The sequence below is a fragment of the Stylophora pistillata genome, chromosome 4 (genome assembly GCF_964205215.1).
Source record: "Stylophora pistillata chromosome 4, jaStyPist1.2, whole genome shotgun sequence".
Classification (NCBI taxonomy): Eukaryota; Metazoa; Cnidaria; class Anthozoa; order Scleractinia; family Pocilloporidae; genus Stylophora; species Stylophora pistillata.
In genome coordinates, this window is record NC_142522.1 from 42,638,452 (window position 1) to 42,693,451 (window position 55,000).

The following is a 55,000-nucleotide window of genomic DNA, read 5'->3' on the forward strand; positions in this document are numbered from 1 at the left end:
GAGTGGCTACAAATACAAGCTGCACTTCACTGAACCGGAACCGCACCGGCCGCAATACCAAACCAAAAGGCGAAGAAACATAATTTGGTTTAACCCACCATTTAACAGAAACGTCCAGACCAACATTGGCAGAGCTTTTATTAACCTTATTGACAAGTGCTTTCCAGTCACCCACAAACTGAGGACAATTTTCAATACAAACACCATTAAACTGAGCTACTCATGCACACCCAATATGAAACAGATCATCGACGGGCATAACAAAGCCACAATCAGGAACGCAAAAATGTCCGAAGAAAGCCGCCCCCAAAGATTGTGCAACTGCAGAAACGAAAACGAATCCCCTTTAGGTGGGGAATGTTTGCAAAGCGAGGTTGTCTACCAAGCCACAGTCGCTACCAGGGAAGAAACTGAAACGTACGCTGGCCTCACAGAGACAGATTTTAAGACTAGATGGCGCAACCAACGAATGTCGTTTAACCACGAGAGACGGCGAAATGACACAGAGCTGAGCAATTACCTGTGGAAACTGAAGGAGAAGAGGGAAGACTATTCGATTTCATGGAAAATTATTGCTAGGGCTAGAGCATATTCTAATGCCACAAAACGTTGCAATTGATGCCTCACTGAGAAATTTTTTATCTTGTCCTATTCACATGAAGCCTCTTTAAACAAGCGAAGTGAAATAATATCCAATTGTAGACATCGGCGAAAATATATTCTCAGGTATTCTTAACGCTATTATCGGCGCGCGCAAGGTTTTCAAGATTTGAATTTTTTAAACAATGTCATGTGATCACATTGCTGAGTTAGAGTTAACCGTCACGATGCCTCAGTGTGCATGGAGTTTGACTGATGAGTGGATCAACTTTTGTTGGTCTACGAAACAGGCTGTATTAAAATCCATATGTGCATAACTTGAGTACTCCATTTGCTACTGTAATCGCTCCTTCATTGTCGAGCACTGTTCTGGATCCTACGTTGCCTATTTCGCTTATATATAAATATAATTCAAGACTTAGGTTACTTGAACTTTTACTGCAACTCTGAGTTTCATGCCTCTTGCGAAGCAATCGTCAGTTAACAAGGCTTCGCAACAGGCATGAAACTCAGAGTTGCAGTAAAAGTTCAAATAACCTAAATCTTGAAGTATAATTATCCATCGCTCTAGCCCTGCTATTAAGCACTTTTTAGTAGATGATGATCTTATTCTGCTATTTTGGTATATATATATTTATTTATTAAAAACTGGATCATTGGATAATGCAGTTCAAGACTTTTTATTGGCTTAGCCATTATGGTATATGAGTCAATATACCATAATCTACAAATATGGTAAGCGTACGCGTCAGTTTAAAATCAAAAGGGAGCTACAAAATCCGGTTTCTCCTCACAAAATAATAATTTCTTGATGGCGTTTTTAATAAAACAATTATTCCACTCGCGCTTGTTGGATATGAGATGATTATAGCCAACTCGGCGCTACGCGCCTCGTTGGCTATCTATCATCTCATATCCAACGCGCCCTCGTGGAATAATTGTTAAATATATATATATATAGAAAGTCGTTAATGAAACTCTCAGGCCAACAAAGGTGCACCGCGCCAGGAGGATCAATAAAGATTCGCAGTCCAAACCTCACAGCCAACACGAACGTAGAAAGTTTAAAAAATTGCGAGGATGGACAACTTCTGACGTAAAAAATATATTGCCTCTATGCAATTGGTTACGCCACTTATATTAGCATATTTAGCCTTCTCATCTCTTAGTTTTTAGGGTTTGTTCCCTGTATTCTTTCCATTGCTTTCTTTATAATTAGGTTTTTTGTTTATTAGCACCAGTTCATCAGTCGTTATCTGTAATTACGTAATCATTAGCACTTCGATCCTAGTTAATGCTCTTTTTTTATTTCAAAAGTTGTAAATAACTGAAGAAGGTCTCTGACCGAAACGTTTTTTATTAAATTTTTTTTATATTTTTTACGTCAGAAGTTGTCCATCCTCGCAATTTTTTAAACCTTCTATATATATATATATATATATACACATTGGTTCTACTACAAATGACTTTAGAGTTAGATTTCGCAACCAGAAGTCTGCTATGGTTACTAAGAAAAAGACCTGTGAAGTAGCGGTACATTTTAACAAAACACCACATGATTTAAGTGATTTCTCATTCCAATGTATTGATCAAGTGCAGGCGACTGTAAACAATTCAGGTAACATCGAGTAACTTCTAATTACCAAAGAAGCATATTGGAGCGCACAGTTGTTCTCTCTGGCACTCTTCGGCTTGAATAAGCACCAGGAATTTCACTCCAAAAAAAAGAATAAACTATAATTAATGCGGAGAATTTTTTCAAATTGGGCGGGCATCCAAGGTCCCAGTCTCAGCGTTATGGGGAATTTAGCACAATTCTCGCCTTTCAAGTCAACGCTGGTTCCTTAACATTTTCAGTGGATTCGACAATTTTTTATTGTGATAATTTTTTAGCGTAGTAATTACTGTTTTTGTTTATATGTGTCATCACGCCCTATATAAATCTATTTAAGGAATTTGTAAGTCTTTGTATTACAACTGATGAAGGTCTCGGAGCGAAAAGTATTTTATTAAACTTTCTTAGACTTTTTATTTGAGTATATGTCTTTCTTAGCTCGAAGTTGTCCGTCCTCGTGTACTACAATATTTTTCCTATATATATATATATATATATTGAAATCCCCTGATGAGTGGGCAACCACGAAACAGGTCTGTAGGGATGTCTCTGTAGTTGTGTTTTTTTTCCGACATATATATATATATAAATAGTCTTAGATCTTATTATGATTAGTATCATTTAAGGGCCCCTCCAGGGATTTTGTTGCTAATTTGTCCTTTCGGGCTCCAAAGGCCTTGTTTTGGGATTTTGTTGCGCTATACAGTTGTAGTAAAAAGTGGGCCTTCCCTTTTTTAATGCTCGCCGCTTTGCTTCTTTGCAATTGGTTACGCCACTTATATTAACATATTTAGCATTCTTATCTCTTAGTTTTTAGGGTTTGATCCTTGTATTTTCTCCATTGCTTTCTTTGCAATTAAGTTTTTTGTTTATTAGCACCAGTTCATTAGTCGTTATCTGTAATTATGTAATCATTAGCACTTCGATCTTATTTAATGCTCTCTTTTTATTTCAAAAGTTGTAAATAACTGAAGAAGGTCTCTGACCGGAACGTTTTTTATTAAATCTTTTTAGATTTTTACGTCAGAAGTTGTCCATCCACGCAATTTTTTCAACTTTTTTAACTTTTTCTAACTAGAAGAAGTAGTGTGGCACACGAGGACGGACAACTTCGGGCGAAGGACGACATACTAGACTATACACTCAATAAAAAATCTAAAAAGTTTGATAGAAAACGTTTCGGTCCAAGACCTATATACATATATTTCCTTTTTAGAGGGGTTAATACGCTTAATTTTAGAGTAAAGTGTTATCATGGTAAGACTTAGTAATACCCAGACTGGCAGTGGTTCCCTTATCAAGTCATTGGCGAATCTTGTGTTTTTTCTCCTAGAAACCTATACAGAGAGTTTACATGGCTACATCCCATTGTTATCATATGCCTCGTTTAAGGTAACTTGTGAAGAGTCTTTTCAATAGAAGGCAATATATCTTCTTTTCTATGATTGTTATAATATTTGTTTTGGCTAACGTTAAACTGCCGCTAGGCCAGTACAGTTTTAGCTTCCCGTTATAACAAAAATTGCGCTGTGTTATTGCTTTCCTGATTCAATCTCTTTATTTTCTTATTCTCAACTCATAGGGAACCTTCAAATTTAAAGTTGAACTGTACAACGATGACGAATTCGTGTGGATTTGCTTCGAGGGAGAAGTAGCTATCTACTAATCGTAGCAAGACCCCTTCGCTCTCATTTTTTTGCTTCTTTTTCACTGAGAACGGAATTTGGTTGATTAATAATTCACTAACTTTTCCGCTTGCATTTTATCCAAGAAAAACTTCAAATCTCATGACTAAGTCAAATGTATCAACTGATAATATCGAGATGAAAGTACATGAGGTAGCAGGTCACCTTAAATAGTTATGATAGCAAACTAATTGAGTGATCATTATTATCGATCATTTTTTATAAGCATATCTTTGAATTTTAGGCCGCTACTGGCACAAAATCGAGTTAAAAAAAAAATAGCTTCAGTTTAGCTTAGCTTCAGCCTGCAGTACAGGCGTCATGTTAGGGCGAGTTAACGTTAAGAAGCGCGTGATTGTTTATTCAACCAGTCGTGTTTAATTTAGAGTTAGAGTCGACGGTAGGGGTAGAGGGTGGGAAGGGGCAATTTTTTTTAATTTACCTGTTTGATTGTTTCAAAATTGTTTTAGAAGTTTTCAGGAGGCTCTTGGGCCCTTCTACTCCAAGTGGAGTAAAATACTGTAATTGGCGTGTTAGGTGGAAAGCAAGTTTAGTGGTAAATTTATTGAAATACTCAAACAATTTGTAAGTCGTGGGTACGCGAAGCGTACAAACGATTATAACAATGGGGCAGAATATGCAAATGCATCACTCACTCAGATGTAAACAAATCGATACGTCGACGGCAGACCAATTGATAGCGACCTTCCGAAATTATACGGGAATGCCTCTATCCCATTTCAGAACATGTGTAACGGAGTTAAAGCTCTTTGAAAGACTAAAGGTGTAACTATGAGTGAAGACGCTTAATGCAATCGATTTTCCGCGATCATCTTTCGCCATCATTTGCATTATTGTGGAATATTCCACGCTGTTCCCAGGTATATTTTGCTTTTAACAAAGCGTGCAGGCCACAATCGTTCCTAAATACATTTTCGAGCCTTCATTCTTCTCACTGCGAGCCGTCAATATTTATATCGTTATCTAAAGCTAAAATCATTTGCATTATCGATTTTCCGCGATCATCTTTCGCCATCATTTGCATTATTGTGGAATATTCCACGCTGTTCCCAGGTATATTTTGCTTTTAACAAAGCGTGCAGGCCACAATCGTTCTTAAATACAATTTCAAGCCTTCACTCATCTCGCTGCGAGCCGAAGACGCTTAGTGCAATCGCTTTTCCGTGATCATCTTTCGCCATCATTTGCATTATTGTGGAATATTCCACGCTGCTCCCAGGTATATTTTGCTTTTAACAAAGCGTGCAGGCCACAATCGTTCCTAAATACATTTTCGAGCCTTCATTCTTCTCACTGCGAGCCGTCAATATTTATATCGCTATCTATCGCTAAAACGAGTAGCCGACGAATTTTTATATAGGGGAAAGCGAAAGCGAAGCGTTGTTTTCGTGACTGGCGAGTTGTTTGATTTTCTGATGGTTTTACCTCTCATCTGTTTGGTGACTACGCAAACATTAATTTGTGAAAATCATTGTGTGTACACCCCTGAACGGTAAAAAAATATATCAAGTCGAACAGTTTTGGTCTAAGTCCACATTTTTGTCAACAAAATGAAAATATACTCATGTCGGTTTAAAAGGTGAAGAGTTCGTAACACATACAAAAGCTGTCTTTTTTTGTTTTCTTTTTTTTTGAATACTGACATTTCGCGCGCGAAATGAGACTATACGATAGCTTGAAATTCTATTTGAGAACGAAAGTGGCCGCTTTCTTGAAAACAGCATTCAGTGCTCACTTTGTTTAAAACAAAATATGCGAGGAAACGGACAAGGAATATTCCGAAATAGTGCAAATGATCATGAAAGTGATTACTAAAAGGCGATTGCGTGACACTCGGTAAGTTGTAAGATTACTGACATATGTTATCAATGGATCAGGTGAAATAACATTGTTCAAAATTTCTAGTCTGCATTCTGTGCACAATCTGTAGTCTGCTGTCTGCATTTTGTACCAAGTCTGCATTTCGTACCCGGTTTTCAGTCAGTATTCTGTACCGACCGATAGCTAAAGTGTAAATTCTGACCATTCACCCAGCATCACCCCAGCATTTCAGAGTAATACCAAGTAGTTTCAAATGGATCCAGGAATCACCCATTGTGTAATGATGGGCTGTTAATACCAGATAAGTGCAGATAAACTTAACGGTTTCTTTAATCTACACCAGCGGGCACGCCATGTTACAGCACCGATAACTCTATATAACAGTAACGAAATGTCTAAACACTACACATTGGAATTTAATATCTTCAAAACTCATTCAAACGCAATGTATCCACGACTTGTTCACAGTTTCCTTTAATTGATTTTAATAAGTTAGCGAAGAGATCTCTGAGTTTCCGTGACTCGCCGGTCTAAATTGTAAGTTTCAGCAAAACTTTTGCCAAAGATCAATAAATTTATTCCTCCTTGTCAGTATTTGCTTTTTGATTGTTATTTGGAAATAGCTATAAAGTCATTCAATAAATACAATGAGCTCAAAGCTAATTATAATTTGTAAAAAAACAAGGAGACATGTTTCACCGGAGATCTACAGTAGACTATTTGACTTGAACCTTTGTTAAGGCCCGCTCTAAGAATCACGAATGACTCACAAACATGGCCATTAAATGAATGGCCTTTTAAAAGAAGGTTAGCGGATGGTGAACACCAGTTTAACTGCAATGAACTGCTTAAAAACTAGTCACATTCTACCTCGTTGGCATCGTGAAAATATGTAATTTCGGGTAGTTTATGTACTAAACTAAACTGACCTTACAGATTGTCTTCTCCAGAAATAAAACCATTAGATAGTAAAATGTTTTAAATTTTACTGACCCATGCTATTTCTGAAAGGGTGTTTCCCGGATATGAGACAAAATTTTTCATCCTCCCGAAAGGGTCCTATGGCGAACATTCTTTGAAAAAACTTCAAAAAGCCATTAGGTTTTTGTTGCTATCCAATTCATCTTGAGTCTGATAGTTGAGTTTCCTACCACTTTTGATTATGTACGCTTATAATCCAGTAATTATCATTGATGTAAAAATATGTATAGATATAAAAATAAATTTTGCCCAAACTTTTTGTAGCTTTCGGGTTTTCAGCATTTTTAGGCGGGAGCCAAAGCACTTCTGAATATTCGCTGATTTGGTTGTATGAGGTTGTATAAGAAACTCAACTTTATAGACAAGGCTATTTATTCACTTGTACAGTTTGAAACGAATGATACGTGTCTGTTACTAGGGTGACAAACTTCTGCCGAAAGGAGGTGACAATTTTTTTGCAATAAAAAAAAAACAACTTCCCTCAAAAATGCACGTGGTCTCCCCCCTCCCTCTCCCCCATCAGTGAAATTTCCTTGTAAGACACACTATTTGTACAACAAACTAATAGACTAAATTATAGCCGGGAGGAGAGCGTAAGCTATTTACACCTTAGACCTAACCACGAAATAAATTAAATCCTTCTTAGAAAAAAAAACAAAAACAAAAACAAAAAACAAAAACAATAACAAAAAACCAAAAACCTTCAAATCAACAGTATTTTTTCACAGTCTGGTACCAAACATTTGGGAAATGGACACATCATGTCAAAATGTGTCAATTTCAAATACTTGATAAGCAGCCTTCAAGTAGGTGGGCCCTATGCATTGCACCCCTGCGGACATAAGAGAGCCAGAATTGAAAAACGCATAAAAAACGTCTTCCGCTACGATCTGAAATTTAAGGCCATTAATATGCAATATGTATAATCGAGTTTCACCGACCAACAAGATCTCGGGGGATTTAATTCAGTTGTGACAAACTGACAGAGAACTTCACAATCAAGAAAAGAAGATGACCTCATTAAACGCAGGTTAACATTAAGTCGTCTTAATTTGTCTGATGTTTTCCTTAAGGTAGAAAGCTCACTGTAGCTATTTGCTGAATTTATAAGGGCGTTTTCAGATAACTTACATTTTGTATTCTACTGCTTCGTTTTCATAATTTTGGCTTCCCTAATATAATAAGTTCATGCATTTTTTAACTCATTTTGCAACCAACTTCTTTTGCAATAAGAAGGTTACAAACGGTTAAAATTTAAGGGCAGCCTATATCAATGTTTAATATAAAAAGTAGGCACGTCTACAGTGCTCTCCATACAAGTTTTCTGTCTCTGCAATGCTATCCATGAACATTATCGACTTATCGATGCCGCACAATGAACAAGATTATTATTGATAGACCACTAGTAAGTAAGTGAGCAAGTAGGTAACAACTTTATTTACAGAGGGTAACACATAACAGTTAAAAACCGACGAACCAGTGGCCCTCTATCCTAGGTTAAAAATTAACAACTATTTACACTTATAAGATAATAATAAAAAATAAATCTAAATCTGCGTATGCACAACTAAAAACTAAGCTAAGAGTTCTTGAATAAAACATTTTCGAGCAGAACATTTAAAAGAGCCAATGGAGTCTTTCTTTCCAATGTCTAAAGGGATGCTGTTCCATAGTTTTGCTCCACTGGCCTGAAAAGTTCGCCCCCCTTTCCAAATTCTATTATAGGAGGGGCACACTAAGTTATATTTTCCATAGCGACTGGTTCTGGTGTGTCGGTCTGAGTTTCTCGTCAAAAGTTCTGTTATAATACCCCTGTATTTAAAGGGCCATTTTCATCCGAGATCCTTTGCAGTCGTTTGTTTTTGTTTTGGTATCGCGTTATTGTTAAATGGCGAACTCTGATAGTCATTCACAAACACTATTAAAAAGAAAAACAAAGATTCGGTGAAGAACACAGTAAACAAATTTGCAGCTAAATATTTGAGACTGAAAAATCATAAATCGAGTCTGTGTATAAAACTTGTACAAAGCTTACTTGATGTTGAAGGAAATTGTTCGGCTTCAACACTAAATAAGATATAAACAAATGACCAATATTGGCCAAAACTGATTTACTTTACGCATTTCAATTATAGAATAATGACTTGTACAAATGAGATCGCTTACATACATATCTCAGGATCTCAAGTAAAAATCAGTCAAATAATTATTCTCACCTCGAAAAAATCTCCCCGGAGTCTCTAGTTCCATCGTAGGAACAATGCAATAACATTTCTGCAAAAGCACTGTCTGTAGTGTTACCGAAACCCATTGTTGTTTTCCTTGCCCTCCATAAATCATACACAGACTCTCGAAGTTGAACAACCTTTGCCGAGCCGGGCAGACACGGCCTTCCTCTATACCGCTTCTTCGGCGACATCAACTTTTCAAATGACGTTTTTGACCGTCACACATGTAAGAATTAAAAACTATTTACTGATATGGATACTACGATAGTTTGTTGTTCGCACATGATTCAAGATGGAACTTTGAAAGTCCTAATTAGTAAGATGGAAGAAGATATCAAAGCGATTCCGCAACTTCGACGAAAATAGCGTATGTTTCAGATATGAAAAATGATCTGGGCGCGCAAGGCATCTCGGTTGAAAATGGGCCATTAAAAACCCATTTTTCATCACTGCAAAGTATTCAAAATAGTTTTAACTATTATGACGTAAAAAACGTCAGGGTATAAAGCGCTTATACGATTCATACCTTGATAGCTACAACGGTTTACACCCTGAAGTTTTTTATGTGCACTGAGTATCGAAAAGATTTTGAGATTTGTAACTGATTTGGATGAAGAACATTTCGTTTTAGCTAGTGAATAATTACCAGTTTTGATACATTTGTGTCGATTTTTTGACGTTGACATAGGTTAACAAGGCGTAGTTTGGGCTTCTTATTTCCTTTTTCAGAGTGAAAAAAAAACTCATTTTAACAGGAAAAAGAAAAAAAGAATAAAGGACAGAACAAAATTGAGCACTATCTCATAATTATTACACGACTCGGGTAGTCAGAGGGCCAATAACTAAAATCAACCAATCAAAATGCTCTATTGCCGGTCAATATTCTCTCAGTATTGGACCGGGCACTGTCCCGAATGGTCCCGAATGATACCGCTATTATACGTGTCCCTTTGAACTTCAGTCGTATAATAAATCTCTTATTAACCAAGCTTGCTCGGGATCGTACCGGAAGAATATCGGCCCTCGGTCTTTTTTGTACGGACCGAGCGCAGCGATGTCCGTACTGTCAAGACCTTGGGCCGATATTCTCCCAGTACGACCCTCGCGCTTGGTTAATAAGATACATATATTTTATCCCTTATTTAAAACGAAATAATGGACATTTGACTTGGGAAGATATTATCATACCAAGTAAAATGATAAAAATATAACACATTTAGGAACAAAATTTAAGAATTCAAGAAATTTGACCGCCAGTAAATTACCAATGAGGGTATATTATAAAATGTGACAAAGGCAATCAGGTGACCGGTAAGGGGTGGTGGGGGGGGGGGTGAATTTTATTAAAACACAGTAAAACCCTCCACCACTCCAGTCTCCCTACGATGAATAATGATCGGTCCCTTATTTACAGTCATAATTCTTAGATTACGATGCCTAAAAGCTAGGTTTAATGGGTTCATAGATGCCTTCTTATGTCCAAGTTTTGGTTACTGCAACTATAAAATAAATCAGTTATAAACGAAAACTAATGCCACATCATTCGATTTACTTAAATAACAATAATGGCAGGATTGATTAATAGTAAGTACAGATAAGTTTGCCTCAAATGTTGTTCAAATTTGGCATTTTAAGCATATGGAACGTGAAGTTGATTTGACCGTATTCATTTCTGTTAAAAGTCATCAAACTATGATATCAGTACAAACCGATCTTGATTTTTAACCTGTACTAAATTAAGCACATTTTTAGCAGGAATCACTATCTACAAAGTTCAGTTCCATCTATTAAGAAACTTTCCTAACTTATGTAGATCATGAAACAAGTTTAGGCAAACCTCCTGCTGTCAAATTGTAAAGCTTAATCCCGGAAACTTGGCATTCGGTTTCACCAGATAACTCGACCTCTCTATTGACAAAAACATGACGGTCTCTCTTTAAGATGGCTTTGAAAAATATCATGCGGTATAGAATGTCGACAGCTGGAACACGAAAGATATTAGTTTACTGAGCATGAAAGCTGCTAGTGCCTGTCCTCAGAAGCTGATGATATCAACCTCAAGGTAAGTGTTTGAACATCACTTTTTAGCCGAAGGAATTGGTCATATTTGAAAGACTGGAGCATCTTTTTTCAGTTTTCGAATTTAAATTCAAACTCTAAAGCTGATTTAGAAGTACATGACGGAGGAGGGAAATGGGTGAGTTTCTCGCTTTATCTACATGTGTGTTACAATGGGGTAATGATAAGCATTTGTAAGCTGATATAAAAAACCGTCTCTCTATTTGTTATTTGTGGCCTGTTAGCTCGGCCATTTACCCCCCTTCCCCCCCCCCTCCCACTGCTTTTGAGTGGAACCTACCGGGGGTATATGTGATATTGGCATCGAAATACTCCTCAGGGGAAAGCACCGGTCATGGTTAAAGTGTGAACCTCAACGTATCATAGGGTGGACCTGGGAAGCATTAAGAAAATAAACACCATCTACTTATCAAATATTTATTGAAAATACATCCTCTGTAAGACAAAATTTTCAGGCCTAATAACATACAAAAGCATAATTTCAGCTTGTTCATCTGACTAGAACACTTCAATTAATTGCACACTGTGCAGAATGCTAAAATTTGAGTTCAAAAGTTTGACGTTAAAAATAAATCTATTGACAGTGAAGCTGCAAGAGCACAACAAAACAAAATGGCGGAAAGGAGAGGGGAAAGTTACATCGTTTTAATTCAGAGTTTTAGTATGAGCCGGAGGCCAGAATAAAATTCTGGTGAAGTTTCATGTAGCAATTCAAACGAAAGACGGGGAAGACTACGAGTGTGATACTTTCTTGTAATGATTACTGCTGTCGACCCATATCTAGCAGAAAACATAATACAAATGCTCGATTATTCGTTGTCATCCCCATCATGCTATGGTTATTTTCCTTGTTATCCTCATCATAATCATCATTATCACTTTCCTTATCACAGATGCAGCTTTGCAAGCTCAGGCTGAATTTCCGCGTCGTTATTGCTCAAAATAAACCTCTAGCCTGAAAAAAGATTATTTACTTAATGACTGAGTGCGAGGAAAAATAGTAGAATGAAAAATAGTAAAATGGTATAGTCGTTGGGCATCAAGGACCGAACAGATTACCTCTATGATTAAATTATTAATGTAACGCTAATCATGAGAGTGTACAGCTAATTTGTTATAGTAAACATAAAATAAACACACTCACTCACTAGGGAACAGCTCTAGCGGTGGTTGATCATTAGAAAGTGGAGGTAGCGGCAAGACAAAATCCCTCGATACGTTTCCCTCTTTACAGTTGAAACCAACCAGGTCTTTTTTTCTTTTTTCAACGAGAAGGGAAAAACTATACTTTGTTTTCGTTATGTTCTAGATTGCAAAGTGTTCAGTTTGATGTAGCTTACACATACGCATGGGATTTTTGTTTTGAAAGGTTTATCTCAACATGGGAGGAAAAAAACAAAAATTAGAATTAAAATTTAAAAGACCGCTTGGACCTGGTGCTGCTGTGAATGAATGAATGAATGAAAAACTTTTTTTAAGTGTCTATGTTTTTAGCTATAAGCTAATGGGGGACACTAAAAAATTTAAAAGTCAAATACATTTACATATATAGATAATAGTAATTGACAGTAGATAATTAAAAAGATTATAAAGTTATTTAATTAAGTTTTAAATTTCAACAAGAGTTTAAAGGTCGACTTTTCTTAGGATCTTCTCGAATGAAATTAGAGTTTCTATCGTTCTTAGGTGTCTTGGTAACTTCGACCAAATGAGAGGTCCCGTATATTTAATAGAATTCCTACCAAATCTTACAGTATCGAATCTTGGCAGTTCGAAGTCACTGTTCCGTAAGTTATACTGAGTGTTCTTTATATTAAATAAGTCAGAAATATTCTCGGGTACGAGACTATGCTTAACTTCTAACGTCAAAGTGGCCATTTCTTGTAGTTGGCGATTGTACAACGTCGGTAGTTTGGCGCGACTTAAAAGTTCTTGATAGGACGCTGATCTAGTTTTGTACACCGCCCTAACTGCTCGCTCCTGAATCCGCTCAAGCTTTCTCCGATCCGATGCATTACAAAAGTGCCATACTAGATTACAGAAGGTTAGATGGGGCAGAATTGAAGACCTGTAAAGTGATAGTTTAGCATTACAGGGTATCAAATTGCGTAGCCGCAGTAGGACCCCTACTTTTTGACTGACCTCAGAGCATGGATCACTGATATGACTAGTAAAACTCAATTTTTCATCGATTTAAACTCCCAAAAGCCGTATTTCCCCCATTCTCTCAATGGTATGACCGTCAACAGAAAAGTTTTGATTATCGTCGTCTTTGTCAACATTTCTTTTGTCTTTTCTTTCTATTATGTCATAAATCAAGGCTTAACTCAACAACGGCATAAAAAAAAAAAATAATAAAACAAAAAGTATCCGGTCTTCTTGTGCCCACGGTCGCTTTGTACCCAAATGCAATTGATCTCTACCCAAGTTTGAGTCGGTTCGTACCCAAACCGCCGATCGATTCTTACCCGCCCAAAATAAACATTTATTCGAAATACCTTATGAACAACCGCGTGAAAAGATGCTCAACTCAGATAGTGCCTTCGACGTACGAAGATTTCCGAAAAGCCAGCTGTTACAACAGTAACAATCCCCAGTACTAATCTCACCCAGAGGATCAGACTAACACCATCAAACATGGCTCCTGGGTTCAAACCCTTTTACTTCTTGTATTCGTGACAGGCTCGTAAGATAAAGCAGAAAAAAATTAAAATTTACTCCATGGCCTTTCATTCCTTTTGGAGCTATAGTTGATGCTGCCCTAACAATCACACCTGATAAGTTGATGTCCGTGAAACATGGGAGATCGGTGACCTACCAAATATTATAATAGAGTTCTGATACAACGCGTGTTCTCATTGGTTGAATGAAAGGGCGTGCTCTATCAGATCATAGAGCATGGAAATGAGCTAAAGCTGTCCCGCCATCAGCCAATTTGTGCCATGTCTACTGAGGTTTTTTTCGTTAATTGAAAGAGAAATTTCGGAATAAGGCGGTAGGCAAGTAGCAACCGAATAACAAAACAAAGGTTTGTAAACATGCCAAGCGCCGTAACTTGCATTATTATGACGGATGTAGAGACGAAAACCCTCAAAGGGGGAACGAAATGGACAGTCTGAGTGCTAAAGGTTTTCACTCTCAGTTAGATCGTAAACTTACGTAAACAAAAAAATATCAAACACAATTAACACTTTTATAGTATATATAGTTTTGTGTTTAAAACAAAACAGAGGTGGGGAGAAAGACGAAACGTAGTCGAGTGTTTTTCCATATACTTATTATGTGCTCTAGAAACTTCCTGCGTGCTTTACAAGAGAAAATAGCACAGTCAAGGCTTCTCTATTTGTTAATTTACGTTCGTGTCCTCGTGATTTAAAATTTGATCAAAAGTGACTCAAACGATTTGCAAATCTTAAGATATTTTTGTCTCTTTGTGCTACTTTAGTTTTTTTTCCCTCCAAGAAATTCACAAAGATGAAGCACAAAAATGTTACATTGTAATTAGCAAACCAAGATAACCTTGTATAGTAAACCGTGGTTAAAATGAAATCCGTTTATTCAAGGTGGTAACCGGAAAGAACTGAAATTATAAATTAAACACACGCTGTATATATGCATGCAAATCCCGAACGTATTATATCACTGCATTAGTATTCGCATTTTGGCATCGTTATAAGCTACACCTTGCTTGTGAATAAAAACATCCGTTTCCAAACCTCACGTAACTTAGTTAAGGCCCCTTTTAATTTACCAAAATGCGATGAGTACTTTAATAAAATTTAACCTTCAATTTTGACTCAGAAAGTCTTGCTTAATTGTCAAGACAACTCGACAAAAATTATTTTAAAAAAATCTTCCATGAAATTTAAACAGATACAAAATTATATATGGTCCTTGTATACCTCGCTCGTTATTGAAAATGTTATTTCCCATTGTAAATAGAATAACATAAACATTGTTTTTGTACTAGAAAAACAGTTCCTCAAATCTCATGAAACAAAAAGGTCATCTTGGCAGCCTAAAGTTCCTCAGTAAGTAGTTTCCAGACCTGTTCCTGCCTAGAATATACAGTGACAAACGAGTTTCCTATTCAGTGGAGGAAGAGAAGGAAAATTCATTCTGAAGAGGGTGATAATACTCTCTCAAGCTAAGCTATTCATGGAAGACTAAAAACTAAAAACAATTAGTCATTGAATACGTTTATCATTACAAAATGTCACGATAAAGCATTAGAAGACGATCCGCTGCAATAGTTAGACGGTCCATAATTTGAGTATAACTAGCTCAAGCAGCCAGAGGGTTTAGGTTTCACTTAATTTTTTTTTTCAAAAATCGACAGGCATTTATCGGTGTCAAGGTAATAAAAAATTGACCCCCCAAATACTAGAAAAGAATTAAAACAAGGAAGAAGAAGAATAGCTTAATTTACAATGTTAAAGGTAACTCTCAAGAAAGAAGTATTTTCTTAACCCTGCGTTTTCTCCATACTGTTCTCCATACGTTTCCTAAGGTGCTGACCAGGAGAATTTGCTTAACAATCAAGCGTTTCTTAACTTGGCGATTATTTCCTTTATTCTCCTGACCTTAATGAATGAACGATTCAGGGCTGATATTGTCAGGAGAAATTAGATACTTGTCACTCTTAGGGGTCAAGGGGTTAAACTTCCGGGTCATCAGTCAGTGGACGGCACTTAGTGGGACACCTGCTAATGTTAATTGTTTTCCGTCACAGGAAACACAACACTGTTTTACGGTAAATTTGCCTGTCGTTATGCACTAATCGCCGGAATTAATGTCTTGAAGAAAACCCCAATGAGCTTTGGTCATCAAGAGCTCTAAAGAAACCAATGCCTTTGATTTTCTGAATTGGAGGGACAGAAATACACTATCTACTTAAACTTTTGTAAGCATCGGCAATATTACTTATTGCCTATTAGTAAACCTTGGTATGATCCTTACCATATGAACACGCAAAACAATCAGAGGGAGATTTTCCTGGATGACGCGATTCTGGAACGTACGTACCCGTGCTACAATTCTTACATCTTACTTGACCCATTTCATCTTGATAAAAGCCACCGGCTTTATGATGAGAATGTCCTTTTGGATGTAAATTCCTTCCTAAACTAGATTTTGATTGGCAGGTAATCGATGAAATTTATATATCGAAGGTCATACTAGCTATACCTAAGCTCATAAGGGGTCAAACGCAATATCTACCGCCTGGTAGGGCTTCCCAAATTACGCAAAGCAACTTTTAAAGCAAGAGATTCCGCGTAAGTTATCTCCTGCTTGGGGATTAAAAAATTGCAATGAATTGCTTTCTAAGAAGTTTAATAAGAACAATCTACTGATTCAAGAGAGAAAATCCTATTTAAATTCTACGATAATGTTACATTTTGTATTTTTTTGAAATATTTTTTCCACGAATACTTTCGCTCGAACCTCGATTTCAGAACAACTCATCTGTGTTTCAAAAAATGAAAATCAGTTCTTAACTTTTGAACTAAAAGATTATATTTTGAAATCAACTTAGTATTAACCTCATTGAGTTGAATTTCTTGAACGTGGGTTTGAAAGTTTTTATTTCTCAAGAGGTAGGATTCTTGCAGAGACAGGTATTTATATTAACGTTGACTATCGCTAGACAAGTTATAGAGAAACTTACTGGAACGGTTTATGTTCATTGATTGCCCCTAGACCGTCTCTGTCGTATTTAAGGAAAATTAGTGATCCCGTCATACTGCTTCATCATTTATCCACTAATTCAATTAATGAAATTATTATATCTACAGGAGAATTCAAAAGATAAATAAACAAATAAAAAGATAAAACAGCATTACCTGCTGGACATGTTCTGCAATTGCCTTCGCTATAGGTACCAGCCACGCAAAACAAGGAGTTCTTACATACGAACCACCCTTTATTAGGATGACAATCATCGCATGTCAGGCCCGAATGTTCTAGAGACCCTACAACTCCGCCACTTGCTGCGGCTTTGTTGGTCAGAATTGTAAAGAACGATTCAGATGGGGCACATATGCATATATATAAAAAAAAGGACGTTTTTGGATCAGCGCTCATATTAAAATACATAAAAATAGGTATGAATTTAAATTAAAAAATTAATACTTCTGGCGAGAAATACACAGTTCCTTCTTCTGGTGCATTTATTTACTTGATCTTGTTACTGTGAAGAAACCCGAGAACAGTAATATAAAATATAATGGTGTTTGTATCTCACAGATTAAATCACGTGAATATATCCATTCCTGACACTCTTATTGGATTTGAAACTTTTCTGTATGTGTTCCGGCACTCTTTAAACAATCTTACACATAAGAAGACAATCGCCTCCCGGTTAGCTCAATTGGTTAGAGCGCCGGATTGTGTTGTGCGGGAGGTCGATGTATATCACAAAACTACTCCCGGCGTGGTAAATCAGATAATCACTAACTTAATCAAATGAAATGAGTCTGCGTGCGGTTTCACGAGTGTTCATTTTTCTAGGCTTTTTTCGTTGAGTTTATTTTCAGTTCAATGTAGGCTCGATTTCTTCACAGTTTATCTACGAAAGTAAATAATGATGATGATGATGATAACATTAGTAATAACAGCGATAATGATAACTTTGATAATAATAACAATAACTTATAATGATGATATCGACTTTATCAAAGCATTTCCACGTAATTACTACGTCGGCCATAATAAGTCTGTGATTAAGATATTAAGTGTCCCTGTCTGAGAAAGTGTTCCAGGGGCCAGAACTGATGGCCAACTGATTTGGCTGAAACTTGGCACAAAACTTGGGTGTGATAAGAGATCTCAAAAGTCGCTTTGGCTCACTTCTTGGGCTGTTTGCTCTAGAGCTTGAGGGGAGGTTCCATTTGTGGCCTATGTAGTCATTTGTTTCTGTATGCTTTGATTTTTTTTTTTTTTTTTTTTTTTTAGTTTATACGCTTACACGCGAGGGTCCGCTCATAATATGGAAAGGAAATTTTACATTATTTGGGATTTTCTTCGATCTTTGGAGTAAGTGATACTTCTAAAATATGTATTGAGGTTTTGGAGATACCTCCAGGAATTTTAAAGCGGAAAGAAATCACAGGGAAATACCTTTTCCTTGTTCGGCTGTGTGCTGTGTGTTTTTGCCAATTTGATAATTCTAGGGTATTCGTATCGGGTTTGACGCACACGAAGTTCTTCTCGCACAAAGCAGCGAACTAAGTCCATTGACGGTGTAAAAGGAAACCATTAGGAGAAAAACTGCAGCGTGTTAAGGAGAAAATTCATGGATTATTAGGTGGATTATGGATAAAGTCGAACACGGAGCCGCCAAAATGCCTTTAAAGGGCGCCATAATGCTAGTAAAGATTTCGCCTCTGTCTTCGACTCTACATCCATTTAAGAATACAGCTATCGAAATTTTTTTTTATGATGATATTCTCTGTCCATTTATTGACAACATTCAGTGGCTATGATTTATCAAAGAAAAGTAAAATGCAAAGAAGTGGTCTGAAATCTTTGGCTTTATGGACGTCCTTTATGCGGTGAGTTGTTAGTTAAATTTCATAAACTATGCCTCTGCGAACATAATTTTTTCTTTGGCGAAAAAACCCGCTAACTAGTCAGCACAAAATGGATAGGGGCAGTGTTGGAAGGTAAACAACGTGTTTTTATAAATATCTCGGGTCGTTCTAGTTTTACTAGATACTAAAATACAGGATAACGCTCTGTTTAGCATGAAGTACTTGGTAACATGAGCCACTCACAGAGTCTTTGAATAGGATCATGCCAATTGTGACAAAAATAGAGAATTGACCGCCAGAAATTATGGTTGATCATAGAATGTGTCAGAGGTAATCAGGAGACAGGTGGGAGCAACAGGGGAATTTTATCAAAACATAGTAAAACCCTCCGACTCCCCCCCCCCCCCCCTTCTTACACACCTCTACCTTCCCACAATAAATAATGATGAGTCCCTTACCTACAGCCACAAATCTTAGATTTGATGATTACGATACCTCAAGGCGAGGTTTAATGGGTTTAGAGATGCCTTCATTTGTCCCAGTTTGGGTTACTGCAATGATAAAGTATATCAGTTAAAAATAAAACCTTTTATTTTTAATTAAGAGCAATAATGATAAGAGTGATTAACACTAAGTACAGAGAAGCTCGTTTCAAAGGTTGTTCAAATTTGATATTTTTAGCATATGGAGCAGAGAGGTTTGGTTTGACCATATTCAGTTCTGTTAAAGGTGACCGTACTGTGATAGCATCACAAACCGATCTTGATGATTAACCTCTACTAAATTAAACACATTTTTAGCAGGAATCACCACCTACAAAGTTCACTTCAATCTATTGAGAAACTTCCCTAACTGATATAGATCATCAAACAAGTTTAGGGAAACCTCCTGCTGGCAAGTTGCAGAGCTTAATCCCAGAAACACGGCATTCGGCTTGACCAGATGTTACGGGAAAATTTTGTGATCTTCCCTGTAGAAGTTTAAGCATATGTATTCCTTGTTTTCGGAACTTTAGCGTTCACAATTCATGCGAGTTTCTTTCATTGTGATGTTTTAAAAATATAGAAAGCCACAAGTAATTTTGAATAGCCAAGTCAAATTGTACAGCCGGCCTCTAGGTACTTTTCGTGTTCAATTCTAGCGAAAAATTTGGTAAATAAGAGTGTTAAGGGTCTTTCTGGCAAAATTAGTTCTCATGGTAGTTGGCAGCTGAGTTTATACTGTCTCGTAATTTTAAATTCCTTTCATACGATAGTTTCCACACCAACCTTGAATAGATAAGCAGAAACTTTTAATTGCTTTTCCACTCTTATTTCCTAGGCTGTGCTACTGTAATTAAGATATTCTTCATACCAGGGCTGTGAATTCTCACCTAAGTTCCCTACTTTTAATGGCCGAAAGTTTATTGAACCTGCTTTTTCATTTTCGAAATAGAAATATTTCCATGTAAATCATTTTGCTTTAAAGAGAAGGTTTCCGTTTCTTTGTAATTTTTATTTGAATACTGTCAGTTTAGAATTAAAATACAAACTCTTAAAGGGATCCTTCACTGTTTTCAAAGATATCGCTTAAAATGCTCTATAAGTGTCCAAAAGAAGATTTTTCGAACAGAAAAAATTTCTCCCTGCTTAGATTTTTTGTTTTGGCCTCTCAAAGAAGGCCATCGTGACCATTGCGAACGTCCCGCAATCGCCCTTTTGATCGGCGCGCAAGGCTCTCTGGGTTGATGATGTAATAATAATAATAATAATAATAATACAATAATAATTTAATATTTATATTGCGCAAATTAACATGTGGATATGATCAAATGCGCATCACAACACTTTTCGGGGGACTTTGGCCGGACTACATCAGCAGTTTACAAACAATCGAAGTAAACGTATTTGAAGATGCCCCCCTCCCCCCAGTTCCCAGTAAACAGGCCAGACCACATCACAGTAATCTCGTGAGTGGGTTCTTTAAGGTCCCCTGCCTAACCAAATTATCTAATTAATAGATGCAGGAGACGGGACCTACAGTTTATTCGTCGTTATCCGAGAAGACTAGAGTGTCTATCCATTTCTTGATATTATAGAAAGGTAGCGCATTCTCCTCAGTTATTTTAAGACCTTGAGTGTTGGTCCGGCCGGAGCTCGAACCTTCGACCTCGACCTCCCGCACAACAATCCAGCGCTCTAACCAATTGAGCTAACCGGGAGGCGGTTAATGATGTAACATGGTTGCTCGATTCCATTACCCTCGGTAAAATTGGCGGCAAAATGCGGCATTGCGTTGCGTTTGATTGTAATATTCAAGCTAAAAACAAGGAAAACTAGCCCAAAATTCGTTTACACAAACTTCCAAATGATGCAGCGATTCGACGAGCTTGGATTCATGCTGTTGGAAGGACATCCTTGCCCAAAGATCCACATCTGTGTTCGAAGCACTTCGAAGAGCATTGTTTTGAAGAGTCTTATCTCATGGAAGTAAGATTAATAGGGTCTAGTAATTCAAAGAAATCGCTTAAGCCTGGCGCCATTCCAACGCTTTTTTTCTCACAAACGTCTGAAGGGTGGACGCGCATCAAGTGTTCAACGTGCGGAGAAGAGAGAACGCGAGAGAAAGCGACACTAGGCAAGTTGTACTAATTAAAACAATCAAACACAAATACAACTCGCCTCGAGTTGAAAACACACAACTTTACCTAAATTCTTCCTTTATAACTAACTTCTATTTCCACAAGGTCGTAGTGGTAGCAAGTATGATAAATATTGTAAGAAATAGACAACTTTTTTGAGAGACATGTTTCGGCATGCCTCTGCCATCTTCAATCAATGAGTAACAGAACGTGAGTAATTATATAACAGACAAGCAGATGAATAAAATACTTACAGTATGATGTAATACAAAAGCGGGTACTAATTACAACGTGATACCAAACATCAAAGGCGTGAACTAAAACGCTAAAAAAGTGTTATAATGCTGTAATTGTTTGTTAAGTTCAGGTTTGATCTTGAGCTAATCTTTTTCTTGGTTTCCACGAGGAAACATGGCTAAATAATTTTAACCAGTTGACTCGCCTTCTACTTTATAGTAGACGACACCTTCTGTGTCTTCCACAATGAACAGGATGCAATGTCATTTTTTGATTACATTAATTCACGGCACCATAACATAAAATTCACTTTCGAAAAAGAGAATGATGGTAAACTCTCCTTTCTTGATATATTTATTGACAACTATTCGAATGATTGTGTTTTTTCAGTTTTTCATAAAAAAAACTACACTGGTCTCCTAACAAATTTCTTTAGTTTTATTCCATTATGCTACTAAATTCGCAATATCCGAACTCTTATTGACCGTATCTAAAAATCAACAACACCTCTTCCGGCTGTCAAAACGATCTCAAGAAACTTTCCGACACTTTAAAATCTGATTCTTTTCCTTCGCATATTATTGAAGGAGCTTTCAAGCGGTATTTTGACGGGTCCACCTCTCAAAATAGCCGGAACATTGATGACAATAATACAGGTCACTTTAAACTCCCTTTTGTCGGCTATTATTCTAAAATAGCGAACCTCAAACTCCGACAACTCACTAAGTGCTTTTGTAAATCGGACCTAAACATCAAACTAGTTTTCACTTCTTTGAAAATTAAAAACATGTTCAGTGTTAAAGATGGTACTCCTGATGCTCTAAAATTCATGTTAGTTCATTAATTTTCTTGTGCGGGATGTAATTCCCGTTATATTGGCGAAACTAGGGGCCACTTCTCTACTAGGGTAAAGGAGCACACGGAAAGTGATAAAAACTCGCATATTTTTAAACATTTCAACACGTCTCCTTCTGGTAAGAACAAATACTCCCTTTCTTACTTTATTATCGTGGATTCTGCTAACAACTCAATTGATTTAAATCTCAAAGAAGCTTTTTTATATAAATAAGAAGCTTTTTTATATAAATAAGAAGCTTTTTTATATAAATAAGATCAAACCTGAACTTAACAAACAGTTACAGCATTATAACACTTTTCCAGCGTCTTAGTTCACACCTTTGATGTTTGGTGTCACGTTGTAATTAGTACCCGCTTTTGTATTACATCATACTGTAAATATTCTTTTCATCTACTTGCCTGTTATATAATTACTCACGTTCTGTTACTCATTGATTGAAGATGGCATAAGCATGCCGAAACATGTTTCTCAAACAAGTTGTCTATTTCTTACAATGTACAGTTAATTAGTTACAGTAAGCATGGAATCAACGCACTCACTCGCTTAGGAACAACTCTAGCGGTTGTTGATTGTTAGAAAGTGGAGGTAGCGACAGGAGAAAATCCCTCGATACGTTTCCCCCTTTACAGTAGAAACCAAACAGGTTTTTTTTTTTCTTTTTTCAGCTTGAAGACAAAAACCTTACTTTATTTTCGTTATGTTCCAGATTGTTAAGTGTTCAGTCTAATGTTGCTTACACGTAAGCACGGGAAGTTTAATTTTAAAGGCTTACCTTGACCTAGGAGAGCAAAAAAAAAAATCATTTTGAAAGACTGCTTGGACCTGATGCTTCTGTTTCTCTTGTCTTTTTTTCTTTTGTGTCATAAATCAAGGCTTAACTCAACGGGGGCATAAAAAATAGTATCCGATCCGGTCTTCTTGTGCTCACAGTCGTTTCGTAACCAAATGCAGTTGATTTCTACCCATGTTTTAATCGGTTCTTGCCCAAACCGCTGATCGATTCTTACCCGCCCAAAATATACATTTCTTCGAAATACCTAATGAACAAGCGCGTGAACAGATGTTAGTTGTTGCCCATAACAAGTTAGGATCACTCAAGGGAAAAACCTCTCGGAGCTAATGCTTTTGTTCCTTTTCTCTATCATTTCCTTTTTGCATTACCTCAATTGGTTTGTAAGTGACTCAAAAAAAAAAAAGTTTTCAATGTTGCAAATGTTTTTCAAATATTAAAAGCCACAATAAGGTCAATACTTGCATTTTCATATCGAGAGGTCCGATCACCCACGTGAGAGTAGTCCCTAAATGGATTGAGGTTTCGACGTGACAATCTCAGCGGAAGTCAATATGTATTGACGGGACTCAACTCAGATAGAGACTTCGAAGTACGAAGATGTCCGAAAAGTCAGCTTTTACCACGGCCAACAATCCCCAGTACCAATCTCACCCGGAAGAGCTGACTCACACCATCAAACATGACTCCTGGGTTTAAACCATTTTACTTCTTGTATTCTTCACAGGCTAGTGCGATAAGACAAAAAATGGAAATTTTCTCCATGGCCTTTCACTACTTTTGGAGTTAACGTTGACGCTGGCCTAATATTCACACATGGTGAGTTGATGTCCGTTAAACATGAGAGATCGGTACTTCATGATCTATCTAAGAATAGAAAAATTGTAATAAAGTTCGGATACAACGCGAGCTGACATTTATTGGATGGGCGGCTCTGTCAAAGTCTATAGCATGGAAATTAGCTAAAGCCGTCCCGCCATCTGCCAATGTCTAGCTTTTTTTCGTTCACTGAAAGGGAATTTCGGAAAAAGGGAGCAGTCTAGTAGCAGCAAAAAGAACAAAACAAAGGTTTGGAAATATGCCAAGCACCGTAACTTGAATTATTATGACGGATGCAAAGACGAAAATCCTCAAAGGGGAAACAAAATTGACAGTCTGAGTTTTAATTTAATTTATTCCATTTCACTGCAATTACATGGGAAAAAAAAACAAACAAAAGAACACACAATAATAACAAATTGGATTACATAACAAGGCAGTGGGGAAGACTAGAAGGGAACTGACGAGCCATACGTAATAATCAACCCATTATGAAGAAAATATACGGATATATAAAAGGTATCAAGGTATGTAACTAGCTAGCTGCTAACTACCTAACTGAGTAATCTAACTAACTAACTAACTAACTAACTAACAACCTTACTAACCAAGTGCTGGTTTAGCCTAGGTGGTACAGGGGTGCTCAGGGTCGAAAACCCTATCGTTATAAAAAAAGTGCATAGTCTCTTAAAAGAAGAAACACTACTGTTGGCCGTCTTCAATGCATCAGGCAGATTGTTCCATAGACACAGAATCCTATTAAAAAATGTTCCCTTAAAGAGTTCCGTTCTGAATCTATTAATTTTTAGTTTATTACTTGCATGTGATCTTAATCTCTCATCTGAACAAAATTCAAAATACAAATTAAGTGAAGAGTTACAATGCCCGCACTTCAGTTTATACAAGTTGAAAGATCTTTGAATTTTCTGCGGTAAACCAGTGGTAGCAGGTTGAGACATTTTAGGCGTTCATTATAGCTAAAATCGGGTAACAAGGCGAGTTGCACGTCGTTGCACCCCTTTTAAAGGTTTTCACGCTTAGATAGATCGTAACCTTACTTATGGTAATAAAAATCAAACACAACTAACACTCGTATAGTATGCATAGTTCGTGTTTAAAAACAAAACAGAGGTGGGGAGAAACACGAGACGTAGTCGAGGGCTTCTCCATACACTTATTTTGTGCCCAAGCCACTTCCTGCGTGCTTTTTAATAGAACAGAGCACAGTCAAGGCTTCTCTACTCGATAATTTACGCATGTGGGTAGAGTTTTAAAAGTTGATCACAACTGATTCAAACGCATTGCAAATTCTAAGATGTTTTTGTTTCTTCGTGTTACTTAGTAGATTTTTTCCCTCAAAAAATTCACAAACATGAGGCACAGAAATGTTATATTTTAATTAGAAAACTAAAAGAACGTACCTTCCTTGTGAGTAAAAAGATCCGTTTTCAAACCCCAGATGGCTTAGTTTTACGAAAATTTTAATTCACCGAAATGCGATGTTTATCGATCAAAAAATCCAATCATCCATCAATACACATTAAACGAGGTTCCACTGGAATCTTTACCTCACCATTCTTACTTTGGAATTGAATTGTCTTCCAATCTGAATTTGAGCTTTTATATAGAGAATATTATAGGGAAGGCTAACCGGTCCCTTGGTTTCATCAGATATTATCTTTATTCCTGTCCAGAAAGTGTTAAAAGTCAGGCATATCTCACCCTCGTCCGCCCATGTCTAGAATACGTCTGCAGTGTGTGGGATCCACATACTCAAAAACACTGTCAAGATATTGAAGGAGTTTAGCGGTGAGCCGCCAGATCCGTGAAAAAACTGCTATGTGCGCGAACCCGGTACAGTTACAAACCTCCTGAACGATCTGAACTGGCACTCATTAGAACTGAGACGCAAAATAGCGAGACTTACTACCATTATATATCGTCATTATATAGGTTCTTGTATACCTAGCACGTTATTGAACATTTTTATGTCCCATTGTAAAAAGAATAACATAATAACAATTTTTCCACTAGAGAAATAGTTCTTCGAGTTCAACGGAAGCGGCATCCTGGTAGCTTGAAGTTCCTCATCGAGCAATGTTCAGACCTGTTCCTGCCTATAATATACAAGTCCAGTGACAGAGGAGCTTCCTATTCAGTGGAGGAAAGGAAGGTAATGCGTCTAAAGATTCATTCTGAAGAGCGCGATAATACTTTATGAACTCGTTTTAATGGGTAAAGCTAACCTATCCCTCGAGGATTAAAAACTAAAAAGAAGTAGTCATTAAATACGTTTATCACTAAAAAAATATCACAATATAGCAGTAACAATTGAAGTGCTTAGTCATTGATAACTAAGAATCGTTCCTCCGTCAGTGGTTGGGCGATCATTAAGTTTTTCCGTCTACTCCGTTGACCTTCAACTTGGCAGAGGGAAATATTTCTCCATGCAGACTTCAGGTGGACGAGGCCTTTAACTGAAAAAATGGAGATATATCGGAAAAAAATTATATCAATAATGATGGATAATCTCCTAGTCAGTATTCCATAGTTTTCATGTTTTTTGGCTTCCTGAATGTACCAATCCGTTCAAAAAGATACTGCATGATGGACGAATTTGATTATAGAAATGTCTGGCTGTATGAATGTGACTGGACCGAGAATTAACGCTGCTATGCTAGCGAACATAGACAAGTAGTTAAAAAAAAAATAGGAAAACTGCAAATAAAAATAAAACAACAACAATAACAATAAATGAGAAAAAAATAACGTCTACCACACCTTATGACTATGATGGGTAGGTTAAAACCCCATTATTCATTGAAAATAAAAAAAAAATGATTACAGAGCGAAGTAACAAAGAGCTAAGGGCTTTTAAAAAATAAAACCTTACCCAGGGCTACGAACAACACGGCGCTGTTCAGAACCACGAACAGGATATTCACAAAAATGGAATTGTTCCCTTTTTGATTCTGCTTGATGGTGGGCTGGGAATAAACTGCACCGAGGCAAACGTTGAAGAATATTATCCAAAGCACAAAGGTTTGAAGTCCATCTTCAAATTTGCTTTTTATGGGTCGAACAAGAGTGTAAGAAATTCCTGATGCACTTGCTGCAATTACGGCAAAGCCAATTTGAGAATGGCTTTCAGAACCAAACAATAGGACGACTGAAACGAGGGTCAGTTTGCGGTACATCTCAACTATCTCCCAGTATCAATATTTCTCTTTATAATTTTCAAAGAACACTTTAAAACCAAAAGCAATTTCTTTATTAGTGCCAGACTCGCGGTATTTGTAAATGGGAAACAAAAGCAAGAGAGGAAAAATGACAGGGTATACTGCAAATACTGCTGCAATAAGCCAGAACACGTTATGTCGAGTGGTGAATCACCGGAGGGAATAATCAGCTTTTAGGAGAGATATGCAATCGCGATCGTCATAGGTAAAGCACACATTCACACAGACTCCAGGCAGGGGTAGGATGTTTATGATTTTCTTACTTGTCATTGGGTAAGACAACAGAAGAAATAGGAAGATGTTCCGATAACATGACTTCTTAATGGCTGAGATTTTCTGCAGCTTTTGGCTTATCAAGATATCCATGCTGTTGATGTAAAGTTTCTTTAAGGATATATACAGTAGCATCAAGCAAACAACTGTAACGTTAATGGCAATGGCTGCAACAAATTGGATGAATGGGTCCACTCGAAGTTGGGGATGTATGCAGCTTAATGGTGCAAATTGTAATATGTTTCCCTAAAAAAACTTCAAGTATTTTTCCATGGAGACAAGTACCACAGGCCACTGGACCCGTGCCAATGCCGAATAAATACCGGTGACCACTTGATAAAATCCAATCACGATCTTGGCACAAGACATGATAACGTCTGCAACGGTACGATCGTCTTGGGTACGTTTTGAGTCTCCCCAAAGAACCAACGCAAACAGAAGAACAAAGATGACAACTATTATCGTACACGAGATGATTGTGATTAACATATTGGGACATTGCAAGCAGCTGTTAAATCGGAAGTAGTGGTTGTAGGAGCAGATTGCACAGAGAGTACCTCGATATCCTGTGTTACAAGATGAGTTGATTCCGCCTTTGCACGAGTCTGGATAGGGGCACTTGAGGGACTTTGGTAACAGTCCTTCGAATGTAATAAAGTTCTTGTCGTATTCAGGTGTGGCGATGTGAGTGTTGGCCACAAAACTGGAGTATTTCTCCATTACGTCCGTGTTGTTCCACTTCCAGAAGTAACCCGGGGCCAATATCGCTGTGTCGTTTTTACAGTTCATTCCATGATCTGGACAGAGCGTACAAGGGCCGAAACGATCCAAGCGGTAGAAATTATGAAGACATCTGCAAGCACGGTAACCAGCCGTCTGATTAGTTTGGGTTCCTATTGGGAAGAAAGAAAATGCACCATGCATCAAATTAACTAGGATTAAAGTTTTTGGTAATATAGCCAGAAGAAGGCAATCCTCTGCATCATGTAGACCGATCTTCGACTTGAGTGTAACTAGTTCAAGCAGCCAAAGGGCTTAGGGTCCACTCTACTTTTCTTTCGAAAATCTATAGGTATTTACACGTTGTCGAGGTAATTAAAAGAATTCCCCCAAAAATATTAGGAAAGAATTAAAACAAGGAGAATAAAGGAAACATAAATTAAAATGTGAAAACTGACTTTCAAGACAGACGTTTTGCCTTAACCCTGTACACGCTAACATCAATATGCCTTTTCTCCATACTGTTGTCCATGCATTTCCTAAGGTGCTGACCCGGAGAATTTGCTTAACAATCAAGAGTTTCTTCAGTTGGCGACTATTCCCTTTATTCTCCTGCCCTTAATGAATGAACGATTCAGGGCTGATAATGCGAGGAGAAATTAGATAATTGTCACTCTCAGGGATCAAGGGTGAAGCTGCCGGGTCATTGGTCAGTGGCCAGCACTTGCTGGAACACCTGATAAAGTTAGCTTTTCCCGTCACAGGAAACGCAATACTGCTTTGGTGTGCATTTGCCAGTCCGTTATGCACTGATCGCGGGAATGAATTTCCTGAAGAAAACCCCGATGAGGTTTGGGTATCAAAAGCTCTAAAGAAACCAATGCCTTTAATTTGTTGAAGTAAAGGGACAGAACTGTACTATCTACTTAAATTTTTGTAACGGCGCATCTTTCATACTCATCAGCAATATTACTAATCGCCTATTTGTAAACCTTGGTATGATCCTCACCATATGGACATGCAAGACAATCAGTGGGAGATTTTCCTGGATGACGCGATTCTGGAACATATGTACCCGTGCTACAATTCTTACATCTTCCTTGACCCATTTCATCTTGATAAAAGCCACCTGAAGTTAATTAAGAGAAACTTTATGATGAGAATGTCCTTTTGAATGCAAATTCCTCCCTAAACTAGATTTGGACTGGTAGGTAATCGATGAAATCTATATATCGAAGGTCATACTGGCTACATCTAAGATTATAAGGGGTCAAAGGCAATATCTACCGCTTCCTGGAACTTCCCAAATTACACAAAGCAACTTTTGAAGCAGGAGACTCCGCTTAATTTATCTCCAGTCTGGGGATGAAGAGATCGCTAATTACTGCTTTCTAAGATGTTTCATATGAACAGTCTACTGATTCAAGAGCGAACGTCCTTTCTAATTCTACAGGAATTCATACATTTTGTAGTTTTACAAATATTTTGTCACGCGAACCTATATTTCGATTCAAGAGCAACTCATTATTTGTGTTTTAAAGAAATGAATATAATTTCTTAACTTTGTAACGAAAGTTAAATTAATATTAACATTGCTGAGTTCAATTTCTTGTATGTATGTATGTATATATATATGTATGTATGTATGTATGTATGTATGTATTTACGATATTTAAACAGGCAAACCCAGTTCAGCTTGAAGCTGGTTTAAATGGGGGCCTGTGCATCCCACCATCCCACCCCAGGGAAGGACACCCATCTCACAGTAATCTCGTTTGTGAGAAATTAACGTCTCCTGCCCCAACCCTGGAGGAGACGGGACCTCCATTTATTCGTCTCTATCAGAGAAGACTAGAATATCTAACCATTTCTTGATGTTATAGAAAGGTAGTTAATCCTACTCGAATATTTTAAGACCTTGAGTGCTGGTCCGGCCGGGGCTCGAACCCTCGACCTCCCGCACAACATTCCAGCGCACTATCCATTGGGCTAACTGGGCGGTGGAATGAGCAACTGAAAATTTCTATTTCTTAACTTGTGTCATTCTTACAGAGACTAGTACTTAATATTGACTCTCGCTAGACAGGTTATAGCGAAACTTGCTGGACGGAGTTTATGTTCATTGCCTGCCCCCCCCCCCCCCCAGACTTTGTCTTAATGTAAAACAATTGGTGATCACGTCATACCGCCTGATCATTTGTCCATTGATTTAACTAATTATTATATCCACAGAAGAATTAAAAAAAAAAGATAAAAAAGTATCACCTGCTGGACATGTTCTGCATGTGCCACTGCTATAGGTACCAGCCACGCAAAAGGAGCAGTTCCTACAGCAGTCCTCACATTCGAACCACCATTTATTAGGATGACAATAATCACATGTGAAGCCCGAATGTTCAAGAGACGCTACAACTTGTCCACTCGCTGCGGCTTTGCTGGTCAGAATTGTAAAGAACGATTCAGATGGGGCGCAAATGCTTTTGAAAAAAAAAAAACCGACATTTTTGGATCAGTGCTAATACAAAATGCATAAGAAATGTAACAATTTAAATTCAAAAAATTAATTTCCCTGGTCAAGGAAATACACATTTCCTTCTTCCAGTGCATACAACATCCCGTAATAATCTTCATGCCATGAATGTTGGTCGGACACTTTAGGGAACCGAATGAACCCAACGACAAAGACAGAGATAGGGAGGATATTTTTCAAGAGGTTGACACAAACTTAGGAACTCCTGGAGCACAAATTTCCTATTTATATAGAATTCACATAAAAAAAAGTTTGCTTCCATAGAGCCCGAACCAGCTGACAATCCTCAAAGAGGGTCTCAATGGGGTTAACCGTCAACCATCAAAAGTCCAAACTTTTAACCGTCAACTGTCAAAAACGCAATATTTTTAGTGTCAACCGTCAAATAAGCCAGCCATTGTCAGCCGTCAAATGTCTAAGATATCCTCAATTAAGAACTAAACACTTGTCTTAATTGGGGTCAAGTTCTGTTGTTTATAAATAAAAGTTCTGGTACATCGTAAAAATACTTCCTGGAAAGTCCTTTAACTTCTAGTCACGAGTAAAACTGGTGAGCGACATAACTCACTTCGGGTGTGGAAACACTTCAGGTGTTGTAAAACGTTAGTCATTTATCGATAAAAGGTGTTATAAATTAACAGCTCTTTACAAACGCGTCATTATGAAAAATTACAGCCAAATTCGTTCGTCCTGTTCCCTTTATAAACGACATTTCAAAAAATAAACGTCAACTGTCCACCCCCCCCCTCCACCATTAGACCCTCCTTCTCTCCTTAAGGGAGTTTTGTCTTTTAGTAGTTGAGTTATCCATAACAACCCTCATAGGGACCACATAAGCGCAAAGTCTTAGTTTGCCCTGCTTCTTGAAAAGGTCATAGCGTGCGTTATATTAGTTACAAACCTAAACGGAAACTAGTATGAAAGACCGTCACCACTTCATTCCTTTAATCAGACAAGACCATTTGCAGTATAACTGCACCATAACAGTTACTTACATACGAGCAGTGTAATTTCCTGGAATAAATCCCTCAAGAATTTTGCATGAAACTGCGCTGGAAGCAAAATTAAATTGTTTTTTCAAAGTTGGAATGGATAAAATTTTGATGAATAATAATTTTTATTTAGTCATTGACCTACGTATTTTTAGAGGAAAGAATCTTTGTGATTTAAGTCTCCCGGCTAGTTTGATGGATAGAGCCTGGACTTTTGTGCGGGAGGTCGAGGGTTCGAGCCCCGGCCGGACCAACACTCAGGGTTTGAAATAATTGAGAAGAATTTGCTACCTTTCTATAACATCAAGAAATGGTTAGATACTCTGGTCTTCTCGGACAGAGACGAATAAATGGTGGTCCGTCTCCTGCAGGGTTGGGGTAAGATATGTTAATTTCCCACGCACGAGATTACTGTGTGATGGATGTCCTCCCCTGGGGTGGGATGGGTGGGAGGGTGGACTAGCACGTATCGTTCGTATGTTCCTTTCTAGTCCTTCCCCACTACAAAAAATGAAAGCGGCGAAAATGGAGTGAATTAAGTTGGTAAATTAAATTAGATTAAGTCGAGTCTATGACCACCATAATACTCGTTCAATGTTTTTTTTTACCACGTTGCAGGACTTACACTTAAAACTGCCCTGACACAAGCCTCGATACCTGCCTATAAAATTCATCTCAAATAATTTAAGACGTAGGACACTGAAGGCGTTCCCCAAGAAACATATTGAGAAAGCCATAAAAAATAATATTTCTTGAAAAAGTAACCAATAACTTCATGAAATGAAAAACTGAAAAATACACCAAAGACATAAACGTACGCACACACACACACACACACACACACATACACACACACACACACACACACACACACACACTCACGCACACACACACAAATCATTGCCGCAAATAAGTGTATAACTTTTCATTCCTTACATTTTTATGCCTGGTGTCATATCATGAAACATTTCAAGTGGCAGCATTGTCAGTGGGTTGTCAAAAATCGTCCTGAAACAAAAGGAAGAGTTTAACATTTATCAATAATTATCAACAAGATAATTAAGAGCTTGTTTCACTATCATAAATGCATTGCAATAGCTAACAAACTGTGGGCTAGATTTTTGTCAATGAATATTTAACTAAATTGTCTGGCGACGGGGTCCTATCTGTAGTGTCGTTACCTAATACGGTCATACGCTAGTGCCCGGATGTTAACGCACGAGGCGAGCTAGGCAAGAGAGTGTACATAGATAGTAGTGAAAGCATGAATTAAAGAAACGTTCGAGTAGAGCACTCGCCTGTATTCTAAGCCACTTACCCTCCATTACATTGGCGACGAGGATTCAGATCCCAACACAGCGTATGATTTTAGACGATCTTCATACCAAAGACGCGTGAGAGACATGGCCACAGCGCTACCCGCATTTCCCGAGTTTGATGTCTCTGAAACGAGCACACAAGCTACACGATGGAAGAAATGGCTCTCGAGATTCCGCAACCTACTGGTCCCAATGAACGTGACGAATAAGCGAAGACAAAGAGCTCTTCTACTCCACTATGCCGGCGCAGCGACGAACGAAATTTTTGACACGCTCCCCAACACGACAGTGGGAGAAGATGATGATCCGCTTGAAAAAGCCGTGCAAGCCTTGACGATTTATTTCACTCCCAAACAAAACCGTGAGTACGAAATTTACGTTTTTCGTCAAGCCAAGCAAGAAAGCAATGAAACCATCTCAGCATTTCACACCAGGCTGAGACAGTTGGCCGCTACTTGTGAATTTGATGATGTAGATCGTGAGATCAAAACCCAAATAGTTCAAAGCTGCAGTTCTCACAAGCTGCGTACGAAAGCACTCGAGAATCCAGCGTACACCCTGACACAACTGCTGGATGCTGGAAGGTCCATGGAACTTTCCAAAACACAAGCCGCTAACATTGAGGAGAATCAATCGGTAAACAGTTTGTCTTCACGACATGGGAATCGAAGGCGAAGGGATCGGAAATCAAACAAAGATGGCGGATGTCAAACCGAGAAGAAACCACGTGACCGGAAATCACGCAACGGTGGTCACGAAGAACGGAAATCAAGCCCAAAATGCCGGAATTGTGGTGGTAATTACCCCCATCGTGGAGGGAAAACATCCTGCCCAGCCTATCGGGCCATCTGCCGAAGCTGTGTAAAATTGAACCACTTTGAGGCCGTATGCCAATCCAAGGACAAAGGTGAATCAAGGAACACACGCCGTTCCACCTTACACAAAGTTGGTGAAGAAGAGTCGAGCGACGAAGAGGAAGTATACACCTTCTCTCTAGGCACAAAGGCATTGAAAGATCAACCCTTCTTTAAGATTAAAGTGTGTGGCACACCTGTGACAATGATGGCAGACTCTGGAGCAAGTATTAACATTCTGGATGAGAAGGAGTACCGCAGGCTACCCAACCGCCCTAACCTCGAGCCAAGCAGCGTAAAGATATATGGTTACCAATCAAAGGCTCCCCTTCGTGTCCTTGGAAAATTCACCACCGCACTCGAGTCAGAAACAAAGAAGCTTAGTGACAGGTTATATGTTATAAAAGGATCTGGTGGCTCCCTGCTAAGCTGGAGGGCTTCACAAGGGCTTAACCTACTTCAAACTGTTCAGCAAATCGGAGGCCAACCGATAAGAGCGGGAACAAATGCGCCAGAAAATCTGATTAAGGAATACGATGACCTGTTCCATGGATTAGGCAAGCTCAAGAACTACCAGATAAAGCTGCACATCGACGAAAACGTACCACCTGTTGCACAACCGCACAGAAGAGTCCCTTTCCATGTGCGTAAGCAGTTAGAAGAGCAGTTACAACGCGATGAAGAGTTAGGTGTGATTGAACGTATCGAAGGCCCCACACCCTGGGTGTCTCCTATAGTGGTAGCTCCGAAGCCAAAATCTCCAGGCAAGGTACGCGTGTGCGTGGATATGCGCCAGGCGAACAAGGCGATAAGACGCGAGCGTCACGTCACACCCACTATCAAAGAGATGATTGGAGACTTGAACGGAGCTAAGGTCTTTACCAAACTAGATCTTAACCAGGGTTACAACCAGCTCGAATTGGCACCTGAGTCCCGATACATCACCACCTTTGGTACCCACATGGGCTTAATGCGCTACAAGCGTCTCAACTTTGGAATATCAAGTGCAGCTGAGATCTTCCAAAATGTGATCCGAGAGACTCTGGAAGGCATTGATGGTGCGAAAAACATCAGTGACGACATCCTGGTCTTTGGCAAGTCCCACGAAGAACATGATCAGAACCTAAGGGCTGTGTTCCAGCGTTTAAGAGAGAAAGGCCTGACCCTCAACAAAGGAAAGTGTGAGTACAGCAAGGACAAGTTGGAATTCTTTGGGTACGTGTTCTCTAAAGATGACATAGCACCAGACCGGAAGAAAGTTGAAGAAGTGGTCAATCTTTCGACACCATCCACAGCATCAGAGGTTCGCAGCCTGCTGGGGATGACAAACTACTGTTCAAGATTTATCCCAGATTACGCCACTAAAACTGAGCCCCTACGCAAGCTGACCCACAAGGACCAACCGTGGTGTTGGACAACAGAGCACGACCGGGCAGTTAACCAGCTGAGAGAAGCACTATCCAGCGCACCCGTCACTGCCTATTTCGATCCGGAAAAGGAAACAGAAATTTCGGTTGATGCCAGTCCAGTGGGCTTAGCTGCCATTCTCTCACAAGTCGACCAGAAGACCAAAGAAAGACATGTGGTCACCTATGCAAGTCGTTCCCTTACAGCAACCGAACAGCGGTACAGCAAACAGAACGGGAGGCCCTCGCCGTGGTTTGGGCTTGCGAACACTTACACTTGTATGTCTATGGGAAGCCTATTACAGTCTACACAGACCATAAACCCCTAGTGACCATCTATGGCAATCCAAGTTCTAAGCCTCCCGCACGAATTGAAAGATGGGCACTAAGACTTCAGCCATATCAGATCACAGTCAAGTATAGTAGAGGTGAAACAAACCCGGCAGACTACTTGTCACGGCACCCAGCAAAGAATGCAGCCCAAACGACCCATCAGCAGAAAATAGCGGAGGAGTACATCAATTACCTAGCGACTACTTCGACTCCCAAAGCTCTGAAGACACAAGACATCGAAGCAGCTACTCAAGCCGATGCCACCCTCCAAGGCATAGCCGAGGCTATCGCGAAAGGCAACTGGCACCTTGTAGTCAAACGCCCTGGTGTCAACCCTACCGAGTTTCGACTCCTAGAAAGAGTGAAGGACGAGCTAGCGGTGCGTGCGTCAGGCAACCTCATCCTACGTGGAACCCGCATAATTATCCCAAAGAGTTTACAGGAACACGTGGTTAACCTAGCGCATGAAGGCCATCAAGGGCTCGTAAAAACCAAGTCTCTATTGCGCGAGAAAGTCTGGTTCCCGAACATCGACAAACTGGTGGAAAGCAAAGTTAGGTCATGCAGCGCATGCCTGATCACTACTCCTGAATGCAAGAGAGAACCCCTACAGATGTCACCACTCCCAGCAGCTCCATGGAAAGAACTCAGTGTGGACTTTGCTAACCTGCCGAATCAAGAGTACCTACTTATGGTTACGGACGACTACTCCAGATACCCAGTGGTAGAGATAGTAAAATCGACCTCAGCAGCAATGGTAATACCTAAGCTAGACAAAGTGTTCTCGGAATTTGGAGTTCCAGACGTAGTCAAGTCCGACAACGGTCCCCCGTTCAACAGCAAGGAATTTGCGTCATTTGCAGACGACCTTGGCTTCAAGCATCGAAAAGTCACTCCAAAATGGGCCAGAGCAAATGGAGAAGTCGAACGATTTGTGCGCACCGTAAAGAAAGTCATCAAGACAGCGAAGTTAGAATGTAAGAACCCCAAACAGGAGCTGAACAGGCTACTAAGAAACTACCGCGCCACACCACACAGTACAACGAGAGTGGCTCCAGCAACGGCACTATTTGGAAGACCGATGAAGACGAAACTTCCCGAGTTGACAACACCCCACTCAGACCTGGAGATCCGAGAACGTGATCGGTCAGCGAAGGCTAAGATTAAGAAGCACGCAGACAACAAGCGTTATGTAAAGCCGTCAACCGTCAAAGAAGGCGACACGGTGCTTGTCAAGAGAGACGACTCTAAGAAGAAAAGTGACACGCCGTATGACCCCAGGCCGCACATCGTCGTAGCGAAGAAAGGATCCATGGTGACTGCACAAGATGACAATGGCGTTCAGGTGACAAGGAACTCTTCGTTCTTCAAGAATGTCCCTGTGGCAGCAGAAGAAAACGCTACTGCAGAGACCGGCAAGGATCCCGTTGACGGTACACCTGTTACACCTGAAGCCGCAAATGCACCGATGCAATCTGATGTCCTACCGTCGAGACGCTATCCGCTGCGTGTGCGAACGCGCCCAGTCAAGTTGGACGACTATGTTTGTGGCTGAAAAGCGGACACTACGTGAACTGTTGGAGACTTTGTTTAGAGTTGTGTTTGGACTCCTTTGAGTCTTAGAAACATGGAACACTTTTGCAATCCTGTTAGGCCTTAGGGACTTTGAAACCGCTAGAAAGTCGTTTCAATTTGTTTTGTTTCCTTTTAAGTCGCATATCATGCTAGGCGGGTTTTTGTTTCAAAGAGGGGAGAGATGTAGTGTCGTTACCTAATACGGTCATACGCTAGTGCCCGGATGTTAACGCACGAGGCGAGCTAGGCAAGAGAGTGTACATAGATAGTAGTGAAAGCATGAATTAAAGAAACGTTCGAGTAGAGCACTCGCCTGTATTCTAAGCCACTTACCCTCCATTACACTATCCTGTCCGCGTTTCAAGTTTTATTAGATTTAAATAAGAATTGGATTTGCGATATGTGTTTTCGGTGTAACAGAACAAATACGTTAAAATAATGGAACGTTGATTGGACAACTTACAATGTTTGAAGGTGAGATAAGCCATTAAAGGGGTTACCATTTATTTGCTTGATTTTGTTACCGTGAAGAAACCTGTCAACAGTAACGCATACGACGGATTAAATCGCATTCCTGACGCTCTTGTTTGTTTAGTCTTTTTTTCTGTAAATATTCCGGCACTTTTTAAACAACCTTGCATACATAGAAGACTCGTATCTATTGGAGATTGTTGTTCATCAGTTGATGGGGGTGACAGTTACTAAGCTATCGATCCATGCATGTAGACTCCGCAAAGAGTCCTAGCATGTAGACTCCAGCAAAGAGTCCTAGCATGTAGACTCCAAAAAAGAGTCCTAGCATGTAGACTCCAGCAAAGATACCTAGCATGTAGACTCCAGCAAAGAGTCCTAGCATGTAGACTCCAGCAAAGAGTCCTAGCATGTAGACTCCAGCAAAGAGTCCTAGCATGTAGACTCCAGCAAAGAGTTGATTTAAAAAGAGAAAATTTATTCGCCACTCACAGAGAGAGTAAATTGAACGCATCTGATCATGCAGAAGGTGATGTAAATGATTTAGATGATGTAAATGATGTATTGATGTAATGATGGTTCGACTAAAAGGAAAAATTACGTTACAAATTACAATAGATCTAAGAAAATTAGCAACGGAAATGTAAACGAAAAAAGGACGAAAGACTTACGGATATGTCCTCCTATTGACGTAAACGAGCCGAGTGAAATACACGATGATTTAGAATAAGAACTTGCCGCAACAAAGGTAACACAGAATATATTGTCCATTGAAAAACGAGAACTTGAAAGTGTAATCAAACGAGTCACATGAAGATAAGGGTTAAAATTTAAATCAACAGTAACGCACGTACGTGACAGGTCACGCACGTTTGAATCTTACAGTCCATGTCCATCGTTATGATGCCACTCTTAACGGCTATGAACGAATCACGTTAAGTAAAGTTGATTTTGCATTCTTAGGAATGATGCATTCTGAGAGATGTTAACAAAATGCTTTCTTTTTAAAATTTAAAAAACTCCAGGTCAAGATCGGGCAAAGCAATAAGAATTATACTACGACCATTAGAAGGATCCTACTGGCGTATCTAGAATCGAGACTCACAGAAGGCATAACCTTAGACTATTGGATAACAACGAGAAAAAAAGACGTTAAAAATTTGAGAAGAAACAGCGTATTAAAGGTATCGACTTTAATTGAGCTACGTGTTTTTGAGCAGTGTCCGTATTAGTGATGGAGCATCTTTTGCTGTAAATTGCTACCCACTTATCATTTGTTGAGCGCTTAAGTCAGACTCGATGATATTATTATTATTATTATTATTATTATTAAATTGAAGGTATGGCACTTTTCAAGAGTTGCCGAATTTAAGCGGGTATAGCCCCAATGTATTTTCTATAGCCATGGACCACGAATGTTAAAATTACCCTTTCTAATTGTAAGCTACTCACAAGACTTCTAAAGTATTAGCATCAGCAAATGCATTATCAGGAATTACTCTCAGGTTGTTGGCCATCAATCCTCTGTTAAGAATAAAAGAAGAAATACAAAGACTGTAATGATTGCTCTTAGGCTCTTGGGTTGCAACCAGTTAGCAGACAGTATAGAAGTGTCAAATCTATAGAGTTAATCCTCCCAAGAATACTTTTTTTAGCTGGCTGAACAAGTTCAGAACTCACTAGGTGTGAAATAAGCAATATCCGTTTGCTTTATGGTACAAAAATATATTCTTATGATTAATGAATATCTTTATATGACACATTACCTGGTTCAAAGTTTGGGCTCTCATGAACCCTTCTCAAAATTCCTGCTCTGGACACCGTTTTTGAGAGCACAAGAAATCACCTTCCTCCCAGTATGCCCGAGACTGTGTCTGAGAACTTATTTTTCAATGATTAATGGTATAAAATATTAATGTAAATGGTATTTATTTGTCCAATAAAAAATGTTCCATTCACGGATTATGAACCACACAATGTAAGATTTAGGACCAAGAAAAACTCTGTACGCAAGTAATATTTGTATGAATCATCTTAAAACTTACAGGAGACGTAAATTTGTTAGTCCGGTAAATGTGCTTGGGCTGATGTCGGTGATGTTGTTAAAATTTAAAAGCCTTTCAGACAAGAAAAGAAAATAATAACAATGAAGAAACATTCATCCCCAACGAATTTCTTCTTAGCATGTACTCAGTCCCACCACTGAGAGTCAAAAATTTTGTTCAGTTGAGAATCTTACTGACTAACGGCGACTAGATCTCATGGCATCTTTACATGTGCGACCTCGAATTCTCCCAACTGTACTTTTTATTTACAAATCACTGTCACTCCATACGAATGCATTCTCCGCTGTTCGTTTAACTTATCCACCAAGTTTATAATGCTGCATTATTTTAAACAACCCTGCTTAATTCATCTTACCCGAGCAATTTCTTACTATTAAGGGTTCCTCCTAGATCAGATTAGATCAGAAATGTTGGACACAGCATTTCATTATCATTAGTATTATTGTTTGACTGTAAGAGTAGATAACTGTTTAACCTACAAGACTATTAAGCCCTTGCACCCACTGAAAGCCCCATCTGGTATGTATTGAAGCTTGTTGAAGGAGAAAAACCTGAAGCGAAAATTTCAAATGAATAAAGGTTAACTTGAAGTTTCGAAAGAAACTGTGGTGCTGCGTCAGAGGGGGTAATAAGGTAATTTGGTGATATCCACTCAGTTAAAATTGTAAATTGGCTACCGTAACGAATAAAAAAGCTGACGTTTCGAGCGTTACCCCTACGTCAGAGCGTATGAAGAAGGGCTAACGCTCGAAACGTCAGCTTTTTTATTCATTACGGTGGCCAATTTACAATTTCAACTGAGTTGATATAGCGAAAATTTCAAAGTTTATCTTACGAAAGTAGGTGATGATGATAAGGAAAATATTTGTAATAACAGTGATAACGACATCTGTGGTACTACGAACAGTAACTTATAATGACGATAACGACTTTAATTTATCAAAACATTTCCACGTAATTACTACGTCGGCCATAAGAAGTCCGCGATTAAGCTATTAAATGTTCTTGCCCGAGAAATTGCTCCAGGGACCAAAGGTGGTGGCCAATCGATTTGGCTCAGACTTGGTACAAAAGTTGGGTGTGATGAGACATTTCAAAACCCACTTAGGCTGACTTCTTTGACTTCGCTCCGACGAAGGGCTAATGCTCGAAACGTCAGCTTTTATAATCGTAACGGTGGCCAATTTACCATTTCAACTTTGTTGATATATTCAAATTATTTTGTTACCCCCACCGACGCAGCCCCAAACAGTTTCTTTAGAAACTATCAGCCTTTATTCACTTCCTTGACTGTTTGTTTTGGAGTTTAAGGGGGCTCCCATTTGTGGCCTATGGAGCACCAAAGCTTCATCCTTTCGGTGGCATTTTGAAAGTGCTTTAAAACTCCATCGGTTAATTTTGCTACTAGGTTTTCAAAGGAAAAAATATTTTTATTTTCCTAAACCCGATGTTTGTAGCATTGGTCAGAGACCGTCTTAGAGCATTTGTAGGCCATGAGTCGAGGTATTTCTAAATAATGACACTGATTTAGCTTTAATGTTTCATTTTCACGCACCAAATACAAAATAAAGGCTCTATGTCGAGAATCTTTTTCTGTTCATAGTATGAATTATGCTCAAAATTCCATTTTGTTCGGCCTTAAAGGTGCATGGAGACTTTAAGCCAAAAACCTAACGAACCTTAATAAGCCAAGTTTTTCTCAACTGATTTTGATAAATGGGTCACTCAAGTACATACTGGATTTGGTATGAAAGTTATGCTGGAAGACATGTGAATATTATGGTTTCTTGAAAAATGGCAATTTTGGGTAGTGATTTTGACCTCAGATTTGACCAAACAGTAGCCCTAGGCCCCTCTTTGTCTAATTGCTTGGGAACAAAGCATGTTACATTTGTGAAAAAAAAAAAGCTCCACTTTAGTACATTCCATGGTCAAATTCGTTTGACAGCACAATTTAGAAATGGAGTTTCTATAGCCCTTTTGAAATGCCACCTGGAAGACTGGAATATGGTGCACTACGAGCCACAAATGAGGCCCCTACCCCCCTGAAACTCCAGACCAAGCCGTCACAGAAGTGAGCCAGTGGGTTTTGAAATATTATATGACAACTCAACTTTTGTGCCAAGTTTCAGCAAAATCAGTTGACCACCACTCTTGGCCACTGGAACACTTTCTCAGACAGGGAGTTTCGAGCATTCATTTAAAAAAATAGTTTTTTTAATTGATAGGTTAGTAACAGCATAGACAAACATTTCATTGCGTAAAGTGTAAAATTTTCAGATATTTTCTAACATCAGTTAAAAACAAATCGAAACTGTGGAACTCCTTAGGGATATGAATATAATATCAAAGGGACTGAGTGCATTGAAAGTTTCGTCTAAGCACAGGCGTCTAAAATGCATTAACTATGTAATAAACTTAGGAAAACAAATACATGTGTATGAGTTTCATGATTGCGAGATTTGTTGAGCTTACAGAGCAACGAGCAAAGTTAAGTTCCCAAAGTCATCCTTATGGAGTGTTTCGATTTGATTTCCTGAGAACATCCTAGAACGCAATAAAAGTATTTTCAACAGCTTGATTGAATGTTGTCTATTTAATGTATGTGCACAGCCATAACTCATTTTGCAAACAGTTGAAACATCGGTTTAACTGTATGCAAAATGACCTTTTTCTCTATTCTCATGAGATTTTTCTTCGAACAGAAAAAGGCTGCTGCAGATCTAGAGTTGAATGAATTAGGTAAATCCAGATGACACTCCAGTGTTTAGTGCAGCACTATAACCGAGAAGAATTCAAACTTACATAGCTCCCGGTGTTTTAAGTCCAGGTAACTTGGGCACAGATTCCAGCCTATTGTCATCTAAGTGTCTAAAATGAAAATCGAAATAACATACTAGTAAAAGATGGTAAAAGTTTCTTCATCAGAAATTCGAAACAATGACCTCGAGGAGCATCTCTCTTAGTCTTTAGTGCGATGGCATACACTTCGAGATCAAGTCAACGCCGGAAAACCAAATTTAAATTTACGGAATGAGATCTATCTCAGCCAGAGTAATTCAAATTGGGTGCAAAGGCACTTGTCTTAACCATGCAGCAACTACGTTTTAGCTAGTCATATGGTTTCAGAAATTAAACCTCGACTCCTGTTTAAATAACCACAATTTATTTGCGAGAGTTAATTTCATAATGAGAATGTCGTTTCGTACTTACAATTCTGGTATTTTTGTGAAGCGCTTGAACGTTCCATCCTCTATTGTTCTAATTTGGTTTTTATCCAGGCGCCTGCGGAAAATAAGTAAGACTCGTGAAAACGATAACGTTCAAAATTTACTTCCATTGAGTGATTATACTGAGTTATGTCCAAATTCGAAACTGCAGATACTTTAGCTAGGTACACTCTGTGCTCTTAGAATGTGTTTAAAGATTTTCATCGATATCTTTATAATATTCAAAATATTAGGTCTGATTATCTGAACAAAGCAGTGTCAAGAGGGCCGAGAGCTGACAATCAAACTATCAACTGATAGGAAAAACCCAAGGCCCGCTTAGTCTAGGTCTCAGAGGTTTTAAAAATCGCTTTCAAACTGCATTCTCACGCAGCCTCTGTCGTTCATTTTGCCTGAGCAAAAACCCTTTAGATAAGAGTTTTCTTTAACTGTTCTCGGAAGCATGGAAATTATAAAGAAAAAAAAGACAAACAAACTACGAGCTCTTTCATTGGCTTCTTTGATGAAGCCAGCGTCGCCTCCGCCCAGATAACCTAAAAGGAAAACTCACCTCAATTATATTTTTATCTTAGTTTTCATTTATTACGCTTTCTTCTGAAGTATAGTTTGCAAGGATTTAATGAAAGTAGCACGCGTATGACTTTTTTCATAAGGGTAACCGCAAAGGTGGGAAGTAAACTTATGTCTTGGGTAGGATATTCGACCACAGAAAGTCGGTGGTAGTGTGACTAGCACTGTGGCATTAAAGTCTGATAGACGTCTTCTTTCAAACTGATCCCATTATCATTTTTCACTGAATTGGATAACTTTGACATTGATGCATCCTTGTCCTTTACTGAAAATAGACACTGCTGATTTCCAAACTCATACAATGTTGGAAGGCTGCAAAGGGATCACTAGTTCCCCTTGTTCCTCCGTCTACGAGATCAACTCCATCCTTTACCAAGCCGGCAATATTATTCAGCGGTTGAGCGTGTATGTCATATATTCAATTACAATGTGTCCGGGGCAAAGAGGCCTCCAGAATATCTTAGGCACTCCGAGGCCAGATATGATATGACAGTACACTGCAAGAGATTATATATCAAATATATGCATAAAACCTCGGATAAAATATATAAGCGATTTCTATATACGTGTCAGTTTTTTTAACTATTTTCTTTTTTTTCCCTGTGCTGCTAGGAGACCAATATATCACCAGCTTATTTGTTTTTCGGTGAACCAGCAACTATCGATCTTAAGCTTAACAAATAACAAATCAAATACTTTGGTAGCTGTAAATCTTTGTTACATTTTAAACTTTGTAGACTAGAAATACAACATACAAAATGAATGTCAAAGATGAGCGTTGAACAATATTGCAGGCGCGATCTGATAAAATATGGCCGATTGTCCTATTGAGTAACATTAGCGTTTGAGGCATCAAATAATCTTTTTGCCACCAACACATATCATGTAAGCCGATAAGTATCACACCGTAAAAGACCAATTATTTAGGTGGATCTTTCCGAGAGCTCCGTGTGCGGTTAAATTTTCAACAAGGCAACGAAGCAAATCGAATCTGGTGCATTAAAATTGCTGACAGAATGGCTACTTCTCTAACAAATGATGTCAAGCCAAAAGTTGCAACTGAGGCACCACAGAGACTTTTATGTACTATCAAGATTTCTCCTGGATTTATTTTGTCAGAAAGTTCGACTACATGCGCCCTTAATGTTCATCGTCAACTGCTGCGTTTCCTCGAGAATAATCCAAATATGGCTGCGGAAAAAATTTCTCAAAAATGGCTCAACTTGCGCTATTCAAATGTTCTCTCCTCGTCCAAGTATAAACGATATTCTCTGGGAGATTTCATGTAAATTTCAAGTTATTTTAAGTTCATAAAACAAAGACGAGGTGTACGGATTTTTGATGATATGGACTAGAAAGCGGGAAGTATATGTAAATTTCACGTCAGCACCAACTTTGAAATGAAATTCCCAAAAATTTTGACACTGATTTTAGAAGTCTAGTGATGGCTTTCACTGACCATATAGGAATAATGATCAGAAGTGGTTGCTCGTCGGAGATATTGGGTCTTGAAATACCCTTATTTTCAGACTTTGTTAAACCAGAAAAAGTCGTCTAAACTTAAGCGAGAGGTAAGGGAAGAAATGAAATGAAAAAGTTAAAAAAATTCAGTTTCCTAGAGGTCTGATATAAAATACAGCCCAGTTGATTGAATTCGCAGATGGATTTTCAGTTTTTCACAGCAGCAATGCAAAGTAAGCTAATTGATTATACAAAAAATGCAGGAAATGGAGGTCTTCGCAGGGGAACCTATATCTCCCAGAGAATCAAATACCTTGAACTATTATTTTCACACATTTGTTAACTGATGATACTTAGCATTTATGCCAAGTTTGAGCCAAATCGGTGATTTGAGGTTTATCGTCCCTGCCCAGTTCTGCCCGGTTCTGCCCGGTTCTACCCGGTTCTACCCGATTCTCCCCGGTTCTGTCCGGTTCCGCCCGGTTCTGCCTGGTTCTGCCCGGTTCTGCCCGGATCTGCCTGGTTTTCTCGTGGACACGCTCTTAGAGCTTTATCTTTTTAGTTTATTCCCTCAAAGTTTTTTTTTTGATGAATGAACTACGAAATTTTGCAACGGTCGGCGGATTCTCGATATTTACGGTCGGTGGCTCTTAAAACCCTCAGGGAAAAATCAAAGGGGTTGTTAACACGCGTACGCGTGAGGAATGAGGGACTGCCCCAAGTGGCAAATGAACAGGATGAAAGTGTAAAAATGCTAAGAAGAATCAAATTGGTCACACTGTAAGTGAATGATGGCGTACTTATCCTAAACAGAAATGTCAAGCATATTTTAAGCAACTGTATACTGACAACATACATCAGACAATTACATTACTGGGTAACAGCTACATGCTGGAGAAACCCAACTAAATGTTGTGGGGTAACATATGCTACGATGGATTAATTTACTCCATTTTCACTGCATTACTTTTTTGCAGTGGGGTAGGACTAGAAAGAAACATACGAACCATACGTGCTAGTACACCCTCCCACCCATCCCACCCATCCCACCCCAAGGGAGGACATCCATCACACAGTGATCTCATGTGTGGGAAATTAACGTCTCCTACCCCAACCCTACAGGAGACGGGAACTCCATTTATTCGTCCCTATCAGAGAAGACTACAATATCTAACCATTTCTTGACGTTATAGAAAGGTAGCAAATTCTTCTCGATTATTTTAAGACCCTGAGTGTTGGTCCGGACGGGGCTCGAACCGTCGACCTCTCGCACAACAGTCCAGCGCTCTATCTATTGAGCTAACCGGGAGGCGGTTTGCATAGGATAGCATAGGATCCCATGTGGGGGATGGGGGGTGTAGCATTATCCCTAGTCACTTTATGCTATAGAAACCAGACGAAAAGTTTGTAAGTGCTGGTTCTTAATGGGTCACTTGGCTTAAAGAAGGACTTTGCTTTTTGCTTTGTTGAAAAACTGAGAATAAGTTATTTCACTTCCAGATGTCAAGTGAAGTCCCATGGTGTTTTTTAAGTACAGTGCTCAGTTCAAGTCTAACTATTATTTTTGGGTATATGTTCAGCACCAACAACCTTCCTTGTAGTTAGCTATAGTTACTTATTTAGCGGTTCAATGGTATTTCTTGCAGAAACTAAAGTCTCGTACATCGAATAACCCTCCGACAGTCTTCATACATGGTGTGAGTTTTTTAAACCAATCAGAGTTTACGTAGTGAAGCAAAATCAAAGCATTTCCGGATTTGCTTAATAATCAATTGAAAACTACTTTAAAATTGTTTGTTCTTATCACTGCAAAGTTTTATCGTATGCTGAACTGGGAAGTGGAAATGAGGCTAGATATTGCTCCTAGTGGTTTGTTTAAATCAACTACCAACAAGAGTACAACACCCTTTTGCATGACGTCACAAAAAATGGTTAGGGCAGTACGTGCACAAACTTGATTTATGATGCAAAGAACTCATCCAGTTGGTTTGTTCTCAGTATATTGCCGTATATACTGTAAAAATTTAACTGTGGAGCTTGCTCTATCGTTCTTTCAAATTAGCAAATACTACCCAAAAGTAAAGCCTGAGCTACTAGCCTAAAGTCTATTTGAAGCCCGTGTAAAAAATTCCTGGCAGTTTTCATGTTTTCCTAGTGTGAATTTGGCTCAAGATTGCTGTTTTTCATTTGCTTGGTTCTCTGGATCAGTCAACTTTTTAAGTTATCTTGAAACAGAGATGTCATGACTTGCAAATTACGGTAGAAAAAAGGGTATTTGGCATTAGTGTAAATAAATCAAGGTTTGATGTAACTTTAAATCAATAATTTGTAAATGTCCATAATTTTTTGGAGCCTCTTAATTTTTGGTCAACCTTTTCTTTACTTCATTTAAATTGTTGAGAACCCTTTTTAGTGAGTTTTTTGGAGCTAACGAGTGATACTTTTGTTATTTCAATAGCTTTATAATTGCAAAAAGATGTGCAAGAATTTTAAGTTTAATTGTAAATAAAACAGTTGTCAATCTACTTTCATGTGTTGAATTTCTTTTTGACTACTATATACGTGTATTTGTTCATACATTGTATTTAATTTAGATTAACTGGCATTTCGTGTAAATGTATATCAAAGTTTTACGGGTATAAGCTGAAATTTTAACCATTAGCGTCTTTAACAACATTCTGTTTCGGCAACAAAATCAAAGTGACAATTCAATACATAAGCAGAGGAGAACTAAGCAATATCTCACAAATGTCCAAGCCTTTTGAGTCCCTTCAGAATCGCCTTTAAGTCGCCAAGAGAAAATTGGTTTTCGGACAGGTCACTAAGGAAAGAAGCAAAAATCAAATTGAGAAAACTGAAGAAGTAAAAATAAGAGTCAGCCAACAAGCAAATGACACATCTTAGTAAATAGTTTAATAATCTCCTCGTTCACTCTAGGGTGAACTTAACGGACTAGCAATTTTCTGTTTTGCTAAAATGTAATTTACATTCAAGTTTGTTTTGCCTACAATAATTACTGTAAGCAGCTTTCGTATGTAACTAAACTATGGCTAAGGCAATATGATAGACCATAGTGCCGTCACTTTTTATTTTACTTTCTCTTTTCGAAAGATAGGTTTTTGACCAATCAGGCCGCTCGTTATATCCCTTTCATTTTATTTGGCTTCAGTCGTGCATAATGAAATTCTGCGAACGCTCACATGTAAACAATGCTTTTTGGTAGGTAAAAAGCTCCTCTGAGGTGGTTCTCTGCGAGATTTCTGCAACGAGAATTCAACAGAAAGGAAATTGGAATATATGAATTACAAGTAATCAATGATCATGAGATAAGAAAGAACCAAGAACACCATTAGCGCCTCTGTCGGTTATATGAAATAATTCAATTTATGCGTATTCTTCCAGAGTTCTTACGTACAGTAACTTCAAGGATAACAGATTCCTGAAGGTGTTATTTGGCATGACCTCTAACTGGTTATACGAAAGATTCCTGGAAAATAGAAATAAACTGGAAAATAGGTAAAGCCTTAACGCAAACAAGCTGTTGTAATTAACTTGATCTTAATAGTATGTCGATTTCTAAAAGTATCTATTACATCCTACCCCTATTGTAGGGAAGACAGATTTTCCAAATCTTTAACAGCCTTTTTTGGTTTTGTCTTTGCATTAGCGCCTTTTTACGTCGAAAAATTTGGCACCATCCAAAAACCTTTTTTCCTGATTCTGTCTTATGTCTGGTTTCCCCATGTTATTGTTGATTTTAGAGTTAAATTATATATGAAATTAATAATTTGATAACAAGTGTATCTTGCCAAAACACAAGTTTTACTTACAGGTTCTTTAATAGTATGAGGTCTATGAAAGAGTCTTCTGAAATATTTTCTAGCGGGCAACTGGAAATGTCCCTTAAAAAAGAAGGAAAAAGATTTGGGGTAGTGATCGTAAATGAAACCTCTTGGGAGGATCATATACTCATGATAGTCGCTAAAGCAAATAGTTTACTGGGCTTTATTAGAAGGAGCTGCGCAGGAATTGTTGGTAGTGTTTTGCTGTTGTATCTTTACTGTTCATTACTGCGTTCGTAATTTTGCTATTGCTCTCAGTTATGGGCACCTCAGTCTGTTATCAGCAATTTATTCTTAGTTTAAAATGTGCAAAGAAGAGCTGCACGCTTTATACTAAAAAATAGTAGTAACTTATCTTATGAGGATCGCTTAATCAAACTGAAGTTGTTTCCGCTTAATTACTGGCTCGAATATCTCTACTTAGATTTCTCTTTTAAAAGTCTTTATGGTCATATTGATCTAACTCGTTCATTTGATTACTATTTTTCCCTTGTTATATGTCAGACGCGTCAAGCGTGCTCATGGCTGAACTTAAAGATCAGTACAAATCATAAATCAACATTTCGGGATTTCTATTTTGATAGGATAGCAAATTTGTGAAACAATATACCTGATGATGTGAGGCAGGCTGAGTCTATTGACTCTTTAAAGCGTTAACTTAAGTCGTTTTATTTGGAGAGACTTTTCAACGTTTTTGATGGCGACAACTTTTGTACCTTTAAAATAACTTGTCCTAAATGTCGCCGGGTAAATACCCTTGTTGCGTGGACTTGTTAAGCGGCCTATTACTAAATATTTAGTCTATATTAGTTAATATTTTAGGAGAGGGTTGGGTTGGAGCTTAAACCAAGCAGGGGACTTATGTCCTATTGTCTTTCCTCCGGTACTGCTTGTACAAATCCTTAAGTGAATAAATAAATAAAGGATGGAGGTATACATTTAAGTCTTTCAAATGAGATTCATTCGACGGCAAAACGTGGCAGAATCAAAATCAGCGTCTTACTACTTACAGCTCGACTGTGCTGGTTGGTATCCCACTCGGTACATATTCAATTTCAGAACACTTTACTTTAATCCGAGTATTGCCAAAGGGACTACAACTGCATCTGTCTGGACAAACACCCTGACATGTCATGATCCATTCCATGAGCAAAGTCACCAGTAATACCTGCTTTGAAATATTGTACATCGCCACTATTGCCATCTTTGTCTGATTAAATGAAATAGTCTTCCTGTCTTTCTGTCTACCTTAGTTAACAATAATCGAAACCAGATATAATCAAAGGAAGACAGATGCTATTAACAGCGCGGTACCTTTCCTAGCTGAGAATGGATACTATTTTAACAAAACTTATCTTCCGGACTGAATCTGATATGATATGCGAAATGGTTTGAACCGCATAACTTGAGGAATATTTCGTTCCTTGAAATATCATAGCCATAGTCGCCATAAATAACCTTAATCAAGTTTAATTTGAAAGCTTTATTTCGGAAAAATCTTAAACTGGAAGTATTATTTTTTTGGGTCATGTAATTACACCGTAAGAGCTGAATTCCATTTGATGATTATAAACATACGAAATAGATACTGATTTAATCTGACACTCCAAACCGCTCACTTCCTTCTCGACACAACGCCGTAATTCTCTCCATAATCTAATACTTTAGAAAATCTCGGGAAGGATAGTTTTAAGACCCAAGTTAAAGCTGTTTAGTAGACTTAACGACTTCCTGGGAACAAAAACAGATCAAAGGTTTAAAAGTCATAATCATGTACGTGTGTCGAAGCTGCGAAACACGACTTCATGTTATCAAATTGAGATTGCGTCTTCCCGTATTTTTCTTTAGATTATTGAAATTCCTTCTGTTGAATTAAACCAGTACTGCAAAAATTTTCACATGAACTTCCGAAGAATTTAAGGATTCGAGCGATAACGGAAGAAAACACTTACCACATGTCCCGATGCTTTGACGATTTTCGTCCAAAGAGCCGCTTAACGGCTTGTGGAAAACAAACAAACGTTTTTTACAATGGCGGTAATTGTTCCAAGTAATCCTTAACCTGATGTTTTACCTTATTCGAAGGGGGATGATTATTCATCCAGATATGAATGAACCTTCTTTGTGTTTTTATAGACGTAGCTTTAATACTTGCTCCTCTTCTCCAATTATCAATGTCCTTGTTTTGTTTTTTTTTTATTGCGGTTTAAATCCAATTATGAATAGTAAATTTTGCAAAATGTAGTACATGAACCCTGAGTAAAAATAAATCCTGCCCTTTACTGTTCTCTTTTAACTTATAAAGCAGTTCATAGAGGATGCAATGCAGAGTAACACATTTGTATATTGGCACTCAGGTTATGCCATAACTATGAGAAAAAAGATACTTAGGAAAAATACTGAGAACTCAATTGGATATGAATAGATAAGATTCACTAAATATCTTGTGATCAATTGAAATGAAACTGTGAAAAAAAGATTGCCAAGATAAATTTTCTCAGAATAGTTAATGATTGGTATTTAAGCCGGACGTATTCGGACTCAACTCTTCAGCTCTCAAGTTAGTGGCTTGAGAGAGTTTCGATATTCGATGAAATCTATAGATAAGTAGTAATCTACAGGACGTATGAACTTACCAGCATAATATCTCTAGACCCCTTTAAAGCGAACTTTACGCACTTATATCACTTCCCTAGCGATTATATCTAGGTAGTTGGTGTGGGTTTCGAGTTATTTTCTATGCATAGACATAGACACTTCTTCAACATTTATTGACGCTTTTGTAAGTCAAGGAGTAAGGTTTGACGGGTCAGACATCGATAATAACTCAGTTGTCACTCAGTATCCAAAAAGGTAAGATCCATTCTCAGTCGATCACTGGACAGTAAAAATACCACAGAGGGAAGAATTAATTAAAAAAGAAAGAGGACAAGACAACAGACTGCAAACGAAGACCTTGAAACCGAAAAATCTAGAATGACTTACCTCTTATATGCAAGAAACACTACAAGGGGCAACATCACCGTCTTGTCATTTCCTCACAAATGATGACAAAAATGCTGACAAAAAAAAAAAAAAAATGATGACAAAAAAATGATGACAATGTAAATCTTGCAATCAATAAAAAATGTCTTTGCTTAAGGTTAGGGTCCTGGGCTAACGCTGACTAAAGTCTTTGTATGTATGTATGTATGTATGTATGTATGTATGTATGTATGTATGTATGTATTGTATGTATTTACGATATTTAGACAGGCCAGCCCAGTTCAGCTTGAAGCTGGTTTAAAGGGAGGCTGTACATCCCACCATCCCACCCCAGGGGAGGACATCCACCACACAGTAATCTCGTGTGTGGGAAATTAACGTCTCCTACCCCCAACCCTGCGGGAGACGGAACCTCCATTTATTCGTCCGTATCCGAGAAAACTAGAATATCTAACCATTTCTTGATGTTATAGAAAGGTAGCAAATTCTTCTCAATTACTTTAAGACCTTGATTGTTGGTCCGGCCGGTGCTCGAACCCTCGACCTCCCAATGCACTATCCATTGGGCTAACTGTGCGGCGGTTTATTATTTTATTATTATTATTTTTTTTTTATGATAGGTCCACATGACGATACTACAAGAATCGAACTTTCTCCATGGCCTTTTATACCGTCTGGAAAAACATTAAACTTAACTTTGCAATTTATTCCTGGTAAGGTACCATGATCATTCTCAACTGAAATATAATAACATGTTATTTAGGGTTGGATTAATAATTTTCTCCAGGAGAAACATAAATATTGAGCAAAAAAGTGTAATTTTTGTATTATTACTATGTCATCAATAAGGTACAATCCTTTCAACTTTTCGAGGATTCCAAGCATTCATTAATTCATTCGACATTAACAAACTTCCCTACAGACGATACTGAGCTGACAAAAAAACAAAACAAAACAACACAAAACAAAAAACAAAAAGAAAGATTAACCAGGTTTAACGGTCGCACTCCTTATTTTGTTACGTTCTGAAGATGACATTTAGTGAAATTGTAGGCTGTTATCTTCAATCCCGCTTGTTTCAACGCTTTCATTTAAGGTGATATGAACACGAGGTTTCTGTGGAAATCTTAATCAATATATTCACATCATTATTGTCATTATCATTGTCATTATTAGCATCATCAGCATCATGATCTTTATTTTAAACACGATTATCTTATAGCTATAAGCTTGTAAGGTCGTTTAACTGATCCAGCTTGCGATCAATTACCCAGAATGCAAAAGTTAAAGCTCTTAAATACATCTACTTATTCGTAATAAGTCACTCTCAGCAAAAATTTTTCTTCCAACGACCAAGGTAAAAGAACGAAGCAAGGACCCTTAAACAAGGATCAGCAGTTACTACCGTTTTTCACGAAATGCATTCCTAAGAGTTTTGCCTGAAGTGACTTCATGTTTCTTCCTCTTAACAGTCGACGTTTTTGCTGCGACCGCACACATTACAATCGTAGCGGAGCCGGGTGGACAAAAGTTACCTATTCTGTCAGATGACGTCTGTGGTCATTACCCACAGTTCTGCGGCTTGCCGGCTGGGGGTAAGTATGTCGTAAGGCGTGAATCAATATTAAATTCATAAACTAAGCACACCTTAGCTTGTCGCGTTTAGATCTTACCTTTCTCTATTTCTAGCCACAAAGTGGCGAATAATTTATAACTTTCTCAGTCTTAGGAAGATTGAACCGTGACAGAAATGAGACATCAAGCAAAAGACGTGATGCAAATATATTTAGAGAGAAATCTCGAGATATCAGGTTTCCTCTCAAATGTTTCTAACTAGGTCTTTTCAATTGCCTGTTAGTTTTGTAGGCACTCCAAGACTCTTTCATTAACATGTTGACTCAGAACTTAAAGTGACGATACAAAGATTTTAAAAGAAAACACTACGACTTACTTAATGAGCTAATTGATGTCAGTTCCCAGATTTAAAAAAAAGGTGCCTTTTGGGTTCCTCCTAGCAAAGTTTCTTTGAACTTTTTCTGACAAGATGAGAGCAATTCCACCACAATTTAAGGTAATGTATCCTGATATGCATATTTATTATCCAACTGCAATAAGTAGAGTACAAATATCCTGCGATATTGGCAAGCTGGTTATTTTGTATCACAAACCGGTTTATCCGGTTGGCTGCGCGCCCTACGCTTCTCTACCTGCCTCGCCTTTCCCACTTTTAAGGAGTGCGCATGAAATAAAGCATTTGGATAATAGACAACTTGTTAGACGTTTTAGTGTGTACAGTCGCTGAGTGTTTTCACTCATGATCATTGAATTTTGATTCACCCTGCGGGCTTGTCAAAATACGGCACAATTCGTAAAAATACATCAGCAATGCTACATACCAAAACATCTAATAAGACATATCTGCGTATGTATTCATAAATATACAAACACTATATTACGTCGCTCGCATTGCCCGTGGGGAATGATGAAGCGAATCCTGTGTTCTGATTGGCTATCCGAGTGAGCAAGATGGGCCCATCTTGCACACTCGGGATTGCCCGGATTGATCCCGCGCATGACAAAATAGAATTACAACTACATTTAAAATTATTGGACAGTTTCTGCGAGGAAACGTAAAAAGCGGCAAAAGATAGGCTAAAGAAAGAAAACAGAAACGATTCTCGTGCGTTTGTTGTGCTACAAATACAGCTGGCTTTCTTTCCCGGCTCTCGAAGTAAACAAGTCATTAATCATTCTTAATATGGTTAATAAAGCGAAATAATTTTGCTATACAATAAATCTTTTATTAACCAAGCTTGTTCGGTCAAGATGGCTAGATATTAGCCGCGTTCTTTTTTCGCATTTTTTTTCGCATTTTTATCGACATCATTGCACTAAAAGTTCAAGTAACCTAGATCTTAAAGCATAATTATATATATAATTATACCTCAAGATTTAGGTTACTTGAACTTTTACTGCAACTCTGAGTTTCATGCCTCTTGCGAAGCAATCGTCAGGCAACCACATCGACGATTGCTTCGCAAGAGGTATGAAACTCAGAGTTGCAGTAAAAGTTCAAGTAACTTAAATCTTGAGGTATAATTATCCATAGCTCTAGCCCTGCTATTGAGCACTTTTTAGTAGATGATGATCTCATTCCGCTATTTTGGTTATATATATATATATATATATATATATATATATATATATAACTAACTGCAGACAGTACTGTTTCGGCCTTCTGGGCCTC

At 38.2% G+C, this 55,000-nt stretch overlaps 2 protein-coding genes across 3 annotated transcripts in view; one reads left to right on the top strand and one right to left on the bottom strand.

Annotated features, from left to right (window-relative positions):
• The window catches only part of LOC148733846 (uncharacterized), a 15,505-nt gene extending 9,169 nt beyond the window's left edge, over nucleotides 1-6,336 (top strand). For both annotated transcript variants that reach the window (XM_088758673.1, XM_088758674.1), the window contains 2 exons: nucleotides 3,549-3,607; nucleotides 3,798-6,336. In XM_088758673.1, the coding sequence (XP_088614799.1) occupies nucleotides 3,549-3,607; nucleotides 3,798-3,881 (143 nt within the window). In that variant the 3' untranslated portion in view covers nucleotides 3,882-6,336. The remainder of the gene's footprint in view (nucleotides 1-3,548; nucleotides 3,608-3,797) is intronic.
• A 17,888-nt stretch (nucleotides 6,337-24,224) lies between these two features.
• Nucleotides 24,225-44,429, bottom strand: LOC148733847 (uncharacterized). Its single transcript, XM_088758172.1, has 13 exons — nucleotides 42,879-44,429; nucleotides 42,471-42,536; nucleotides 42,141-42,212; nucleotides 40,145-40,216; nucleotides 39,645-39,716; nucleotides 39,052-39,123; nucleotides 37,592-37,663; nucleotides 32,578-32,649; nucleotides 31,645-31,701; nucleotides 30,385-30,596; nucleotides 29,129-29,248; nucleotides 26,781-28,292; nucleotides 24,225-26,364 (listed from the first exon to the last, which is right to left on the bottom strand). Coding segments are annotated over exons 2-12 (1,470 nt in total). The 5' UTR covers nucleotides 42,473-42,536; nucleotides 42,879-44,429; the 3' UTR covers nucleotides 24,225-26,364; nucleotides 26,781-27,645.
• Nucleotides 44,430-55,000: the final 10,571 nt, after the last annotated feature.

Bases quoted from the DNA above. Each gene is read 5' to 3' on its own strand.
- LOC148733847 (XM_088758172.1), bottom strand. The intron at 30,597-31,644 runs GTAAGTAACTGT...TTTTTTCAAAAG, and splicing joins GGAAATTACACTGCTCGTAT to CATTTGCGCCCCATCTGAAT. The intron at 29,249-30,384 runs GTGATACTTTTT...AATTAACTTCAG, and splicing joins ATGCAGAACATGTCCAGCAG to GTGGCTTTTATCAAGATGAA.